The following is a 70,149-nucleotide window of genomic DNA, read 5'->3' as shown; positions in this document are numbered from 1 at the left end:
AAAGGTTTCAACTTTTTTCCTTTGAATATAATGTTAGGTGTGTATTTCTTGTATATGGCCTTTATTTTGTTGAGGTATGTTCCTTCTATGCCCAATCTGTGTAGTATTTTTATCGTGAAAGGATGTTGTGTTTTGTAAAATGATTCTTCTATATCCAGTGAGATGATTGAGATATTTGTCTTTAATTTTCTTAAAAAGTTACATTTATTATATATGTTGAACCATTCTTGCATCCCAGGGATAAATCTTACTTGGTCATGATGTATACGCATTTTAATGTATTCTTTAGTTGAATTTGCTAATATTTTGTTGAGAATTTTTACATCTATATACACCAGAGATACTGTCCTATAGTTTTCTTTTCTTGTGGTGTTCTTAGGTGACTTTCATATCAGGATAACATGGGCCTCATGGGATAAGTTGGAGGTATTTCTTCTCAATTTTCTGGAAGAGTTTCAAGAAGGGATGGTGTTAATTCTTCTGAAAATGTTCAGTAGAATTTGCCAGTGAAATTGTCTGGTCCTGGGGTTTGGGTTTTGGAAGGGCTTTGATTACTGATTCACTTTCTTTACTTGCTAATTTATTTAATAACTTTCATGATTCAGTCTTAATAGGTTGTGTGTTTCTAGAAATGTTTCTACTTCTTCTACATGATTTAATTCATTAGCATCTAATTGTTTTTAATAATTTCTTATGACTTTCTGTATTTCTTCAGTATTATCATCTTCTTCGTTTCTTTCTAGTTTTATTTCTCTTTTCTTCATAGTTAGCCCAGCTAAGGCAATGGCAACCCACTCCAGTACTCTTAACTGGAAAATCCCATGGATGGAGGAGCCTGGTAGGCTGCTGTCCATGGGGTCGTGAAGAATCGGACACGACTGAGTGACTTCACTTTCCCTTTTCACTTTCATGCATTGGAGAAGGAAATGGCAACCCACTCCAGTGTTCTTGCCTGGAGAATCCCAGGATGGCGGAGCCTGGTGGGCTGCCGTCTATGGGGTCACACAGAGTCAGACACGACTGAAGTGACTTAGCAGCAGCAGCAGCAATCCAGCTAAAGATTTGTAATTTTTAAAAATCTTTATGAAGAAGCAGCTTAATTTTGTTGAACCTTTTTATTTTGCTGATCTCTATTCATATTTTTTCCCTCTAATCCTTACTACTTTCTTCCTTATGCTAACGTTGAGCTTACTTTGCTCTTTTTTTCTAGGTCCTTGAGATATAAAATAAGACTTTTTTGTAATTTTTCTACTTTCTTAATATCTACATTTAACACAATGAACACATCTCTCAAAATTGTTTTTGCTTTATACCATGCATTTTGATATGTTGTATTTCCATTTTCGTTCCAGATTTTTTTTTTTTTACTTTACTTTTTTTTTTTTATTGATTTACACAATTTTGTGTTTTCTGTCAAAGCTCAACATGAATCAGCCATAGGTATACATATATCCCCTCCCTTTTGAACCTCCCTCCTATCTGCCACCCCAGCCCACCCCTCTAGATTGATACAAAGCTCCTGTTTGAGTTTCCTGAGCAACACAGCAGATTCCCATTGGCTGTCTATTTTATGTATGGTAATAAAAAAATGCAAAAAAGCAAAATGGCTGTCTGGGGAGGCCTTACAAATAGCTGTGAAAAGAAGAGAAGCGAAAAGCAAAGGAGAAAAGGAAAGATATAAGCATCTGAATGCAGAGTTCCAAAGAATAGCAAGAAGAGATAAGAAAGCCTTCCTCAGCAATCAATGCAAAGAAATAGAGGAAAACAAAAGAATGGGAAAGACTAGAGATCTCTTCAAGAAAATCAGAGATACCAAGGGAACATTTCACGCAAAGATGGGCTCGATAAAGGACATAAATGGTATGGACCTAACAGAAGCAGAAGATATTAAGAAGAGGTGGCAAGAATACACAGAAGAAATGTACAAAAATGATCTTCACAACCCAGATAATCACAATAATGTGATCACTCACCTAGAGCCAACATCCTGAAATGTGAAGTCAAGTGGGCCTTAGAAAGCATCACTACGAACAAAGCCAGTAGAGGTGATGGAATTCCAGTTGAGCTATTCCAAATCCTGAAAGATGATGCTGTGAAAGTGCTGCAGTCAATATGCAAGCAAATTTGGAAAACTCAGCAGTGGCCACAGGACTGGAAAAGGTCAGTTTTCATTCCAATCCCAAAGAAAGGCAATGCCAAAGAATGCTCAGACTACCACACAATTGCACTCATCTCACATGCTAGTAAAGTAATGCTGAAAATTCTCCAAGCCAGGCTTCAGTAATACGTGAACTGTGAACTTCCTGATGTTCAAGCTGGTTTTAGAAAAGGCAGAGGAACCAGAGATCCAATTGCCAACATCCACTGGATCATGGAAAAAACAAGAGCATTCCAGGAAAACATCTATTTCTGCATTATTGACTATGCCAAAGCCTTTGACTGTGTGGGTCATCAAAAAATGTGGAAAATTCTGAAAGAGATGGGAATACCAGACCACCTGACATGCCTCTTGAGAAATCTGTATGCAGGTCAGGAAGCAACAGTTAGAACTGGACATGGAACAACAGACTGATTCCAAATAGGAAAAGGAGTATGTCAAGTCTATATATTGTCACCCTGCTTCTTTAACTTCAATGCAGAGTACATCATGAGAAACGCTGGACTGGAAGAAACACAAGCTGGAATCAAGATTTCTGGGAGAAATATCAATAACCTCAGATATGCAGATGAGACCACCTATATGGCAGAAAGTGAAGCACTAAAGAGTCTTTTGATGAAAATGAAAGAGGAGAGTGAAAAAGTTGGCTTAAAGCTCAACATTCAGAAAACTAAGATCAAGGCATCTGGTCCCATCACTTCATGGGAAATAGATGGGGAAACAATGGAAACAGTGTCAGACTGTATTTTTGGGGGGCTCCAAAATCACTGCAGATGGTGACTGCAGCCATGAAATTAAAAGACGCTTACTCCTTGGAAGGAAAATTATGACCAACCTAAAGAGCATATTAAAAAGCAGACATTACTTTGCCAACCAAGGTTCATCTAGTCAAGACTTTGGTTTTTCCAGTGGTCATGTATGGATGTGAGAGTTGGACTGTGAAGAAAGTTGAGCACCGAAGAATTTATCCTTTTGAACTGTGATGTTGGAGAAGACTCTTGAGAGTCCCTTGGACCTCAAGGAGATCCAACCAGTCCATTCTGAAGGAGATTGGTCTGGGTGTTCTTTGTAAGGACTGGTGCTAAAGCTGAAACTCCAGTACTTTGGCCACCTTGTGCAAAGAGTTGACTCATTGGAAAAGACTCTGATGCTGGGAAGGTTTGAGGGCAGGAGCAGAAGGGGACGACAGAGGATGAGATGGCTGGATAGCATCACCAACTCGATGGACGTGAGTCTGAGTGAACTCCGGGAGTTGGTGATAGACTGGCTTGCTGCAATTCATGGGGTCACAAAGAGTCAGACACGACTGAGTGAACTCAGCTGAACTGAATGCAGGTTTCCATGTTACTTTTTCCATATATTTCCCCTTTCCTCCCCTCTCCCTATGTCCATAAGCCTAAACTCTATGTCTGTTTCTTCATTGCTGCCCTGGAAATAAATTCTTCACTACCGTTTTTCTAGATTCCATATATATGCATTAGAATATATTTGTCTTTCTTTTTTTTGACTCACTCTGTATAATAGGTTCTGGGTTCATCCACCTCATCAGAACTGACTCATATGTGTTCATTTTTATGGCTAAGTATTATTCCATTGTGTATATGTACCACAATTTCTTTGTCCATTTATCTGTCAATGGACATCTATGTTGCTTCCATGTTCTAGCTATTGTAAGTAGTGCTGCAGTGAACAATGGGATACATGTGTCTTTTTCAGTTTGGTTTCCTCAGGGTATGTGCCTAGGAGTGGGATTGCTGGGTCTATGGTGGTTTTATTCCTACTTTTTTTTAAAGGACTCTCCATACTGTTTTCCATAGTGGCTGTATCAATTTACATTCCCACCAACAGTGAAAGAGCATTCCCTTTTCTCCCCATCCTCTCCAGCATTCATTGTTTATAGACTTTTTGATGATGACCATTCTTACTGGTGTGAGGTGATATCTCATTGTAGTTTTAATTTGCCTTTCTCTAATAATGAGTAATGTTGAGCATCTTTTCATGTGTTTGTTAGCCACTGGTATGTCTTCTTTGGAGAAATGTCTCTCTAAGTTTTTTTCCCACTTTTTGATTGAGTTGTTTGTTTTTCTGGCATTGAGTTGTGTGAACTGCTTATATATTTTGGAAATTGATCCATTGTTAATTGTTTAATTTGCTATTATTTTCTGCCATTCTGAGGGTATGTAGTCTATTCACCTTGGTTATAGTTTCTTTTGCTATGAAAAAGCTTTTAGGTTTAATCAGGTCCCACCTGTTTACTTTTGTTTTTATTTCCATTACTCTAGGAGGTGGGTCATAGAACATCTTGCTTTGATTTATTCATTGAGTGTTCTGCATATATTTTCCTCTGGAGTTTTGTACTTTCTGGTATTACATTTAGGTCTTTAATCCATTTTGAGTTTATCTTTGTGTGTGGTGTTAGGAAGTGTTCTAATTTCATTCTTTAACGTGTTCAGTTCAGTTCAGTCGCTCAGTCGTGTCCGACTCTTTGCGATCCCATGAATCGCAGCACACCAGGCCTCCCTGTCCATCACCAAGTCCTGGAGTTCACTCAAACTCATGTCAATCGAGTCAGTGATGCCATCCAGCCATCTCATCCTCTGTCGTCCCCTCCTCCTCCTGCCCCCAAAACTTCCCAGCATCAGAGTCTTTTCCAATGAGTCAACTCTTTGCATGAGGTGGCCAAAGTACTGGAGTTTCAGCTTTAGCATCATTCCTTCCAAAGAAATCCCAGGGCTGATCTCCTTCAGAAGGGACTGGTTGGATCTCCTTGAGGTCCAAGGGACTCTCAAGAGTCTTCTCCAACAGCACAGTTCAAAAGCATCAATTCTTCGGCACTCAGCTTTCTTCACAGTCCAACTCTCACATCCATACATGACCACAGGAAAAACCATAGCCTTGACTAGACAGACCTTTGTTGGCAAAGTAATGTCTCTGCTTTTCAATATGCTATCTATTTGGACAGTACTTTCCTTCCAAGGAATAAGCGTCTTTTAATTTCATGGCTGCAGTCATCATCTGCAGTGATTTTGGAGCCCAAAAAAATAAAGTCTGACACTGTTTCCACTGTTTCCCCATCTATTTCCCATGAAGTGATGGGACCGGATGCCATGGTCTTGATTTTCTGAATGCTGAGCTTTAAGCCAATTTTTTCACTCTCCACTTTCACTTTCTTTTTTTTTTTAATTTAATTTTATTTTTTAAACTTTACAGTACTGTATTGCTTTTGCCAAGTATCGAAATGAATCCACCACAGATATACATGTGTTCCCCATCCTGAACCCTTCTGCCTCCTCCCTCCAGAGGCTTTTTAGTTCCTCTTCACTTTCTGCCATAAGGGTAGTGTCATCTGCATATCTGAGGTTACTGATATTTCTCCCAGAAATCTTGATTCCAGCTTGTGTTTCTTCCAGTCCAGCGTTTCTCATGATGTACTCTGCATATAAGTTAAAGAAGCAGGTGACAATATACAGCCTTGACGTACTCCTTTTTCTATTTGGAACCAGTCTGTTGTTCCATGTCCAGTTCTAACTGTTGCTTCCTGACCTGCATACAGATTTCTCAAGAGCTAGGTCAGGTGGTCTGGTATTCCCATCTCTTTCAGAATTTTCCACAGTTTATTGTGATCCACACAGTCAAAGGCTTTGGCATAGTCAATAATGCAGAAATAGATGTTTTCCTGGAATGCTCTTGCTTTTTCCATGATCCAGCAGATGTTAGCAATTTGGTCTCTGGTTCCTCTGCCTTTTCTAAAACCAGCTTGAACATCAGGAAGTTCACGGTTCACGTATTACTGAAGCCTGGCTTGGAGAATTTTCAGCATTACTTTACTAGCATGTGAGATGAGTGCAATTGTGTGGTAGTCTGAGCATTCTTTGGCATTGCCTTTCTTTGGGATTGGAATGAAAACTGACCTTTTCCAGTCCTGTGGCCACTGCTGAGTTTTCCAAATTTGCTTGCATATTGACTGCAGCACTTTCACAGCATCATCTTTCAGGATTTGAAATAACTCAACTGGAATTCCATCACCTCTACTGGCTTTGTTCGTAGTGATGCTTTCTAAGGCCCTCTTGACTTCGCATTCCAGGATGTCTGGCTCTAGGTGAGTGATCACACCATCGTGATTATCTGGGCCATGAAGATCATTTTTGTATAGTTCTTCTGTGTATTCTTGCCACCTCTTCTTAATATCTTCTGCTTCTGTTAGGTCCATACCATTTATGTCCTTTATCGAGCCCATCTTTGCGTGAAATGTTCCCTTGGTATCTCTGATTTTCTTGAAGAGATCTCTAGTCTTTCCCATTCTTTTGTTTTCCTCTATTTCTTTGCATTGATTGCTGAGGAAGGCTTTCTTATCTCTTCTTGCTATTCTTTGGAACTCTGCATTCAGATGCTTATATCTTTCCTTTTCTCCTTTGCTTTTCACTTCTCTTCTTTTCACAGCTATTTGTAAGGCCTCCCAAGATAGCCATTTTGCTTCTTTGCATTTCTTTTCCATGGGGATGGTCTTGATCCCTGTCTCCTATACAATGTCACGAATCTCATTCCATAGTTCATCAGGCAGTCTATCTATCAGATCTGGGCCCTTAAATCTATTTCTCTCTTCCACAGTAAATCATAAGGGATTTGATTTAGGTCATACCTGAATGGTCTAATGGTTTTCCTACTTTCTTCAATTTAAGTCTGAATTTGGTAATAAGGAGTTCATGATCTGAGCCACAGTCAGCTCCTGGTCTTGTTTTTGTTGACTGTATAGAGCTTCTCCATCTTTGGCTGCAAAGAATATAATCAATCTGATTTTGGTGTTGATCATCTGGTGATGTCGATGCTAGAGTCTTCTCTTGTGTTGTTGGAAGAGGGTGTTTGCTATGACCAGTGCATTTTCTTGGCAAAACTCTATTAGTCTTTGCCCTGCTTCATTCCGTATTCCAAGGCAACTTTGCCTGTTACTCCAGGTGTTTCTTGACTTGCTACTTTTGCATTCCAGTTCCCTATAATGAAAAGGACATCTTTTTTGGGTGTTAGTTCTAAAAGGTCTTTTACATGTAGCTGTCTGGTTTTCCAGCACCATTTATTGAAGAGGCTGTCTTTTCCCCATTGTATATTCTTGACTCCTTTGTCAAAAATAAGGTACCCCTAGGTGCATGGGTTTATTTTTGGACTTTCTATCTTGTTCCATTGGTCTATATTCTGTTTTTGTGCCAGTACCATACTGTCTTGATGACCATAGCTTTGTAGTATAATCTGAAGTCAGGAAAGTTGATTCCTCTGGCTCCATTCTTCTTTCTCAGGACTGCTTTGGCTATTCAGGGTCTTTTGTGTTTGAATATGAATTGTGAGATTTTTTGTTCTACTTCTGTAAAAAATGCCATTGGTAATTTGATAGGGATTGCCTTGCATCTGTAGATTGCATTTGCTAGTGTACTCATTTTCACAATATTGATTCTTCCTACCCAGGAACATGGAATATCTCTCCATCTGTTTATGTCATCTTTGATTTCTTTCACTAGTGTCTTATAATTTTCTGTGTACAGTTCTTTTGTCTCCTTAGGTAAGTTTACTCCTAGATATTTAATTCTTTTTGTTGCAATGTTGAGTGGGATTGATTCCTTACTTTCTGTTTCTGTTTTTTCATTATTAGTGATAATGCAAGTGATTTCTCAGTATTGACTTTGTATCCTTCAACCTTGTTAAATTCACTGATTAGCTCTAGTAATTTTCTAATACTATCTTTAGTGTTTTCTATTTACAGTATCATGTCATCTGCAAACAGTGAGAGATTTACTTCTTCCTTTCTGATCTGAATTCCTTTTATTTCTTTTCCTTCCATGATTGATACAGCTAGGACTTCCAGAACTGTGTTGAATAATAGTGGTGAGAGTGGACACCCTTGTTTTGTTCCTGATTTTAGGGGGAATGCTTTCAGGTTTTCACCATTGAGAATAATGTTTGCTGTGGGCTTATCATAAATGACCTTTACTATGTTGAGGTAGGTTCCTTCCATGCCCATTTTTTGAAGGTTTTAATCACAAATGGGTGCTGAATTTTGTCAAAAGATTTTTCTGCATCTATTGAGATGATCATATGGTTTTATCTTTCAGTTTGTTAATATGGTGTATCACATTGATTAATTTGCATTAATTGAAGAATTCTTGCATTCTTGGAATAAACCCAACTTGATCATGGTGTATGAGCTTTTTGATGTGTTGCTGAATTCTATTTGCTAAAATTTTGTTGAGGATTTTTGCATCTACGTTCATCAATGATATTGGCATGTAGTTTTCTTTTTTTGTGTTGTCTCTGTTTGTTTTTGGTATCAGGGTGATGGTGCCTTCGTAGAATGAGTTTAGAAGTGTTCCTTCCTCTGCAATTTTTTCAAAGAGTTTTAGAAGGATAGGCATTAACTTTTCTCTAAATGTTTGATAGAATTCTCCTGTGAAGCTATCTGCCTGGGCTTTTGGTTTTTTGGGGGAGATTTTTGATCACAGCTTCAATTTCAGTGCTTGTAATTGGGTTGTTCATAATTTCTATTTCTTCTTGGTTCACTCTTAGAAGATTGAACTTTTCTAAAAATCTGTCCATTTCTTCCAGGTTATCCATTTTATTGCCATATAGTTGTTCATAATATTTATTGTCATATAGTTGTCCATTGTATTTCTGCATTGTCATTGTAACCTCTCCTTTTTTCATTTCTAATTTTGTTGATTTGATTCTTCTTTTTTTCTTGATGAGTCTGGCTAAAGGTTTGTCAATTTTGTTTATCTTCTCAAAGAACCAGCTTTTAGTTTTATTAATCTTTGCTATTGTGTCTTTCATTTCTTTTTCATTTATTTCTGCTCCAATCTTTATGATTTCTTTCCTTCTAATAATTTTGGAGTATTGTTGCTCTTCCTTTTCTAGTTGTTTTAGGCGTGAAGTTAGGTTGTCTGTTTGATGTTTTTCTTATTTCTTGAGGTAGGATTGTATTGCTATACACTTCCCTATTAAAACTGCTTTTGCTGCATCCCATAGGTTTTTAGTTGCCGTGTTTTCATTGTCATTTGTTTCTAGAAATTTTCTGATTTCTCTTTTGACTTCTTCAGTAACCTGTTGATTATTTAGAAATGTGTTGTTTAGTCTCCATGTCTTTCTGTTTTTTGCAGTTTTTTTCTTGTAATTGGTGTCTAGTCTCATAGCATTCTTATCAGAGAAGATGCTTGATATAATTTCAGTTTTCTTAAATTTACTGAGGTTTGATTTGTGACCTAAGATGTGGTCTGTCCTGGAGAACGTTCCATGTACACCTGAGAAGATGTATTCTTCTGCATTTGAATGGAATGTCCTGAAAATATCAATGAGATCCATCTCATCTAATGTATCATTTTAGACTTGTGTTTCCTTATTAATTTTCTGTTTTGATGATCTGTCCATTGGTGTGAGTGGGGTGTTAAAGTCTCCTACTTTATTCTGTTACTGTCAGTTTCTCCTTTTATGTCTGTTATGTATTGAGGTACTCCTCTGTTGGTTGCATAGATATTTACAATTGTTATGTTTTCCTCTTGGATTGATCCCTTGATCATTATGCAGTATCTTTCCTTATTTCTTGTAATATTCTTTATTTTAAGGTCTATTTTCTCTAATAGGAGGATTGCTACTCCAGCTTTCTTTTGCTTCCCATTTTCATAGAAAATATTTTTCCATCCTCTCACTTTCAGTCTATATGTGTCTTTAGGTCTGAAGTGGGTTTCTTGTAGACAGCATAAATATGGGTCTTGTTTTTGTATCCATTCAGCCAGTCTGTGTCTTTTGGTTGGAGCATTTAATCCATTTATATTCATAGTAATTATTGATATATATGTTCCTATTGCCATTTTCTTAATTGTTTGGGATTCATTATGTAGATCTTTTTTCTTCACTTGTATTTGTTAGCTATATAAGTCCCTTTTACATTTTTTGTAAAGCTGGTTTGGTGGTACTGATTTCTCTTTACTTTTGCTTGTCTGAAAAGCTTCTTATTTCTCCATCAATTTTGAATAAGATCCTTGCTGGGTACAATAATCTTGGTTATAGATTTTTTTTCCCTTTCAATATTTTAAATATATCATCCCATTCTCTTCTGGCCTGTAGAGTTTCTGCTGAAAATTAGCTGTTAAGCATATGAATTTTCCTTGTACGTTACTTGTTGCTTCTTCCTTGCTGCTTTTAATATTCTTTGTGTTTAGTCTTTGTTAATTTCATTAGTATGTGTCTTGGCATGTTTCTCCTTGGGTTTATCCTGTAAGGGACACTTTGTGCCTCTTGGACTTGATTGACTATTTCCTTTTCCATGTTGGGGAAATTTTAAACTATAATCTCATCAAAAATTGTCTCATAACCTTTCTTTTTCTCTTCTTCTGACACCCCTGTAATTTGAATATTGGTGTATTTCATATGGTCCCAGAGATCTCTGACACTGTCCTCAGCTCTTTTCATTCTTTTTACTTTAGTCTGCTCTTTAGCAATTATTTCCACCATTTTATCTTCACTGATTCGTTCTTCTGCTTCAGATATTCTGCTATTGATTCCTTATGGAGTATTTTTAATTTCAGTAATTGTTTTGTTTGATTCTGTATATTTATTCTTTAATTCTTCTAGGTCTTTGTTACTTGATTCTTGCATTTTCTCCATTTTGTTTTCAAGGTTTTTGATCATATTAACTATCATTATTTTGAATTATTTTTCAGGCAGTTTGCCTATTTACTCTTCATTTATTTGGACTTCTGTATTTCTAGTTTGTGCCTTCATTTATGTAGTATTTCTCTGCCTTTTCATTATTTTTTTAACCTATTGTTTGAAGTCCCCTTTTCACAGGCTTCAAGGTTAAATTCTTTCTTCCTTTTGCTTTTTGCATGCCTAAGGTTGTCCCAGTGGTTTGTGTAAGCTCCCTATAGGGTGACATTTGTGTGGAGTTTTTGTTTGTTTGTTTGTTTTTCCTCTGATGACCATGCCTGAGTGAGGTGGCAATCCTGTCTGCTAATGATTGTGTTTGTATTTTTGTTTTGTTTGTTGTTTAGATGAGGCATCCTTCACAGGGTGCTACTGGTGGTTGGGTGACCAGGTCTTGTATTCAAGTGGTTTCCTTTGTGTGAGTTCTCACTATTTGGTACTCCCTAGGGTTAGTTCTCTGGCAGTCTTGGGTCTTGGAGTCAGTGTTCCCACTCCAAAGGCTCAGGGCTTGATCTTGGTCAGGAACAAAAATTCCACAAATGATTTTTTATGGCATTAAGTGAGATTAAAACAAATATCCAACAATGAGAAACCAAAGATGAACCCCAGACAAATGGCAGTTACAAAATCAGGGAAATAATAATTAAAATAATGGAAGATACACATATACACCCTTGAGCAAAGTGAATACAGTCCACCAAAAATAAAGTATAGCAGATTGACCTGGCGAACAAATTAAATCAAAAATTGTATTTACTACTTAAGAACAAAATTAACTAAGGCACAAAGCACAAAAATGGAAAACAAAACTAAACAAGGTGCCAAGTGAGGAATAAAGCAATCAAAACAAAACTAACAAATACATTGAGAAGAGAGGAAAGAAAGAAAGAACAGATATGCAAAGTTAAATAGAGGTAGATGAAGAAGATTGATATATATTAAAGATTAACTGTAAGGGGAAAAGAACAGTAGGAAAGGCAAACGAAGTAATAAATGTACCAAAAAATATAATAGGTTTTTTTAAAAAATTAAAAATATAAAAAAGAGAAAAGAAAAAAAATGGAAGAAGAAAGAAAAAAGGGGAGGGGGAAGGAAAACTCCACAGAACTGCAAAAGCCCAATGTAGACACCAAGGTTTATAACAACAAAAAGTGTGACTGCATATTCACATATACATATACACCCATAAGCAAAATCAAAACTGTCCAACAAAAATAAAGTACAATAGATCAACCCGGTGAACAAAGGAAACCAAAAATTATACCTACCAGAACAAAACTAACTAAAACACAAACTGGAAAACAAAACTACAGCAAGGTGCCAATTGGGGAATAAAGCAGTGGAATAAAACTAACAATGTTGAGAGGAAAGGAAAGAAAGAACAGATATGCAAAGCTAAATAGAGATAGATGAAGATTTACATACATTAAAGATTAATTGCAAGGGGCAAAAACAGTAGGAAAAGCAAACAAAGGAATAAATGTAGAAAAAATAATAATAGGTTTAAATAATTTAAAAAGAGAAAGAAATAAGGAAAACACAGAACTACAAAACCCCAACACAGAGGCAGTTTTATAACAACAATTTAAAAAAAAATGTGATCGAGAAAAGAAAAAGCTCAAAAGCTTAATTAGATTTCATAATGCCAATAAAATCAACAACTATAACATGGGGTGGGGGGAGAAAAAAATACAAAAGAATCTATCAAGCAAATCAAAACATAAGAATAATAAATGTTTTTCTTGAGTCACTGCTGTCAGCTCAGATTCTAATCTGGCCTTACACCTATGTGATCTTTCTTCCAATGTCCACAGCTATCAGAACTAGTGCATTTTCTTTTGTGGGCACTCTCAATGAGCTTTTATATATTCCATAGACACAGAGTCTGCCTAGTTGATCGTGTGGATTTAATCTGCAGTTTGTACAGCTGGTGCGAAGGTTTTGTGTCTTATTCCTTAGCCACACTGCCCCTGGGTTTCAATTATGGTTTTATTTCCATCTCTGCATGTGGGTTGTCCACTGGGGTTTGCTCCTGAGGCTGCCCTGGAGGACTTGGGTTTGCCCCTGTGAGGGCCAGATGTGGAGGTGGTACAGCTGCTTGGGTTGCAGGGGTTCTGGCATCACCAGGTACTCAGGGGAGTTGGTGGCTAGGGCAGCAGGAAATATACTGGTCTAGAAGGGTATGACAACCAGTATTGGCCAATATGCTCCAGTGTTTTTGCCTGGAGAATCCCCCTCCCTGACAGAAGCCTGGTAGGCCACAGTCCATAGGGTGGCAAAGAGTCGGACATGACTGAAGCAACCCTTCATGCATAGACGCAAGACTCTTTTTTTGCCTATGACACCTATGCCCCAATAAGAGTTGAGTGTGAAGGTGGCACAGCTGCTTGGGTTGCAGGGACCTAGCAGCACCAAGTGTGCAGGAACACGGACTGCCTCTACTGCAGGAGTTATGGCCCTGTCAGAGTCTTTTTCTGAGCCCCTTGTAGCTGGCGATCAGAAGGCCTCTTTGGCCAGTCTTTCTCCATAGCTCCGCCTGTTCAGGTACTTAGAGGACTCCCTTGCCTGGGGTCCTTCTCTGTTGTTTGGAGCATCAGGCACATAGAGGGGGCCCACCTGACTGGGTTCCTACTCTGTGGATCAGCACATCAGGCCCTTAAAGGGGCTCCCTGGGTGGGATCCTACTCTGTAGTTCGGCACATCAGTCACTTAAAGGAGCACCCTGGGTGGGGTCCTACCTTGTAGTTCAGTGCCTCAGGTGTTTGATGGGCTAGCTTCTCTGTTGTCCAGCTGCTGATGCTGGCATGTGGAGAGAGAGAGGCTATGGTGATGGCTCCACTCCCTATGGATGACTCAGCAGTATCGCCTTGCTTTCATGGCTGCCTGGCTTTCTTCCACAGGCATATCCCACCATGATCTCCTCTCTCCCATCCCTCGATCTGTCTCTCCTCAGTCAACAGCAGCTCTCACCCTGGGATTGCTCCACATTCCCCAAACTCCAACTCCCAGCCACTGCACCTTCCAGGGGCCCCTAATTCTTGTTTGTAGTATGTATGACTGGCAAGGACTATCTGATTGTCATTCCATTTAGGCTGCTACAGATCAGCTGTTTCACTCTCAGCCATAAATGTTTCTCCTCTAACTCAGACAGTTGCCCTGATGTGGGGATCAGACCCTTGCTTTAGTTCCCCCATCCGCCGAGGGCAGGTCCAGTGCTACTAACACTCCTGTTTTTCCCCCTAGTTCCTTCGTCCTACAGAGTTTTGGATGGTTCTGTATATTATTTTCCTCTGCTCAGGTACTACTGTCCACTCTCAGCTGGTGTTCTCCATGCACTTCTGTGTCTGAGGGTGTATTCCTGATGTATCCTTGGAGAGAGATGTACTCTAGGTCCACCTACTCTTCTGCCCTCTTGTTCTTCTCCCAAGATAATTTTTAATTTTCCTTTTGATTTCTTCTTCTGCTCATTGGTTATTCAGAAATGTTTTGTTCAGCTTCCACATATTTGTAGACTTTACAGCTTTTCTCTTGTAGATTTCAACTTCATACCATTCTGGTCATACAAGACAGTTGGTATGATTTCAGTCTTCTTAAATTTGCTAAAGTTTGTTTTACATCCTATCATATGATCTATCCTGGAGATTCTGTGTTCACCTGAGAGGAATGTATTCTGCTACTATTGGGTGGAATGTTTTATAAATGTCTGTTTGGTCCATTTGTTCTAAAGTTTGGTTCAATCCATTGTTTTCCTTTTGATTTTCTGTCTGTATGACCTCTCCATTGCTTACAGTAGCATCTTAAAGTACCCTATGATTGTACTGTTGTCATTTTCCATTTGCTTAATATATTTTAGTGCTCTGTTGTTGGTTTCATGTATATTTACAGTTGTTACATCTTCTTGAAGTATTGAACTCTTTGTCATTATATTATAACCTTCTTTGTCGCTTGTTCCTGTTTTTGTCTCTAAGTCTATTTTGTCTTATATAAATATGGGTAACTTACTTGGAATATTTTCTTCTGTCCCTTCACTTTGAGCCTATGTATGTCTTTAGACATGAAATAAGTCTCCTATAGGCAGCATACAGTTAGGGCTTGTTTTCCCCAGCCCACTCTGCCTTTTGATCCATGAATTCAATATCTTTACAGTTAGAGTGGTTATTGATATGAAAGGACTTACTACAGTTATCTTATTATTTGCTGTCTGCTTATATTTCATCTCTGTTTTTTTCTTTTCCCTCTGTTTTTACCTACCTTTGTAAATTGGTGGCTTTCCCTAGTGATTTTCTCAGTCCCTCTTTTTATATTTTGTGTCTATTGTAGATTTTTGCTTTTTGGTTATCCTGAAGCTTACATAAATCATCTCATGGGAATAAAACAATCTTTTTTTTTAATCCTGATAGGAACTTTTCTTTTCTCATATATAAATATTCCATCAGTTTACTCCTTTTATATTTTTGATATCACAATTTTCTAATTTTTTTCTGTGTATTCATTACCAAATTATACTAGCTAGAGTTATTTTTAATGCTTTTTCATTCCACCTTTATACTATAATTGAATGGTTAACACACCTGTATAATATAGTTTTATAAATGTGATCTTTTATTTTTCATCTTTACTGAAGTATTGCATATTTTCAGATGTCTTTGTGTCACTAGTTGCATCTTTCCATCTCAGCTTGAAGAGCTTTTTTAGCATTTCTTGTAAGTCAGGTCTAGTGACTTCAGCTTTTGTTTGTATAGGAAAGCCTTTCAGTTCAGTTCAGTTCAGTCGCTCAGTCGTGTCCGACTCTTTGTGACCCCATGAATCGCAGCACGCCAGGCCTCCCTGTCCATCACCAACTCCTGGAGTTCACTCAGACTCACGTCCATCAAGTCAGTGATGCCATCCATCCATCTCATCCTCTGTCGTCCCCTCCTCCTCCTGCCCCCAATCCCTCTCAGCATCAGAGTCTTTGCCAGTGAATCAACTCTTCGCATGAGGTGGCCAAAGTACTGGAGTTTCAGCTTCAGCATCATTCCTTCCAAAGAAATCCCAGGGCTGATCTCCTTCAGAATGGACTGGTTGAATCTCCTTGCAGTCCAAGGGACTCTCAAGAGTCTTCTCCAACACCACATTTCTTCTCCAACACCACATTTCAAAAGCATCAATTCTTTGACGCTCAGCTTTCTTCACAGTCCAACTCTCACATCCATACATGACCACTGGAAAAACCATAGCCTTGACTAGACGGACCTTTGTTGGCAAAGTAATGTCTCGGCCTTTCAATATGCTATCTAGGTTGGTCATAACTTTCCTTCCAAGGAGTAAGCATCTTTTAATTTCATGGCTGCAGTCACCATCTACAGTGACTGGTTCCAAATAGGAAAAGGAGTACGTCAAGGCTGTATATTGTCACCCTGCTTATTTAACTTCTATGCAGAGTACATCACGAGAAATGCTGGGCTGGAAGAAGCACAAGCTGGAATCAAGATTGCCGGGAGAAATATCAATAACCTCAGATGTGTAGATGATACCACCCTTATGGCAGAAAGTGAAGAGGAACTAAAAAGCCTCTTGGTGAAAGTGAAAGTGGAGACTGAAAAAGTTGGCTTAAAGCTCAACGTTCAGAAAATGAAGATCATGGCATCCGGTCCCATCACTTCATGGGAAATAGATGGGGAAACAGTGGAAACAGTGTCAGTCACTCACTTGTATCCAATTTTTTGTGACCCCATGGACTGCAGCACACAAGGCTTCCCTGTCCATCACCAACTTCCGGAGCTTACTCAAACTCAGGTCCATTGAGTTGGTAATTTATTTCTTCGTTATATCTGAAGGATAACTTTGCCTGATAAAGTATTCTAGTGGCAATTTTTAATCTTTCAACATATTTAATGTATCATGTCATTCCTTCCTGGCCTGTAGAGTTTCTTGTGAGAAATCCACTGATAGTCTAACAGAGTTCCTTTGTAGATCATGTTCCTTTTTTCTCTGGCTAAATTTAGGATTCTTTCTTTATCATTGATTTTTTTTTAACAGTTTTCATTGAATGTGTATTGGAAAGATTTTGATATTGAGATAATAGGCTGTTCTATTAGCTTCATGAATGTGTATGTCTAATTCCTTCCCCAAGTTTGAAAAGTTCTCAGCTATTATTTTTCAAATAAATTCCCTGCCCCCTTTTACCTTTCTCCTCCATCTGGTATACCAATTATTCTTATATTTGCTTCTCTGATTAAATTCTTAGGGTTCATAGTGTTTCTTTATTTAAAAAATGATCATAGTTCTTCTAACTGGATCATTTCTAAATTCTTATCTTCGCAGTCACTTATTCTTTCTTTCATCTAATCTGTTCTGTTACCTTTGCTGTCTAATGACTTCTTTATTTTATTTATGGGTTTATTCAGCTTCAGAATTTCTGTTTGGTTCCTAAAAATTCAGCTTATTTGGTAAACAATTCCTTCTAGTCATTAATTTTGTTCCGGAATTCATTGACTTTCCTTTCTGAGTTTTCTTATAGCTTATTGAATTTCTTCGTAATAGCTACTTTGAATTCTTTATCAGATCTCAGTATTCTATGCCTTTGAGTTCAGTTCCTGGAGAATTATTATTTTCTCCTTGTGATACCATATTTCCTTGATTTTTCATGTTTGACATATGTGCCTCTGCTTTCACAGTTGAAGCAGCAAATAATTTCTCGGCTAAGAATTGCTTACTTGGGCTGTTACAGCTCAGTAGGCTGACAATTAGAAAGCTTTCTTTGTTTTCCAGAAGGAGGCACTGTAGCTCAAGTTTTGCTGGCTCTTGGGACTGTGCTTGGGACTTTAAAAAGAGTTGGCATCAAAATGGGGGTAGGCTTGCTTAGGTTTAGCAACTGAGATTTTGAGGGTGCCAATGCTTGATAGGGGAATCCTAGAGTTAGGGAATTCAAGGATCCTGAAGCAGATAGTAGGAAATAGGTTCCTTCAATGCCTTTATCTTATCTGCCCCTTTTCCTTTCCTCCCCTCCTTCCCATCATAGAAGTCACTCCACAGAACTCCAGATCTACTAGGGAAAAACGGGACCTTGCATGTGGTCAATTTGTCACTCACCACTTTTGTTTTTCTCCTCCTCCTCTAACACAGAGGTAGCTACTTCCACTGCCAAAAGCCCAGTGTCATTTAAGGGTTACCTTGGAAAGGAGAGCTGCCTCAGCAAGTTCTTCCTTCTCCTCTACCTACAACCATGTCTCAGTCCTGCTCCAGTGGCATGCTGGGTTCCCTCATCAAGCTGGCTGGACCTCCGCAAATTCTGTCTCTAGTGAGGGTCCACCCAATTGTGCGTTCTCCAGGTTATACTTCTCCCAATTGGAGCAAATGAGAGTGGGGCAGACTCATCCATTCCCTTGGATCTGTAGCCCTCTTTGAGGCCCTATCTACCTATAGGAGGGTAGAAATCTTCTAAGTGTCCTGTATAAAAAATTCAGAGGACTTTTGTTTGGTTATGGATGTCCAATTAGTTATAAGTCAAATGGGAGAGGAAAAAAAGGAACAATTCATACCACCATTATGCTGATATCATGTCAGTTTTGCTCCTTTTTAGAGTGGTTATTTATCTAGTGTTAATGCTGCTTGTCTTGCTCTTAGTTCTTATTTTCTACATCAATAAAATGATTAGATAAGTGTTTTAAAATGACCAAAAGTAGGACAAGAACAATGTATTAATGGCAGATTTTTTATAAATCTATAATTTCATGATTTTATATTAAATATATATATATATTTGAAATTTTGGTTATTACTGAAAATCTAGAAACCACTGGACTAGTTTTTTCCAATAATCTCTCTCATTGTTAACATTCTCTGATCTTATGGTTTATCCTTCCCTTGACTTCTTATATTCCAAGAGAAAGAAAATGTCATTTAAGAATATTTTATAAATCAAAGATCTTAAGGGAATTTAGTGGTTGTATTGGGAGAAGGCAATGGCACCCCACTCCAATACTCTAGCCTGGAAAATCCCATGGACGGAGGAGCCTGGTAGGCTGCAGTCCACGGGGTCGCTACGAGTCAGACATGACTGAGCGACTTAACTTTCACTTTTCACTTTCATGCATTGGAGGAGGAAATGGCAACCCACTCCAGTGTTCTTGCCTGGAGAATCCCAGGGACAGGGGAGCCTGGTGGGCTGCCATCTATGGGGTCGCACAGAGTCGGACAGGACTGAAGCGACTTAGCAGCAGCAGCAGCAGCAGTGGTTGTATCACTCAGGAGAGAATAGGTTATGCTGTAGTAACAACTAAAAATTCTCAGTGCCTTACAGTAACAAAGTTTTTCTCTCATGTTCATCTCAGATTAACAAGGGGATTCTTCATATTAGTCACTTTATAATCTGTCACAGAAAATCATCTTGACACGTTTTATAATCATAGAAGCCTCAAAGTAAAACGTTACTTCTGTTTGCATTTCATTGCCAAAGCAAATCACATGAGCACACCTGAATTCAATAGGACAGGGGTGTATATTTCACCTGCAGGGAGGAGCACTGAATATTTATAAGCAACGTATAATACCAGAAATAAAAACTAACAGAAGTATTAATTTTTATTTAGAATGAAAGAAAAAATAGGAAATTTTGGAATAACTCTTACTATTTCTATAATCTTCTGAACATATTAATATTAACTAAACAGAAATTTCCATATTTTAAGATATTGTCACATATAATTTTTTGTTTGATTTTTTAGAACCACCCAGTGAGGGAGATTAAAAAGACTGAATTGTGATAAAAACTCACTGCAGTGTTATTAATAGATCACTTGGTTTTTAATTTCAGTGTCAACATTTACTAAAATATAATCATGGACAAACTGCATTATTCCATTTCTTAGTTTCTCAGGTTTCTTCTTTAAAGACTGAGTATAATCATAATTCTATCCTGAATTTATATATCTGTGAGGAGTCAAAGTGATAATACATGGAAAAGGCACATAGTAATACTTGATGCACATCGGTAGTTGTAATTTTTTGAAATTTTATCATATTTATCAACAGTACTAGTATTCTCATTTTTCAGATGAAGACCTAAATGCAATCTACAGATTTTAATGTTTTCTCTAAGCTTCACATAGTAAATGGCAAAGCTTGGATTCAAAATTAGATTTCCAGTTTAGAGATTTTGTTTATAGTCTACTTACACTTAACTAATTTGACACAATTATACTCTAATCTGTGTCTTTAAGGTTATTTTAACAAAAAGTACCCCACCATAGATTTATATAAATGGATCAGGGGAAAAAAAGACTGATTGAGATTGGGAGAGGATATTGAGAATGAGAAAGGAAAACAAATAGAAAGTAAGCAACTGAAAAGGCGTGGTGTCATTAGAAGAGGAGGCAGGGGAGCAAACTGAGCTGGGGGAGGGAAGTCAACAGTTTGCTCAGGAAGCAGGAGGGAGAGTGGCCAAATCTGGTGTCATGTGGAGCTCAGAGTATACTTTTTGTACAAATTAGATTTGGAGACTTTGAGCAGGATTGTAAGAGCACCTCTTGAAAAGAAGAGTATAGGAAATCTATAAAATCCTGAATTCAGATTTTTTTTTTCCTAACTGAAAAGAAAACTAAACCAGAACTGTGTGATTTTGTTGTTTTATAATTGGAAAGACTGAACTATGGATTTGGGAGACCACTGACTTAGGGAAGTTGATGTGGTAAGTTATTAAAATGGTTTTGAGTGTCATATAGTTCTTCCATTTTTTTCTCAAAATGAGTGATTTCTGTCATATGCTTTGATACGTTCAGAGTTCACAATCTATTTTAAACTTGTTGACAACTCAAGTTTCAGTATCCAGCAGCACAAAATGTACTCTGTGTTGAAATGCATCTGGGCCGTGGCTCAAAATGTTTCTCTCATTTTATAAGTGTGGTATGTAAATTTGATTGTCTTTACCTTCATTTCTCTAATGTTTACATGTGACTTATCCTGAGAATAAACCTTGTAGATAAGTCTAAGTAAACAGAACTTTTTTTCTTCTTAACATTAGGTATGTTTTATTGAAACTTCAAATATAAATGCTCCCTAAAGAATATTGCTTTGTTAAAATATTATCAAAGATCCTATTTAATGTTTTTTAGGAATTCCTAAGACATGTCATTTGGTAAATTATAGTAACTATTAGAGTTTTAAAATAAAAATAAATTTCCACTTTTTAGAACAACCCAGAAAATATGAGGTGTGGGCAACAGAGCACTGATACTAGTATTACTGTGAATAGCTTCTCTGAGTAGAACCACTTTAGAAAGACTATAATAGCAAGTAGACTATAATAACAATAGAAGTAGATATAAAAACTACTTCAAGTTCTTATTTTTCTGTTTTATTATTAATGCCAAAGATGTCAAGAATTTGCAGTATTTACTTTTCAAGATATAAATATCTGTTTTAATGTCTCTGCTCTGAAGTTTATAACTCTTTAACTTAGATGAAAATTAAGATTACATGAGAAAACATATGACAATGGCTGATCCTTGGTAAAAGTTATTATATGTTTTCATATCTCCACCTATGCTCTAATACTAATAAAATCCCCCAAATTGTGTCTGCAGGTTATCCTTTATTCTAATAATATTTTTATATGCTTTGTGAAAAACGCTTGTTGTTTAAAGGACAGTTCAGAGATAACTGATGAGGCAATGATGAGAAGTTTTCACAAAACTAATTTGTAGTCTGCCAGAACCTCTAAAGAGGTTTAAAAAGAGAGAGCTGGAAAGAAAGAAAAAGAAAAGAAAATGGGGAAAAATTACAAGTGAAAAACATTCCTAGTTTCTTCTTATCACCATCTGTTCCTCTGGGGGGATATGAAAATACTCTGAGATGTAGGAAATACTTGAGAATTTGGGAAGAGTGGAATGGAAAGACAATATTTAAGATGAAAAGTGAAAGTAGGATGAGAGCATGAGTTTCTAGCAGTTGAATAGCATCAGAAGTAAAAATAACAATATAATAATAACATTACAGCAATGAAATATTGATACATTGAGCTTTTACTGTATCCATGCACTGGTATAACAACTTTACATGTATTGATCAGTTTAATCATCATAACAGCTCTATGCAGTACATGTTGCTTTTTTCTAGTTTATAGATAAATTTTAGGGTCACACAGCTGATAAACATCAAGGTCAGGATTTAAACTATATTTTGTGTAACTCCTAAAGTCTCATTCTTAACCATTACATTTTAATATTTGAAACCTTGAGTCAAGTGTGAAGTTCAAATGATGCTCTTTTTCTCTCTCAACTCTTTATCACCATCAGTGCTATGTCATCCACTCTCTACTCAGTCTTTGCTATTCTGTTTCTAATATTCATCTATATTCAATTAGTTTCTTGTCCTCTTTGCAAATTTTCCTTCCTTTCTTGTTATTGAAAACATTTATTTGGTAATTAAACTCCTCTCCCTACTTTGAAGGCAACTTTATATGTTCCCTCCTAGCTGACCCGTCATATAGACTGCAAAGCTATAACACTGGATTCAACATCCGTATTGGTATCTTGTCAACTTTCAAGAGTCTAGCTCTCCAGGTCTGATAATCCCACCAGAGTGCATTGGCCTATACATGCTAGTTGCTTATAATGGCATTTGTTTTGATTGGTTGGCGTCTGTGCTAAATCAGTTGTTAAATATTTTGTGCGTCATTTCTGAAACTATCATTTCTTTGTTGAAAACTGCCAAATCTCTCTTCTTTCTCCATATCTAGTGTTTTTTAATACAGTAAACTCAATATATCCCATAATCACTCTTCAGGGTCCCTAAACCAAGTCTGCCTCTAGATTACACTATGAATAATAATAGTATTGTCATTGTTCTACTCACTAACTTTTAAATCATAGAGTCACTAACCTTTAAATCATAGAGTTCTCTTTGATTCTTCCTTTTCTCTATTCCCCTACATTTGATTAGCTACCATTTTTGTAGAATTATCTCCACCAAATGTATTGTTGGGCTTCCCTGGTGGCCCCGACAGTAAAGAATCTCCCTGCAATGTGGGAGACCCAGGTTTGATCCCTGGGTTAGAAGATCCCCCAGAGAAGGAGATGCCAACCCACTCCAGTATTTTGCCTGGAAAATTCTATGATCAGAAGAGCCTAGCAGGCTATAGTCCATGGTGTCAAAGAGTCAACATGACTGAGCAACTAACACACACAAATCTATTGTCTCTCTCCCCTTTATATCATTTCATTATTGCTGAATAACAATAATAACTTACTATGTCTCAGATATCTCTTTGTCGACTAAGTAGTTCTTCTATTGATTTAGCTATGGAACAATTGTTCAACTACAGTTAGCTGGTAGGTCAGCTCACATGATTGGAAAGGCTCAGGCCACTTAAATCTCTCCACATGGTCTTCTATCCCAGTTATCGCACCACAATGGTTCTCAGATTTTCAAGAGATGTACAGATGACAATCAAACTTCTGACTGTGTCTGTATCTTGTTTGCTGATATCCCTCTGGACAAAACAAGTTATAAACCAACTCCATAATCTATGTAGGAAGAGATTCCACAAAAATATGGATACTGGCAAATGTCATTCATTGGGTGGCACTTATTGGTACATAGTCTCCAATTTTTATTTTACTACTGAAATCCTAGTTCAGGTTTTTCATCACTAGTCTGTTTTACTACTGCATAAGTTTCTATATTTGCCTGCCAGTTCTCTTTGCCTGCCAATCCAATCCATCTGCTATACTCCAGAAACTCTAATCATGTTACATTCCATTTTAAAAACAAGCAAAACCTTCTGTAGCTTCTCATAATTTTCAGGAAAGTCTGCTTACTTCTCCCTGACTTTGCAAGACTCTCAATATAATTTTACTAAGTCCTATTGCTCCAACACTTCTAATTCAGTGTTCTATAAAACTATATTCAGTTCAGTTCAGTCGCTCAGTCATGTCCGACTCTTTGCAACCCCATGAATCTCAGCACCCCAGGCCTCCCTGTCCATCACCATCTCCCACAGTTCACTCAAACTCACGTCCATCGAGTCAGTGATGCTATCCATCCATCTCATCCTCTGTCATCCCCTTTTCCTCCTGCCCCCCAATCCCTCCCAGCATCAGAGTCTTTTCCAATGAGTCACCTCTTTGCATGAGGTGGCCAAAGTACTGGAGTTTCAGCTTTAGCATCATTCCTTCCAAAGAACACCCAGGGCTGATCTCCTTTAGAATGGACTGGTTGGATCTCCTTGCAGTCCAAGGGACTTGCTATTCTCCTTGCTCAATTCCTACAATTGATACACATTTTTTTCTTATTTAAAAACCATTTCACTTTATCTCTTTTCATTAAAATAAAACTGATTCTTCAGGGCAGTTTTCAGTCAGTTCAGTTCAGTCACTCAGTTGTGTCTGATTCTTTGTGACCCCATGGACTGCAGCACACCAGGCCTCCCCTTCCACCAGCTCCTGGAGCTTGCTCAAACTCATGTCCATTAAGTCGGTTTTGTCATCCAACCATCTCATCCTCTGTCATCCCCTTCTCCTACCGCCTTCAATCTTGCCTAGCATCAGGGTCTTTTCCAATGAGTCAGTTTTTTGCATCAAGTGGCCAAGTATTAGAGTTTCAGCTTCAGTATCAGTCCTTCCAATGAATATTCACAACTGACTTCTTTCAGGATTGAGTGGTTTGATCTCCTTGCAACCCAAGGGACTTCAAGAGCCTTCTACAACAACACAGTTCAAAAGCATCAATTCTTTGGGCAAACCACTTCAGCTCTTGTGTTAAGAACCCCATGAACAGTATGATAAGGCAAGGCAATTTTACATTCCTCTATTCCTGTCAGTCACAAGGGATTTTCCTATAAATGGAATCCCAGAACACTTACTCACATGTCTCTTAAAATAATGATTATGTATTTCACTTTATTATTGTTATTTGTATTTGTGCATGGACTTGTCCTTTCTCAGGCTTAATATGATAAAGGTGCTACAACAGTGCTGTCCAATAGAAATATAATGAAAACCACATATGTAATGTAAAAGTTTTAGTAGCCATATTAAAAGAGATAAAAAGAAACTAGGGGATTTAATGTTAATAATAAAATTTTATCTAGCCTAATTGGGCTTCCCTGGTTGCTCAGATGGTAAAGAATCCTCCTGTAATAGGGGAGACCTGGTATGATCCCCGGGTTAGGAAGATCCTCTGGAGGAAGGCATGGCAACCCACTCCAATATTCTTGCCTGGAGAATCCCCATGGACAGAGGAGCCTGGCGGGCTATAGTCCATGAGGTCGCAAAGAGTCAGGCGCAACTGAGTGACTAAGCACAGCACAGCCCAGTGTATCACAAAGTATCTCATCATACAAATAAATTTTTTACATTCTTTTTCATACTAACTCTTCAAAATCTGAAGTATATTTTCCATATATAACATGTTTCTGTTTCAGTTCAGTCACTCAGTCATGTCCGATTCTTTGCAACCCCATGGACTGCAGCACACCAGGCCTCCCTATCCATCACCAACTCCTGGAGTTTACTCAAACTCATGTCCATTGAGTTGCTGATGCCGTCCAACCCCCTCATCCTCTGTTGTCCCCTTCTCCTCTTGCCTTCAATCTTTCCCAGCATCAGGGTCTTATCAAATGAGTCAGTTCCTTGCATCAGGTGGCCAAAGTGTTGGAGTTTCAGCTTCGGCATCAGTCCTTCCAATGAACATTCAGGGCTGATTACCTTAGGATGGACTGGTTGGATCTCCTTGCAGTCCAAGGGACTCTCAAGAGTCTTCTCCAACACCATAGTTCAAAAGCATCAATTCTTCGGTGCTCAACTTTCTTTGTAGTCCAACTCTCACATCCATACATGACTACTGGAAAAACCATAGCTTTGACTAATGGAGATTTGTTGGCAAAGTAATGTCTCTGCTTTTTAATATGCTGTCTAAGTTGATCATAACTTTGCTTCCAAGGAGTAAGTGTCCTTTAATTTCATGGCCTCAGTCACCATCTGCAGTGTTTTTGGAGCCCCAAAAAATAACGTCAGCCACTGTTTCCACTGTTTACCCATCTATTTGCCATGAAGGGATGGGACCAAGTGCCATATTCATTGTTTTCTGAATGTTGAGCTTTAAACCAACTTTTTCACTCTCCTCTTTCACCTTTATCAAGAGGCTCTTTAGTTGTTCTTCACTTTCTGCCATAAGGGTGGTGTCATCTGCATACCTGAGGTTATTGATACTTCTCTGAGCAATCTTGATTCCAGATTGTGCTTCTTCCAGTACAGCATTTCTCATGATGTACTCTGCATTGAAGTTAAAGAAGCAGGGTGACAATATACAGCCTTGACCTACTCCTTTTCCTATTTGAAACCAGTATGTTGTTCCATGTCCAGTTCTAACCTGACCTGCATACAGATTTCTCAAGAGGCAGGTCAGGTGGTCTGGTATTCCCATCTCTTTCAGAATTTTCCACAGTTTGTTTTGAGTCACACAATGAAAGGCTTTGCCATAGTCAATAAAGCAGAAATGGATGTTTTTCTGGAACTATCTTGCTTTCTCACTGATCCAGTGGATGTTGGCAATTTGATCTCTGGTTCCTCTGCCTTTTCTAAAACCAGCTTGAACATCTGAAAGTTCACGGTTCATGTATTGCTGAAGCCAGGCTTGGAAAATTTGAGCATTATTTTGCTAGCGTGTGAGATGAGTGCAATTGTGTGGTAGTTTGAGCATTCTTTGGCATTGTCTTTCTTAGGGATTGGAATGAAAACTAACCTTTTCCAGTCCTGTGGCTACTGCTGAGTTTTCCAAATTTGCTGGCATATTGAGTGCAGCACTTTAACAGCATTATCTTTCAGGATTTGAAATAGCTCAACTGGAATTCTGTCACCTCCAGTAGCTTTGTTTGCACTGATGCTTCCTAAGGCCCACTTGACTTCACATTCCAGGATGTCTGGCTCTAGGTCAGTGATCACACCATCGTGATTATCTGAGTCATGAAGACCTATTTTATACAGTTCTTGTATTCTTGCCACCTTTTAGTATCTTCTGCTTCTGTTAGGTCCATGCCATTTCTGTCCTTTATCAAGCCCATCTTTGCATGAAATGTTCCCTTGCTGCTGCTGCTAAGTCGCTTCAGTCGTGTCCAACTCTATGCGACCCCATAGATGGCAGCCTACCAGGCTCCCCTGTCCCTGGGGTTCTCCAGGCAAGAACACTGGAGTGGGTTTCCATTTCCTTCTCCAATGCATGAAAGTGAAAAGAGAAAATGAAGTCGCTCAGTCATGTCCGACTCCTAGCAACCCCATGGACTGCAGCCTACCAGGCTCCTCTGTCCATGGGACTTTCCAGGCAAAAGTACTGGAGTGGGTTGCTATTGCCTTCTCTAAATGTTCCCTTGGTATCTCTAATATTCTTGAAAAGATCTCTGGTCTTTGCCTTTCTATTGTTTTCCTCTATTCCTTTACAATGATTGCTGAAGAAGGCTTCTTATCTCTCCTTGCTATTCTTTGGAACCCTGCATTCAAATGGATATATCTTTCCTCTTCTTCTTTGCTTTTCACTTCTCTTTTCACAGCTGTTTGTAAGGCCTCCTCAGACAGCCACTTTGCTTTTTTGCATTTCCTTTTCTTGGGGATGGTCTTGCTCCCTGTCTGCCGTACAATGTCATGAACCTTTGTCCACAGTTCATCAGGCACTCTGTCTATCAGATCTAGTCCCTTAAATCTATTTCTGACTTCCACTGTTTCCCTACTTTCTTCAATTTAAGTCTGAATTTGGCAAGAAGGAATTCATGATCTGAGCCACAGTCAGCTCCTGGTCTTGTTTTTGCTGACTGTATAGAGCTTCTCCATCTTTGGCTGCAAAGAGTATAATCAATCTGATTTCCATGTTGACCATTTGGTGATGTCCATGTGTAGAGTCTTCTCTTGTGTTGTTGGAAGAGGGTGTTTGCTATGACCAGTGTGTTCTCTTGGCAAAACTCTATTAGCCTTTGCCCAGCTACATTCTTTACTCCAAGGCCAAATTTTCCTGTTACTCTGGGTGTTTCTTGACTTGCTATTTTTGCATTCCAGTCCCCTATAATGAAAAGGACATCTTTTTTGGGGTGTTAATTTTAGAAGGTCTTGTAAGTCTTCATAGAACCTTTCAAATTCAGCTTTTCATCATTACTGGTCAGGGCATAGACTTGGATTACTGTGATATTGAATGGTGTGCCTTGGAAAAGAACAGAGATCATTCTGTCGTTTTTGAGACCGCATCAAGTACTGCATTTTGGACTCTTTTGTTGGCTATGAGGGCTGCTCCATTTCTTCTAAGGGATTCTTGCCCACAGTAGTAGACATAATGGTTATCTGAGTTAAATTCACCCATTCCAGTCCATTTTAGTTTGCTGATTCCTAAAATGTTGATGTTCATTCTTACCATCTCCTGATAGATCACTTCCAATTTGCCTTGATTCGTGGACCTAACATTCCAGGTTCCTAGGCAGTATTGCTGTTTATAGCATCGGACTTTACTTCCATCACCAGTCACACCCACAACTGCATGTTGTTTTCGCTTTGGCTCTGTCTCTTCATTCTTTCTGGAGTTATATCTCCGCTGATCTCCAGTGGCATATTGAGTACCTACCTACCTGGGGAGTTCGTCTTTCAGTGTCCTATCTTTTTGCACTTTCATACTGTTCACAGGGTTCTCAAGGCAAGAATATTGAAGTGGCTTGCCATTCCCTTCTCCCGGGGACCACATTTGTCAGAACTCTCCACCATGACCTGTCTGTCTTGGGTGGCCCTACACAGCATGGCTCATAGTTTCATTGAGTTAGACAAGGCTGTGGTCCTTGCGACTAGATTGGTTAGTTTTCTGTGATTTTGATTTTCAGTCTGTGTGCCCTCTGTTGGAGAAGGTTAGAGGCTTATGAAAGCTTCCTGATGGGATAGACTGACTGAGGGGGATCGTATTTCAAGGGTTTAATAGTGAAGTGTTCCTTGTGGCTACCATATTGGACATTACAACTCAAAAATTCTATGAGAAACTTTGTTGTAGTACATAGAATGTTGACCTGTGCTAGGACAATTATCAAATTTCAACTTTGTAACTTATTATGTGAGCCTGAACAATTTGTTCAGTCTCTCTAAGCCTTAGTTCCTTTATGTGTGCAAAGTTTCTGCAATGATTAGAGTAGACTATATTATACAATTTCTGACATAATGTTCATTTGTTTTAAAAAAAATCAATGTGGACATGACCCAAGCTACACCAGTGTCTTACACAATACCTGAATTTTAGAGTCTGTATGTTGCAAACATTTATTGATTATGCTATTTGTTTTGCAAGGACCATTAACTATGAAGTCTACCCTTAAGAAAATTTGTTCCAGAATCATGGCCATATAAATATTTACTTTTTACAGAATTAATCAAATATCACTTATTAATATCATATAAGTTCAAAAACTATCATAGAGAATAGTCCTACCTTACTATCAAGATAAACTTCATAAAGATGCTTTATGCATCTGAAAGGAAGAATAGGTACTAGGTATTCAAGGGTGATAGAAGGGAACTTGAAAATACTTGAAAGTCATGAAGGAATAAAGTTGCTTGTAAAATATAAAAGAATTTTAGTTTTGCAATGGATGGGTGTTAGGGACCGTGTTTGTGTTTCACTCCACCACAAAATTCAGATGTTGATACGCTACCTCTCAGTGGGATGATATTAGGCAATGACACCTTTGGGAAGTAATTATGTTAAGGTAAAGTCATGAGAGTGAAGCTCCCCTGATAGAATTAGTGTCCTTGTAAGAAGCAAAAAAGTGTAAAATTCTCAATGGTCTACACCATGTGAGGATACAAGAAGAAAATGTCCATCTGTGATCATGGAAGGGAGCTTTCACCAGACACTGGATTTCTGATATTTTGATCTTGGGTTCCCCAGACTCCACGAATGTGAGAAATAAACATTTAATTATAAGCCATCCAGTCTATGGTATTCTTGTTACAGCAGCTTGAACTAAATTATAATTTTTTTAAAAATTTGAATATAGAGATTATTCACAAAGTGGGTTGGAGAAAGGACTGAAGCAGAGCATTAGGATTCATAGAGTGCTCTTGGTATTTCCTCCACGAAGCTAGTACTTCATTTTTCCTCATCTTAGTAAATGGTGTCACCAAATACCCACTTCTTTAGTTTTTCTCTTTCCCTTATTCTTGAGCTCTAATCTATCTGTAAACCTATTGCCTTTTTACCTGTGAAATGTGTTCTGTCACTGCCCCAGTCCAAACCATTTACTTCTTTCCTAGACCACTGAAAAAGCCTACTGATCTGTTTGCCTCTATTCTTGTCTTCCTATAAGCTACTTTCTTCACAGCAGAGCACTAATTATTTTTAAAAGCTAATCAGAATCTTTTAGGTCCCTTTATTTGACCCTCAGTGGCCTTCTCTTTCATTATATTCCATAGGGCCCTACATGATCTGGCCTATTTCTCTTGACCTCATCTTGTTTTCCTCTCCGCTTTGCCACCTGCTTTAGTTGCACTGACTTTTATTTATTTTATTTTATCTTTTTAGTGTCATTTGAGTATTCTTAGCTTTTTCCTACTTTGGGCTTTTACTATTGCACTTTCTTCTAACTAGATTACTCTTTTTCTGATCTTAAAATAACTGCCTTCTTCTAATCTTTCAAATTCTACCTGAAAATCACTTTGTCAAAGGTACCTTCCCTGACTATTCAGTCTAAAATACACTGATGGTGAAGTCATTTTCTATTTTATTACACTGTTATTTAATACTAGTTCTTATTGTCATCTTACATTGTTTTACTATTATCTACTCATGTATTTTCTTTCTTTTCCACTATAATGTAAGTTGCTCGAGAGCAGTATCTTGTCTGTCTTGTTCATCATTGTATCCTGAATATTATCCATGTTCTTAGCAAAAAAACAGACACTTAGTTAATGCTTGTTGAATGACTAGATTAACTTTTTTCCACCAGTACTATATTCTGTCTAGTAGAATTTCATGTATATTAAGAAGGAAAATGGATGTGAATTTATTAACAGTGTTTTATCATATATAAGAGATACTCGGTTATAAGAAATAAGAGGGGGAAAAAAGCCACACTCTACTGCTACAGCCAATGCATTAAGCACAGGATTTGATGAAGAGGGGAGGAAGGAAACTCTGTTTCCTCAATTCACGGTCATTCATCTTCCAAGTGGTTTCTTAAATCTTGGTGCAGAAAGTTAAATGATTACAAATTTTGGTTGAGGGTAAAACCAGAATGGAATTGAATAGTCTGTTTTTGTTTTGTTTTATTTTTTGAAACTGAAATGTTACGAATATTTGAAATATTTTGACTGTGAATTCAGTTGACTCCAATTGTTTTTTCCTTCTATTAATAGAGGACTTCAGAAATAAGGTCTAATCCTAGCTAAGTAATGCATGATTATGAACTTTATATATATTTTAATATTCTCTCAATAAGGAAAACATTGTTATAAAAGGTCATTTAGATCACGACTCTCCAAACTCCCAGCCATGGACCAGTACCAGTACCAGTCCATGACCTATTAAGAACTGGGTCTCATAGCAAGAGGTGTGTACAGCTTATGAGCCAACAAGGCTTCATCTGCCACTCCCCATTGCTCCCAACACTCGAATTACCACCTGTACCATCCCCCACCCCTGGTAGCCATGGAAAAATTGTCTTCCATGAAACAAGACCCTGGTACCAAAAATGTTGGTGACCGCTGATTTAGGTGGTATTCCTATGAGATTTTATGGATGTTCTTCATCCGTTTAATGTTATTATTAATAGTTCTGTTCAGATTATGAATAAAGAGTCTGTGGTCCAAGTGTTTATTCATGTTAACATTTACTTTGTAAAATATTCTTCTTACAGGAATACAGATAGTTGCTGGAAAGAACACTGACAACTTCAATGCAAAATGAAGTTCTTTCTGTTGCTTTCAGTCATTGTGTTCTGCTGGGCTCAGTATGCCCCACACACCAAAACTGGACGGACATCTATTGTCCATCTGTTTGAGTGGCGCTGGGTCGATATTGCTCTTGAATGTGAGCGATACTTAGCCCCCAAAGGATTTGGAGGGGTTCAGGTGAGTATTGTTCATTGTATAAGTTGCAGACTTTGCTGTGCTGAGAGTAAGTGGTAGTATCCTCTGTGTCTGAAAGCTGGGACAACATTTTACCTCACAATTAAAGTACTCTAAGTAAAACAGTTTTCTGAGGGAAAAAAAAAATTGAAATTGTTGGTGACTTTGTTTTATTTCTAAGATAATTTTTTTCACCAGGATATTCAATAGTTGCAAAGAAATGTAGCTGCAAATACAAAGATTCAGAAGTAATTTTAGACTATTGATTAGTTTCTAAAATATTCAGTGATATAAAGTAAGCCATAATTTGATGCTTATTAAGCTTGTTTTATTTGTAGATCTCCCCACCCAGTGAAAATGCTGTGATTACTGACCCTTCAAGACCTTGGTGGGAAAGATACCAACCAGTTAGCTACAAGTTATGTACAAGATCAGGAAATGAAAGTGAATTCAAAGACATGGTGACTAGATGTAACAATGTTGGTGTAAGTGAATTAAAGTTTTCTTTAAACATATTATATAGAAAAATAATTTATCTCTCTTGCCTCTTGTTCCTTTTAAGCAGAATAATTTTCATATATTTTGAAATTTTACTTCATACTTTAGCTACAAATAAATTTTATATTTTTTTAATTTTATATTTTAAAAATATAAAATTTAGTTGTTACCTAATATTCAGCTTTTTTAATTATTTGTATATATGCCATTTGTCCACTAAAGAAGATGAAGGAAAAGTTTAAGGCCACAAGCTTAAAGCAAAATAGCAAGTTTTAACCCCTTTTTCTGTACACATTCCTCGGAAATACTTTTCCAGTTTTGAATAGGAAATTCTACTTATAATATTTACTGATAGGTTCATGTGACTTGTTTCTCCACCCATAATCCCAGGTCTTCCTTCCCACAGGTTTTATGATGATATGTAATTATTTTCTCTTTGATAAGGAGGATAATGAGAGACAATACCTAATTTTATTTCTTCTGATCCTAAATAGATACTAGAGGCTGGCTTCTGTTTTTTAGGATGACCCATGTAATTTCAAAAATCAATAATCTCTCCTTCCTCAACTGATTCTGATCTCCTGCCAATAATAGTGTCTTTGCATTTTTTTCATAGTTTGGGGTTCATTTAATTTATCATACTCAGCGCTTACGCGGTCATGTCTGACCCGTTGCAAGCCTATGGACTATAGCCCGCCAGTCTCCTTGGTCCATGGAATTTTCCAGGCAAGAATACTGGAGTGGGTTACCATTTCCTTCTCCAGGGGATCTTCTCTGACCCAGGGATCGATCTCATGTCTCCTGCATCTCCTGCATTGCAGGCAGGTTTTTTACTGCTTGAGCCATTTGACCAAGTGGCTGGAATGCATGTAGGGCTTCAATTCACAATGCTTTCTTTTACACTTGACTGTTGCTTTTCTAAGATGGTAAGTTATAAAATAACAAATATTTTGGAGTGTCATCAATGTGCTATAAACTCTAAATAATAATATAAATTTCTACCTCTGTAAGCCAAACTGAAATAGAAATTTTTCTTTCAGGTTCGCATTTATGTGGATGCTGTAATTAATCATATGACTGGAAGTGGTGTGAGTGCGGGAACGAGCAGTACTTGTGGAAGTTACTTCAACCCTGGAACTAGGGATTTCCCAGCAGTCCCATACTCTGGATGGGATTTTAATGATGAAAAATGTAATACTGGAAATGGAGAAATTAAAAGCTATGATGTTGCTTATCAGGTACTTAGAAAAAATGAGCTATCTATGCTTTTTATTATCCACATGTAGTTTACTGATCTCCATTTTAAATGTTAGTTTAGATTGTTTAGAAAAACAAGATTCCAAGTCTGACTGTTAAAAATAATAATTTCAAATCAATATTTAAAACATTTTCTGAAATCTAATTTTTCACAATGAAAAATGTCATCCACTGCATTTTCTACATTCTCTATTTTTATAATGAAAAATATTTCTAAGGTATGTCCATAGTAGGATGTCAGTAACTTAAGAGACCAGTGCAAAGAAGGCACTATAGAAATATCTATGAATATTAATGAATAAATGAAAATAATTAAATGGATTCTCAGGTGGAGGTGATGTTCCAAGGATCAATCACAAAGTTTTACTTCTGTAGGTCAGAGATTGTCGTCTGGTTGGTCTTCTTGATCTTGCATTGGCGAAAGATTACGTGCGCTCCACAGTTGCTGAATATCTAAACCGACTCATTGACATTGGTGTAGCAGGGTTCCGAATTGATGCTTCTAAGCACATGTGGCCTGGAGACATAAAGGCAGTTTTGGATAAACTGCATAATCTAAACACAAGCTGGTTCCCTGAAGGAAGTAGACCTTTCATTTACCAGGAGGTATGTCAATACATGTGTATGCTAAGTCACTTCAGTCTTATCTGACTCTTTGCAACTCTATGGATCGTGTCCATATAAAATAATACCATTTATTATTCATCAGAGTATAATTCATCAGTATTCATCAATAATTTATCAGAAAATAAATGGCAGATTTCATTAAAAACACAGTTTCTGTAGATTAATGGATGAATCATTTATATAGAAGAGTGTTCCTTAACCTCCTTTTATTCAGACTGTATGTTTATCATAAGAGGTTTTTTATGCAAGTTCTGATAATTTATATAGGTTGCAAAAATCTCTATGTCATATAATGTCCCCAGAAGTCATTATAGAAGACAGATAATAATATAGTAATTGTCTTAAGACAGGTTATCTGACTTTAAATCTTGGCTAGAGCACTATTTAGATGTATAGTAAATTGATCAACCTGAGGAGCAATTTTTTCAAAATTTATCAAAAAGAATAATGATAATGGTTATATCTTTATATTATTTGGAGAATTAAAGAGGTAATATTTATCAAACACTGAGAAAGATTGTCAGCCAGGCATTAAGTGCTATATAAATATGAGCTACTTTTATCATTTATGATTAAGACTAATTTGGACAGCATTCTTACAGGACAACAGGTTACTTTGTCATGCTCCTTTTAATATTGTAGTATATATTTTAGCAAAGAAAAATAAGAATTTTGATATAAGGAAAACTATTTGGGGCATTTCATAAAAATAGATAAAGCTATTTTCTATATAATTTTAACTTATTAGTTAAAATTCTTTCTTAAATGATATTTTTTTCTTCATTTCTATGAGGTAATTGATCTGGGTGGTGAGACAATTACAAGCAGTGATTACTTTGGAAATGGCCATGTGACAGAATTTAAGTATGGTGTGAAACTAGGCACAGTTCTACGCAAGTGGAGTGGAGAGAAGATGGCTTACTTAAAGTAAATGAAATATGATTTATCCTTTGAATTATTTCACAGATTTATTTGTGATATTACCCCAGCATGAGTTTTCTTCTTAATACATTTTATTTAGACAACTTTCAAGGATTCATTTATTAATAACAAGTGTTATACTTCCCTAACTGCTAAGGAATCATCATCATTATTTAGAATGTCAATCACAAAGAGGTGCTTTTTGAGATCCAAAGCATAATCTAGAGATTTTAATCTGTGATTTTGATCTAGAGATTTCAACATGACTCTACTAGATTTGACTAATGTTTGCATATAATTTTCAAGCCCAGGTTATTGTTAAAATGATTCTATAATTTATGAATGGCTTCCTACAATGAAGCCATGCTATAGAATTACATATATTAATCAACTAATTGATTTCAAATATTAACATTATAACAATATAATATTGAAGGCTTATTTAAACCCAGTTTCTCATTCTGTATAGTATGATAGTGGATGTTGGTCCTTCTAAAGCCCATCTAAATTATAATATACTGAAAATTTTAAAATATCTTTTATAACAAAAATCTTATATCTGTAACATGAATGTAATTTAAGTAATTCCTACATATATACATGCATGGAATATATTCCTAGATAAAATTAAGGTTCTTTCAGTTTTTAAGTATCAAAAAAGACACATTTTTCATTTTTACCAAGAATTTTATTGAACAACATATTCACCATTTAGTTCCACTATCTTCTGCCAGGCAACTTCATAATTTTATCTATTATACAGTATCTACTTTTCATTCTTTGTTGCAATTTTGTTTTTATTTATTTTTTTTTAATTAAATTTTATTTTATTATTATTATTTTATTTTTTTTTTACTTTACAATATTCTATTGGTTTTGCCATACATCAACATGCATCCACCATGGGTGTACATGTGTTCCCCATCCTGAACCCCCCTCCCACCTCCCTCTCCATACCATCCCTCTGGGTCATCCCAGTGCACCAGCCCTAAGCTTCTTGTATCCTGCATCGAACCTGGACTTGCGATTCATTTCTTATATGATATTATACATGTTTTAATGCCATTCTCCCAAATCATCCCCCTCTCCCTCTCCCACAGAGTCCAAAAGACTGTTCTATACGTCTGTGTCTCTTTTGCTGTCTTGCATACAGGGTTGTCGTTACCATCTTTCTAAATTCCGTATATATGCGTTAGTATACTGTATTGGTGTTTTTCTTTCTGGCAGTTTTGTTTTTAAAATGGAATTTTTTATTTATGTCTAATTAGAGAACTGCATGCAGAAATATAATCAAGAAGTTTTTTTCCCCACTTAACGATGTGGAACCCAAATATCAAAGCGATTAACCTAACCACGCTGGTACAAATGATTTTCACTTCCTGATTTGGGTATTTTGAATGTGTTGGCTATCACATGTGTGGTATAACATTGATTGCTCTCAAAAGTGTCTCAATTTGATTACTATAAACTTCATCTGGTCTACTAGACCATGGAACATCATCTAGTGTGGAATCTCAAACATGAAGATAATGTAGTTTAAAAAAAAAAAAAAAACGATATAAATTCCTCCTTTTCCTCTGGCTTAATGAATATCATTTATTCAGTATAAAATCTTTATATGTTCCACATGTTAAGAATAAATGTACATTAAATCTTGAAAAAAAAAAAAAGAAACTTTGTAAAACTTCACAAAAATTTGCACTTTTGACACATTCAATCAGTAAAAGTGCCTTCTCCATAACCTGCTCAAATCGTTTTTTGCATTTCTGCTGCTGCTGCATCACTTTAGTTGTGTTCGACTCTGTGTGACCCCAGAGATGGCAGCCCACCAGGCTCCTCTGTCCCTGGGATTCTCCAGGCAAGAACACTGGAATGGGTTGCCATTTCCTTCTCCAATGCATGAAAGTGAAAAGTCAAAGTGAAGTCGCTCAGTCATGTCCCACTCTTAGCGACCCCATGGACTGCAGCCCACCAGGCTCCTCTGCCCATGGGATTTTTCAGGCACGAGTACTGGAGTGGGGTGCCACTGCCTTCTCCTTTTGCATTTCAGTTGCATTTAAATGTTTCTTGAAATAGTGGGCTTCCCTGATAGCTCAGTTGGTAAAGAATCCACCTGCAATGCAGGGGACCCCAATTCGATTTCTGGATTGGGAAGATCTGCTGGAGAAGGGATAGGCTACCCACTCCAGTATTCTTGGGCTTCCCTTGTGACTCAGCTGGTTAAGAATCTGCCTGCAATGTGGGAGACCTGGGTTCTATCACTGTGTTGGGAAGATCCCCTGGAGAAGGGAAAGGCTACCCACTCCAGTATTCTGGCCTAGAGAATTCCCTGGTCTGTATAGTCCATGGGGCCTCTAAGAGTCGGACATGACTGTAATGAAGCATGGTATGCCAAAAATGCTTTTTCTCTGCATCATTAATATTAAAATGGCTAACAAAAACTCACCAATTTTGATATTTTTTTTTTTAAATGCATACTGCTATGACAGCTGTCACAACACAATCTAACTAAGTTGTTTCAGTTGAAAGATAACTAAGCACTACTAGAGCCATCTAATGGCAAAAACCAAATGCAACCCAATATATCTATATATATTATATTTTAAAAGCCTTGAGAATAATTGTTTAATTAGAGCATTTCATTACAGGGTGCTATAGTGAAAGGAATACACATTTAGGTTATTCTAAAGTCATTGTAAAAGAATGCATATATGTGTTTTTAAGATTTGTTTTTTAATAGGAACTGGGGAGAAGGCTGGGGTTTCATGCCTTCTGACAGGGCACTTGTCTTTGTTGATAACCATGACAATCAGCGAGGGCATGGAGCTGGGGGAGCATCTATTCTTACATTCTGGGATGCTAGGTAAGAAACAAAGTTCTCCATTTTTAAACCTACATTTTAATGATGTTAAAAATATTATTTTCTTCTATAATGTTATAATTTTATGCCTTTTAGACTGTACAAAATGGGAGTTGGATTTATGCTCGCTCATCCCTATGGATTTACACGAGTAATGTCAAGCTACCATTGGCCAAGACATTTTGAGGATGGAAAAGTGAGTTTTGGTGCTGTCCAAAATATCTTTTTCTCAAACAAAAATAATTAATTTTGGTTTAATTTCTCATGATGGTATTACATTCACTAGTTTATCAAATATTTATTAAGTGTAAATCTGATATAGTGCTCTTTTAACAATGCAGTGGATATTTAAAAATCAAAAATGAATGATCTCTGTTGACAGAGTATGTAGGTTGTTTCAAAGTATAACAAATATACACTCTCAGCCAACCGGCCTACAAAAAAAAATACCCCTTAAAAATAAGGATACAGTGAGTAAAATGTATATTAAGGTATTTGGAAATTTAGTGAAGTTTACTTTTCAAACTGGAGATTTCAAATGTAGCATCATACAGCAACTTCATACCTCAAGGGGAATATCTATCTTCAGATAGATATTTCTCTAATTTCTAGTAGGTCCTTTTCAAGTTTAGAAGTCCACTACTACTTTTTACAGCAACTCATTCTATTCTTAACAGCCTTAATATTTAGGTGTTCCTTTATATTGACCCAACTTATAATTTCCAGTACAATTAGTCTTTTTTTTATTTCTCATGTCAGGAGTCATGGCATATGTTCATTTTCCTTTCTCCATAACATTGGCAAGGCTTTTTCAAGACTTCTGCATGCTAACAACTCTTAGTTTTATCCGTCATTCATCATACCATATGATTTAAGACAGATATTGATAACCTTCCTTGACATAATCTGTCTTTTCCTATTAGATTATCTTTGAAAGTACCAGTCAGAAATTTGGTCAATTTAGTAAAGGATATTGTTATATTTTGATTAATATATTTATTGAAAAAAGGAGAATGAAATAAAATAATATGTATTTAGCAATTATCATCTGTAAAGCATTTTTACATATCTTTTTCAATTTTTATAGAAACTAAGTCATATCTTCATTTTATAGAAGAGGAAAGTGAGGCACAGAAGTTATGTGTATTAACTAAGTTTTCCTTGTTAGTAGTAACAGAACCTGTTACTTATTCTTAGTAATAGAACCTAAGAATAAGAATTTAAATCTTGCTTTTTCTAACAATAAAGTCCTTGCCATTTCAATGACATTATACTCACTTCCAATAGTGATATTGAAAAGTCATTGTAATTCCTTGGAAAGATAATGAGAGGGTTAAAAAAAATCATTCCCTTGTTTGAAATACGGCACTAGAGAATGAAAAGTTAGGGATAAGAGAAATTCAGTAAAAATACTGAGCAAGTTGGATAGTAAATGAAGACACTACAAAGACACAAATAGGACAGATTGGGTTCGGTGTACTAAATGAGTGGCTCAGATGGTAAAAATAAGGACACATGTAATGTTAAAAATGTAAGCTTTTATCAATAAATGGTGCTGGGAAAACTGGATAACTACATGTAAAAGAACGAAATTAGACCACTTCCTAACACCATTCAAAAATAAACCCAAAATGGATTAAAGACCTAAATGTAAGGCCAGAAACTATAAAACTCTTGGAGGAAAACATAGGCAGAACACTGACATAAATCACAGCAAGATCCTCTTTGACCCACCTCCTAGAGTAATGGAAATAAAAACAAAAATTAAAAAATGGCACCTAATCAAACTTAAAAGCTTTTGCACAGCAAAGGAAACTATAAGCAAGATGAAAAGACAGCTATCAGAATGGGAGAAAATAATAGCAAATGAAGCAACTGACAGAGGATTAATCCCTAAAATACATAAGCAGCTCATGAAGCTCAATATCAGAACAAATAACTCAATAAAAAAAGATGGGGGGGACATAAGACCTAAACAGACATTTCTCTAGAGAACACATACAGATGGCCAGTAAACACATGAAAAGATGCTCAACATCACTTATTATTAAAGAAATGCAAATCAAAACTACAATGAGGTATCACCTCACATCAGTCAGAATGGCCATCACCAAAAGATCTATAATTGAATGCAGGAGAGGATGTGGAGAAAAGGGAACCTGCTTGCACTGTTGGTAGGAATGTAAATTGATACAGTAACTATGGAGAACAGTATAGAGATTTCTTTAAAAATTAGGAATAAAATTATCATATGACCCAGCAATCCCACTACTGGGCATATACCCTGAGAAAACCATTATTAAAAAATACACATGTACCCCAATGTTCATAGCAACCCTATTTACAATAGACAGGACATGGAAGCAACCTAGATGTCCAGTGACAGATGAATGGATAAAGTTGTGGTACATATACCCAATAGAATATTGCTCAGACATAAAAAGGAATGAATTTGAGTGAGTTAAACTGAGATGGATGAACCTAGAGCCTGTTATATACAGTGAAGTAAGTCAGAGAAAAATAGATATATTAATGCATATATGTGGAATCTAGAAAAATGGTATGTTTGAACCTATTTGCAGGGTAGGAAGAGACTTAGACATAGAGAAGAGACTTGTGGACACTGCAGGGGAAGGAGGGATGGAAAATTGAGAGTAACATTGAAACATACATCACCATATGTAAAATAGATAGCTAGTGGGAAGTTGCTGTATTATTAAGGGAGCTCAACCTACTGCTCTGTGACAATGTGGAAGGGTGGTATTGGAGGGTAGGGCATTCAGGAGGGAGGAGGCATGTGTATACTTGTGGCTGATTCATATTTTTAAGCAGCGGAAGCCAACACAACATTGTAAAGCAGTTTTCCTCCAATTAAAAAAAAATTGAGCTTTTAAAATTGATTTTTTTTTTTTTGCTAATTGAGGATGTTAATGATTGGGTCGGGCCACCAAATAATAATGGAGTAATTAAAGAAGTTACTATTAATCCGGATACTACTTGTGGCAATGGCTGGGTCTGTGAACATCGATGGCGTCAAATAAGGTAGGAATACTTATTTAGACATATCCTCTAATAATAAACTTTCTTAACATTTTGTTTTAAACTATTGAAGCAGTCATCATTATTTCACATGCTCTTTTTTTTTTAGGAACATGGTTATATTCCGTAATGTGGTTGATGGACAACCTTTTACAAACTGGTGGGATAATGGTAGTAACCAAGTAGCTTTTGGAAGAGGAAACAAAGGATTCATTGTTTTCAACAATGATGACTGGTAAGTAAATATCAGTTAAAAATGATATTTTATGCTAATATTCTTGGTTTATTCTTTTCCTGCTCATTTGCTTTTTTCATCTCTGAAAAATTCTTTAGATGGCAGATTAAGAAAACATAATGATCAGAAAAGGCCAGAAGAAAAATGATGATGATGACTCTTATTCTTTTGAGCTCTGTTTATATGTACTTTCTTTTCTAAATGGAGTTATTTTTTGTGCACTCTTGCATATCTTTGGTAGATATGATGCACATGTATATGCCCCTCATATAAAGTACACAGCATAGTTAATAAAAACTTTGTGAAATTTCTAGAAGAATGTCTTCTAGGGATTTTAAATCAATAATGGGAAAATGTTCCCTCTAGTCTGAAATATCTTTTTCTATAACTTTTTTTCACCTACTCTACTATCTGGTTTTTTTGGTCTTCTTTTTCACTTTCCTGTCTCTTTGTGACAAATACTTTTTAAAGCATATATATAATGAATACATATAATACATATATAGGTCATTTAATCACCTCAGGAGATTTTTGAGTTTTTGTCTGAGACATCTCATACTGATTTTCATTTATGATACTTATAATTCTCTACCTCCAGCATACTGTTTCCCTTATAGAACTATAGCTCAGAAGACCTCTTTGCAGGCAGTTGCAATGTCTTAATCCAAGGCCAGCTTCCATTCTTCTTAGCCCACTCTAGGCCGACATATATTTCACTGACAAAAAAATAAATAAAGTATATACTTATCTTCCCCAAGAATTCATTGCTAGTCCTTTGATGTCTGTCTTTTGTATGTCTGTCTTTTGTAGATGGGAGAAACAAGTTTATGAGACATCTTTATATTTTGAAACTGTATACTTCTTCATAGAAATGTGAGATTATTTTTATCTGCAACCTCAATTTATTTTAACTTCTTAAAAAATTTTTGAAGAAATAATCAAATTTAAATTCTTGAAAGTAATAAGTATATTCTTAAGTTCAGACAAAGGCAAATTAAAAATATTTGTGTTTACCAAAGGTAATAATTTTCTCTAAGGGACATAAGTCACTCAAATCTTCACTGATACTCTTCAAACTTTTTTTTTTTCTATAAAATTTATTATTGACTAAGAAACTCTGAAGTCCTCTATAAGAATTTTGTTGGCTCTGATAAAACTATTTACATCCACTGAAGAGGTCTTTGTGTTTGAATTTTATTTTAATTGCGAAATTGACTGCTTAGAGTTCTATAGCACACAGTTAAACTATTTTAGAGACAGTCTCTAATCTTGATTTTACTTGTGGAGAATTCAAGTTAAATCTTAAATTTCATTTTTACAGGGCGTTATCTGCAACTTTGCAAACTGGTCTTCCTCCTGGTACATATTGTGATGTTATTTCTGGAGATAAAATTGGTGACAATTGTACAGGAATTGAAATCAATGTTTCTTGTGATGGTAATGCTTATTTTTCAATTAGTAACTCTGCTGAGGATCCATTTATTGCAATTCATACTGAATCTAAATTATAAAATTTAAATTAAATATATGTATATATATGCCCAGAGAAATAAAGTTTCTTTTATTATATATGTAATATGTAACTTTTCATGATTCATTAATTTTGGTAAAAGCTATAATAATCAACTTGAACAACTCAGAAAAGCATAAAAAATGATAATTATAAGTACAATCAACATTTTGTTTCATTTTAGAAGATTCTCATTATTTCTCAAAATAATTTCTAAGAACTCAGAAAGGCATGTTGAAAAATATGTTTGTTGCCATTAACACCATTTGCCCAGCTATGTATCTTTAATCCACATCTGTATTTATTACATAAAATGTTTCTAACAGCAGCACAGCATAGCTTATTTAATGATGATTCCCATACAGTCATACAAGTATAACACTTGGGTATTTTTCACAATATAAAGACCCTTTCATGGTTAAGAAATTAAAAAAATAAAATAAATTATGTAGTCTATAGTTCTTAATTCTCTTGAGCTCACAGGTATCTTCTCCTACTTTATATTCTTTCTTCTTTTTCTTTCCCTTTCATGTTAATAGCTTTAACATGATGATGTTGTATGGCGTTTGTTCCATCTCTTAACCCCTAATGTGGATGTATGTTTAGGTAGGGCTTTCATGGCACCCTATACTCAGATTTTCTTCCTGATCTTTTAGCTATCTATTCTCCTTCACTTTGACTGTAAATTTGGAATTTGTTAAGTCTCTCATCTAGGGTTTCTTATAACTCTCAGTTGTTTTATTTTCATGATTGAATCAGAAAATAGAAGCCATATCTTGGAAACTCTCTTTTCACCCATAAATCTTGTATCTACATTTGCCCCTTTCATATTCTTCTTTCATCCTATCATAATGAGCATAGAGCACTTCATTTTACCGAAGTCCATGCCCTCCATTTTCACCTTTTTGAGGACTTTATTTCTTAGATTATCCCTTTTCTTCTGACTTAACAATCTTTCTTTTTTAGTCCCCTCTCTCAGCTAAATAAAATCCATGACTCTCAATTTTTCTCTTCCCTTGTCAAACTCCTAAGTTTTCATGACACAGTCTCAACGTCCTCAACACCAGTCATTTTTCATCCCCTTACTCCAGTTTCCATCATTACTTCATTTAATCTGCTGTTGTCAACATAATCAAAAATATTTTTGTTACTAATACCATGTACTCCTTTATCCTCATCTTGCTCTGTTTCACTACACTATTCAATATGGAGAGACACTCTCACTTCCTCTCTTCCTTTGGTCTCTATGATTCTACTCTTTCCTTATTTTCCTTTTCCTTTGCTGATTGCTCTTTTTCAGTTTTTTTTTTTTTTTGGATTAGCTTCTGTTTCACCTAAGAACTCAGTTGGATTTAATTCTCTGTCTCTCTAACCTCTCTCTAAGTGATTGCAATCATTTCCATGGATTTAAAACACATGCTTTGGCATAGAGACCTGAATCTGCCAACCAGAGCTCTTCTTCACCTTCACGTTCACAACAAATGCTTCACATCTCTACTTCAGTATTTCACAGACATCTCATATGTGGCATGTCCAAAATGTGACCTTCAATTTTTGTCTTCAGCAAACCTTTCATACTCCCTGCTGCTCTGTTTCACCACTTACTTAGAGACCTGTGATATTTCCTTCATTTTTTCCCTTTCTCTTAACTTGCCCTTTTCCCCCACATAAACCTTAAATCTACTAATTTTTATTCAAAATATTTCTTAATTCCTTGCACTTCCTTTCTTGTATGCTCTTCATTTTTCTTACCTGTGTTTCAAAACAACTTGTATCCTATTTGTACTGCTTTACTTCCTCAACTGATTTACTGGATTCCTTGATCGCTCAGTTGGTAAAGAATCCACCTGCAATGCAGGAGACCCCGGTTCAATCCCTGGGTTGGAAAGATCCACTGGAGAAGGGAAGGGCCAGAATACCCACTCTAGTATTCTGGCCTGGAGAATTCCATGGACTGTGTAGTCCATGGGATCGCAAAGAATTGCACAGATTCACTTTCAGATTGAGTTCTTAAACAATATGTACCAGACTCTGTTCTGAGACTCAAGATTCAATAAAGACCAAAATAGAATACTATCTCATAGTATTATGGTGAGTGGTAAGAAGGAAAGTATAGAAAGTCATGAAAATACGAGGGGAATTTGACCTAATCCTGGATAAATATCTTTGTAGAAGTGGCCTTTGAACTGAGATTTGAATGATAAATTTGAGTTAGTTAGGGAAAGAGATGAGAAAAGAACATTCCAAGTAGAAGAGACAGAATTTCCTAGATGGGTGAAGGAGCTGGGTGAGTTTGAGTAACTAAAGATTAGTATGGCTAGAGGAAAATATAAAGAGGAGAGTCTGGGAGATGAGGCTTCAGATGCAGACAGGTATAACCATCCTGTAAAGAATTTTGGCCTTTTATCCTAAGGTAAGTGGTAATCCACTGCTCAATTTTGGAAAGGTGATGGTGCTGGTAGTGGTTTTCTAATTTGAAAACATCACTCTGGCTGCATATAGAGAATACAATGATTAGAGAAAGGGCTAAAGTAGATGCTGATATTGCAATGAACCCCTCCATAATCAAAAGAATAGGAAGTTCTGTTAGTCAGGTATTCTAATAGTAACAATTTCAGTAGATATCCTTCATGTTTTATTTTCCTGGACAAGATCTTTAAACTCTAGACAAATATCCTTGCTGTCAAATACTGTTATCCAATAACAGAATGCCTTTCAAATATCCTTTTTGAAGTTTGCAACCTTAAGTTCATAATGTTCATCTTCCTTTCCCTTCCCCGGGTGGGTATAGACCTTATTATCATGGTTACTGACTCCTCTCTTGAAAGGGTCCTCTGGATAGAATTTTATATAAAAGAAAGCAGGTGATTCTTATATGTTACAAAACTGCTATGAATTGTTCCCAGGCCCTGGCTTGTGATTAGTTTCCTTGCATCCATCCTGCAATGCATTTGTTATAAACAATAAAGTCTGACTTTAAATTGTGAGTCTGTGGTGTTTTGTATATAATAATATTAGTAAAATAAGAGAGTTTAGTCATTTAAGAAAAGGATGGCTAGATAGTAGCAGTGGAGAGAAAAGAAAAGTCAAGAAATATTTAGATGGTAAATTAAGAATGTGATGCTGAATTGGACCTGAGTGACATAAAAGAACAGGGCTTCAATGGATGAAACCAGATTTCTGGTTTGCAGAACTGAATGACTGGTGATGCCAGTCACTGAGTTATGGGGCCGCTTATAAAGAACAGGACTTCCCTTGTGGCTCAGCTGGTGAAGAATTTGCCTGCAATGCAGGAGACCTGGGTTCAATCTCTGGGTTGGGTAGATCCCCTGGAGAAGGGAAAGGCTACCCACTCCAGTATTCTGGCCTGGAGAATTCAATGGACTATACAGACTCCAGTATTCTGGCCTAAAGAATTCCCTGGAGTGTACAGTCTATGGGTCACAAAGAGTTGGATACGACTGAGTGACTTTCACTTCACTTCACTTCATAAAGAACAGGAGCCAGCTGAGCTAAAACCTGGGTTAAGAGCATCTGAAAAAAAGTAGGGGCAAACATTCAAAAATGTCTCCAAAGCGAAAAATAACATGTCATATTTGAGAAAATGAAGAAAAGCCAGCATGACTGAAGGTGTGGTATTGGCAAGGAAAGAGCAAAACTGAGGCTGGAGAGCTGGGTTCATACTAGGTAATGTATAGTTCTATAGGTTATCATAAGGGGTTGAGAAATTATACAAAATGTTTTAAAAATTTAGTGGTTTTAAGCCTGGAAGTTTGTAGTTTGACTTAAATGCTATGACTAGTATTCTGTGAAAGTGAAAATCCCTCAGTCGTGTCCAAATCTTTGGACTTCTATACAGTCCATGGAATTCTCTAGGCCAGAATACTGGAGTCTTTGTCTTCTCCAAGGGATCTTCCCAACCTCGGGATCGAACCAGGGTCTCCTGCATTTCAGGCAGATTCTTTACCAACTGAGCTATAAGGGTAACTGTTTGTAAAATAAATTGAGATAATAAAAGAGGAAAGAAAAATATGTCAATTTTTGAAAAGTAGAAACTTCTTAAGGATAAGGCCTTGGAATAGGCATGCACCTCTCAACCTCTTTCTGATTTTTCCCAAATTTAATTAATTCCCAATTACCCTGATTTCTCAGGTCATAAATGTCATAGGATCTCAATAAAAATATTATAAGCTTAGTACCAGATCACCATAATGATGAGAATATCTTAAAGCAATTCATACAAATTCTTTGGTTTCCCTGTACATATAAAAGTTATCTTTATACTGTAGTCTGTTAGGTATGCAATAGAATTAGACCTTTAAAAGTGTACTTACCTTAATTAAAAAATATTAATACTTTATTGCTAAAAGAGGCTCTCATCTGAGCCATCAGTGAATCATAATCTTTTTGAAGTAATATAATCAAAGATCACTGATCACAGATCATTATAATAAATATAATGAAAAAGTTTGAAATATTGTGAGAATTGCCAAAATGTATCAGAGAGACACAAAATGAGCACATGGTGTTGAAAAATTGATACTTATAAATTGGCTCATAGACCTTCAATTTTTAAGAAGTGCAATATTTGCAAAACAGCAAGGAATGAGATATGTGTGTATTTGACAAAATTCAATATCCTCTCAACAAATGAAGCACAGAAGGAATGTAACTCAACATAGGGCTTCCTTGATGGCTCTTTGGTAAAGAATCCACCTACCAATGCTGGAGATGAGGGTTCAATCAATAGTATCCTTTCCAGAAGGAAATGGCAACCCACTCCAAAGTTTTGCTGACAATGCTCATGGACAGAAGTGCCTGGCGGGCTACAGTCCAGGATCATGAAAGAGTTGAACACGACAACTAAACAACAAGCTCAACATAATAAAAATCATACATGACAAGCCCACAGATAACATCATACTCAAATGTGAAAGTCTGAGAGTTTTTTCTTTAAAATCAGGAACCTCACAAGGATGTCCATTCTCTCCACTTCTATTCAAAGCAGTATAGGAACACATTAGGCAAGATAGAGATGTAAAAGGCATTCAAATTGGAAAGGAAGAAGTAAAATTGTCTATGTTTGTAGATGATAAGATATTATATATGGAAATTCTTAAATACTCCAGAAAGATACCTCTTAGAATTAACAAATTCAGTAAATTTGCAGGATACAAGATCAACATGAAAAAAATCATTATAATAACAACAAGCCATCAGAGAAATTAAGAAAGCAATCCTGTTTTCAACAGCACCAAAAATAATAAAATACTTAAAAATAATTAGTCAAGGGAGTGAAAGATCTGTTGGCTGAAAACTGTAAAACATTGAGGAAAGACACTGAAGAAGACATAAACAAGTAGAAAGATATCCTGGTTTTGGGTTGGAAGGATTAACACTATTAAAATGTACATATCACCAAAAATGATCTACAGATTCAATGCAATCCCTGTCAAAATTGCAATGGCATTTTTTCATATAAATAAAAAGCAATCTTAAAATTCATATGATATCACCATATACCTTGAATATCTGAGGAAATCTTGAGAAAGACAAAAAAAAATCTGAAGCATCACTCTTCCTTATTTCAGACTAAATTTCAAAACTATAGTAATCAAAATAATACAATATTGGCACAAAAATAAGGCACATAGGCCAGTGGAACAGAGCTTAGATATAAACCCTCACATATATGGTCAAACAATCTTTGACAAGGGTGCCAACACCAGTCAGTATGGAAAGGATAGTCACTTCAATAAATGATGCTGAAAAAAATTATTTTCTACAGGCAAAAGGATGAAAATGGACCCCTGTCTTACAGCACTGAAAAAAACAAATTTGAAATGACTTTCAAGACTTAAATGGTGGCTCAGATAGTAAAGACTCTGACTGCAATGTGGGATACCCGAGTTCGATCCTTGGGTCAGGAAGACCCTTTGGAAAAGGGAATGGCAACCCACTCCAGTATTCTTGCCTGGAGAATTCCATGGACAGAGGACCCTGGCAAGCTATATAGTCCATGGAGTCGCAAAGAGATGGAAATGACTGTGCAACTAACTCTTTCACTTTTCACATGCAAAAGAATGAAACTCAAATACAGTGCATCTAGATGCTGGACCAGTATATGATAAAGGCTTCCTAAAGACATTTATGTTCAAGAAACCAAAGAGATTATACATTCTGTGGTATCAAGCAATAAGTCATAAGGTTTTTGCAAAAATAGAAAAATCTTTATTTAAACCAAATTTTTTAGAACATTTGCCTTTTGTTCTTATGACTGTATCAAAACAAATTCCTTCCTTCCAATTTGAAAGTAACTGGAAAAAATTCAGGGCCTTTATTTAGGGCTGGTTTAATTGATTTAATCTTTCTCTTCTTTTGTTTCCCTTTGCAAGCCTCTTTTTAAAAATCTAAAGATAAAGAGAAAACAAATCTAGATTTATCAAATGCAGCTTACAGTTTGTTGCAGAAAATTATAAAGTTTTAGAAGAAATTATTTGAGTGCCAATAAAAATAATACTTTAAAAAAACAGAAGGGAAAGTGATATATTTTTAAAAAACAGAAACCTTCAAAGGTCTTTCACAAGAAATTGAACAGATGGGCAAATATGCAGCCTGTTTGCTCTTTTTGTCCTTGAACATGAACTCTGGGGAAAAAGTGAAGTATGGCTAAGAGCCACTCACATAATTTGTTTTTAGTGTGTTGGAAGAGTTTAGGTACAAAAAGCACCATTTACACTAGAATGAAAGCTAATATTTATTATTTCTCTGTAATTGCAAAATACAACCCATTTGAGAGGGATATTTTTAAAAGACTTTTTTTTTTGTCATGAAATGCTTATATTTTCATCAATTCAATTAATGGACATTTTGGAAACACTTCTTTGAACCTCAGTTTCCTCACCTCAGTTTAATTTTAATAAAATTAATATCTACTTTTTTAACCTGGTATATTAAATGAGAAATTGTATAATATACTGAAGCTGAAGCTCCAATACTTTGGCCACCTGATGCGAAAAACTGACTCCTTAGAAAAAACCCTGATGCTGGGAAAGATTGAAGGCAGGAGGAGAAGGGGATGACAGAGTATGAGATGGTTGGATGGCATCACCGTCTTGATGGACATGAGTTTGAAGCAGAGCTCAAACAGAGCTGAGCAAGCTCTGGGAGTTTGTGATAGGCAGTGAAGCCTGGCATGCTGCAGTCCATGGGGTCACAAAGAGTTGGACAACTGAGTGAACTGAACTGAACTGAACTGATATAATATACTAACCATTATTCCTGGATAAATGCATATTTCTTCAACTTCTCACTAAATATGTGGTTTTTATTCTTTTTAAAAATAAGGTATAGCTGATTAATAAACAATGTTGTGATAGTTTCAGGTGAACAGCAAAGGGACTCAGTCATACATATACATGTATCCATTCTCCCCGAACTCTCTGCCATCTAGGCTGCCACATAATATTGAGCAGAGTTCATGTGTTATACAGTAGGTCTTTGTTGATTATCCATTTTAAATATAGCAGTGTCTGTATGTCCATCCCAAACTCCCTAATTATCTCTTCCCCCATTTTTTCCCCCAGCAACTACAAGTTCATTCTTGAAGTCTGTGAGTGTTTTTAAATTCACTTGTATCATCTCATTTTAGATTCCACATATATGGTATGTCACAATATTTCTCCTTCTCTGTCTGACTTACTTCACTCAGTATGACACTCTCTGTGTGTGTGCATACTAAGTCGCTTCAGTCATGTCTGACTCCTTGTGACCTTGTAAACTGTAGCCCACCAGGCTTTTCTGTCCCTGGGATTCTCCAGGCAAGAATACTAGAGTGGGTTGCCATGCACTCCTTCAGGGGGACCTTCCCAATCCAGGGATCAAACCCACATCTCCTGCAGCTCCTGCATTACAGGCAGATTCTTTACCACTGAGCCACCAGGAAAACCCATGCCACTCTCTAGGTTCATCCATATTGCTGCAAGTGGCATCATTTCATTATTTTTAATGGCTAAGAAGCTGTGTTATTTATTCTTAATGCTGACGTCAATCAATGTGAACTCTCCTAAAATCTAACTCAAATAAGAAAATCACAAAGCACTGGAATTGGAGCAGAAAGTAAAATGCACCTCTAATTTGAAATCTTGCCAGAGTCAGTCTGTGTCATTAGCTAAATGTTCATTGACAGAAAATCTATGTCTTAATTTTAGTATTTATAATTCAGTTCTAGATCATAGGATTTGTAGGAATGCCACTATCAGAAATGTCAGACTTAGCTGTGTATATTTTCTTACATGTGCTGTAGGGCCACAAGTAAAGATTAAGTAAACTGTATGTTTTAATGCAAGTGCATATCAATCAATCCAATGTATATTTATTAAGTGCATAGAACTCTTTAGGTACTTCAAAACTTGTTATCCATGTTTATGTACCAGGGTAGTTGGGAGAACAAAATAGAACTGCATCATACATTTATAAAAATAGAGGGAAATACTTAACATTGCACAATAAAATATAGATAATGTGTTGTTTGCTGCTCCATAGAACATACACAATCTTGTCATGGTGAGAGACTTGCATAACTCAGTGAAGCTATGAACCATGCCATGCAGGGCCCCCCAAGATGGATGAGTCATAGTGAAGAATTCTGATAAAACCTGGTCCACTGGCAGAGGGAATGGCAAACCATTCCAGTATTCTTGGCTGGAGAACCCCATGAACGGTATGGAGAGGCAAAAGATACAAAACAGGAAGATGAGGCTCCCAGCTTGGAAGGTGTCCAACATGCTACTGGGGAAGAGTGGAGGGCAATTACTAATTGCTCCAGAAAGAATGAAGTGGCTGAGACAAAGCAGAAATGGCATTCTTTGTGGATGTGTCTGACAGTGAAAGTAAATCCAATGCTATAAAGAACAATATTGCATAGGAACCTGGAATGTTAGATTGATGAACCAGGGAAATTGGATGTGGTCAAGAAGGAGATGGCATGATTCAACATCAACATCAGGAATCAATGAACTGAAATGGACAGGAATAGAAGAATTTAATTTATATGGCCATTATATCTACTACTGTGGGCAATAATCTCTTAGAAGCAATGGAGTAGCCCTCAGAGGCAACAAAAGAGTCTGAAATGTAGTGCTTGGGTGCAACCTCAAAAATGAGAGAATGATCTCGTTTCATTTCCAAGGCAAACAATTCAACATCACAGTAATCCAAATTTATACCCCAATTACTAATGTTGAAGAAGCTCAAGTTGACTGGTTCTACAAAGACATACCAGCCCTTTTAGAACTAACACCAAAACTAAAAGATGTCCTTTTCAACATAGGGGATTAGAATGCAAAAGTAGGAAGTCAAGAGATACCTGGAATAACAGGCAAGTTTGGCCTTGGAGTACAAAATAAAACTGGGCAAAAGCTAACAGTTTTGTCAAGAGAATACTGTGGTCATACCAAACAACCCTTTCCAACAACCCCAGAGATGATATGAATGTCAACAAATGGTCAATACCAAAATCAGATTGATTGCATTCTTTGCATCCAAAGATGGAGAAGCTTTCCTCTAAGTCAGGAAAAACCAGACTTAACTCAAATTTGTTGTGATTATACAGTGTAGGTGATGAACAGATTCAAGGGATTAGATCTGCTAGACAGAGTGCCTGAAGAACTATAGATGATGGTTCATAATGTTGCACAGGAGGCAATGACCAAAGCCATCCTTAAAAAAAAAAAAAAAATTGCAAGAAGGCAAAATGGTTGTCTGAGAAGGCTTTACAAATAGCTAAGGAAAGAAGAGAAGTGAAAGGCAAGGGAGAAAGGGAAAGATCAACTGAATGCAGAGTTCCAGAGAATAGCAAGGAGAGATAAGAAGGCCTTCTTCAAATAAACAATGCAAACAAATAGAGGAAAACAATAGAATGTGAAAAACTAGATATCTCTTCAAGAAAACTGGAGTTATCAAGGGAGGATTTCATGCAAGTATGGGAATGTTAAAGGGCAAAAATGGTAAGGACCTAACAGAAGCAGAAGAGATTAAGAAGAGGTGACAAGAATACACAGATGAATTATACAAAACCATTTTATTGAGCCACTCACATAATTTGTTTTTAGGTAGAATAGTGACTCAGATAAGCAAGATGGTGTGGTCAGTCTAGAGTCAGACATCCTAGAGAGTGAAGTTAAGTGGGCCTTGGGAAGTGTTACTATGAACAAAGCTAGTGGAGGGGATATAATTCCAGCTGAGCTATTTAAAATCCTCAAAGATAATGCTGTTAAAAAGTCCTGCATTCAATATGTCAGCAAATTTGGAAAACCCAGTAGTGGCTACAGTACTGGAAAAAGTCAGTTTTCATTCCAATCCCAGATGCAAAGCTAAAGCATGTTCAAATTATCATACAATTGCACTCACATCATATGCTTGAAAGGTTATGCTAAAATCCTTCAAGGTAGGCTTCAGCAGTATGTGAACTGAGAACTTACAGAAGTACAGGCTTGATTTAGAATAGGCAGAGGAACCCGAGATCAAATTGCCGACATTTTTTGGATCATAGAAAAAGCAATGGAATTCTAGGAAAACTTCTGCTTCATTGACTACAGTAAACCTTTGACTGTGTTGATCACAACCAACTGGAAAATTCTTAAAGAGACAGGAATACCAGACCACCTTACATGTCTTCTGAGAAACCTGTGTGTGAGTCAAGAAGCAATAGTTAGAATGAAACATGGAACAACTAAATGGTTAAAAACTAGGAAAAGAGTATGACAAGGCTGTATATTGTCACCTGTTTATTTATCTTCTATGCAGAGTTCAGTTCAGTCATTCAGTCTTGTTCAGCTCTTTGTGACCCCATGGACTGCAGCACACCAGGCTTCCCTGCCCATCACCTACTCCTGGAGCTTACTCAAACTCATGTCCATCGAGCTCATGGTTCCACACCATGGGAAATGCCAGGTGGATGAATCAGAAGCTAGAATCAAGATTGCTGAGAGAAATATCAACAACCTCAGATATGTAGATGATACCATTCTAGTGGCAGAAAGTAAAGAAGAACTAAAGAGCCTCTTGATGAGGGTGAGTGAGAAGAGTGAAAAATTGGTTTAAATTAAAAAAAACTAAGATCACAGCATCTGGTCTAATCACTTCCTGATGAATAGAAGAGGAAAAAGTCAAAAGTTAAGGCAGTGATAGATTTTTTCCTTGGGCTCCAAAAATTACTGCTGACCATGTCTGCTGCCCTGAGATTAAAGATGCTTGCTCCTTGGAAGGAAAGCTGTCAAATCTAGACATTGTATTAAAAAGCAGAGACGCCACTTTGCTGACAAAGCTCTGTATAGTCAAAGCTTGGGTTTTCCAATATGGATTTGAAAGTTGGATCATAAAGAAGGCTGAGTCCTGAAGAATTGATGCTTTCAAAATGTGGTGCTGGAGAAGGTTCTTTAGAGTCCCTTGGACAGCAAGGAGATCAAGCCAGTCAATCCTAAAGGAAATCAACCTTGAATATTCATTGGTAGGACTAACGCTGAAGCTGAAGCTCTGATAATTTGGCCACCAGATGTGAAGAGCCAACTCATTGCAAAAGACCCTGATGCTTGAAAAGATTGAAGGCAAAAGAAGAAGGGGCTGGCAGAGGATAGATGGTTAGATGGCATCACTGACTCAGTGGCTATGAATTTGAGTCAACTCTGGGAGATAGTGAAGGACAGGGGAGCCTGGAGTGCTGCAGTCCTTAAGGCCGTAAAGAGTTAGGACTGAACAACAACAAATAGGCTGTTTGACTTCAAAGGAGGGAAATGATGCATGTTCTGAGATGGTCTGAGAAAGCTTTGTGGAGAAGGAAGGTGTTGATAATTAGATAAGGGGGTTTTAAAAGGAGGATAAAAGAGGAAGGAGTATTCCAAGAAGAAAGGTGTGAAAGAGGCACAAAGGAATGAAAGAGACTGTGTGGTGATAAATAGATCAGTTGATTACTGAGGCTGTAGAGGGAGATTTATAAGATACTACTGGAAAATATTTTGGATAAGTAGAAAGAGACTAATACATTTCCCCTCAAGTCTTTCCGATTAGGTTTGATGTATTAATACCAACAATAGCATTTCCAAATATATGGAATATCTCTACCTATGCAAGATAATTATATGTTACCATGGGGAAATTCTAGGAACTATCAGTCCTTAATTGATATAATCAGAATTAGTTTATTAAGTTTTAGTTTACATTACTTTTATGGTTTTCATACTCCTCCTACCAGCCCCCAGCTGTGCAGTTTAAATGAAATTAAATTATACTGTAGTCCACTAGCAAATAGGTCTGCTAATATATGAACCTTTCAAGTTTGTGTAAATCTGTATTTGTCAGTCCTCACTACACATTTCTATTGTCATGTGTTAAAATATTTGATTTTGAATGACATCCTACTTCCTACTTACTATTTTTATATCACTGGGGATGGAAATAATAGGACTATCCCTTGATTTAACTGTCAGTCAAGGGACACTTCTCTTGCCTGGAAAATCCCATGGACGGAGGAGCCTGGTAGGCTGCAGTCCATGGCATCACGAACAGTCGGACACGACTGAGTGACTTCACTCTCATTTTTCACTTTTATGCATTGGAGAAGGAAATGGCAACCCACTCCAGTGTTCTTGCCTGGAGAATCCCAGGGATGGGGCAGCCTGGTGGGCTGCCATCTGTGGGGTCGCACAGAGTCGGACACGACTGAAGCGACTTAGCAGCAGCAGCAGCAGCAGCAGCAAGGGACACTTCAAGCTTAATATAAAATTTTGAAAAGCCCCTCAATCTGCCAGAAACTAATGGTTTTAGGAATATTCCTGGTTTTGTAGAAGAGAGCTCAATTATAAAATGTTTTCCTATATCATAATGAGTATTAATAAATTTTATCCAACAAAATTCTCCTTAACTGAAAATATATTAATTTTTTTTTTCATTTGAGAAGGAAAAGCATTATTTGTTACAGGGTATTTTCTGCCTTATATATATTCTAAAGTTACCAAATCAATGAAGAAATTGATATCCATTTTTTGTTTAAAAAAAAAAAAAACAGCCAACAAAGGGAAGGAAAATAAAAATGACTAATATTTAAATAGAAATTTTTCTGAGAAAAGCATATTTTGGTAAATATAGTTTCATTTCATAGAGGTTTAGTTTTAAATTTACCAAATGCTCCCAGTTTCTGGGGTGAAATTTATTGAAAAACCAAAGAAAAGTGTAAGGAAGATAGAAACCAAAGCATTGCCTTTATTTAAAAGCTAATAATATAAGAGAGAGCTTCCCTGGTGATTAGACAGTAAAGAATCTACCTGCAATGCAGGAGACCCTGAGTTGGGACAATCCTCTGGAGAAGGAAAGGGCTACCCACTCCAGTATTCTTGCCTGAAGAATTTCATGGACAGAAGACAGTGGTTGTTTTTTTTTTTTTTTTTAATTTATCTTTTATTTTAATTGGAGGCTAATTACTTTACAATATTGTGGTGTTTTTTGCCATACATTCACATGAATCAGCCATGGGTGTACATGTGTTCCGCATCCTGAACCCCTCCTCCCACCTCCCTCCCCATCCCATCCCTCAGGGTCATCCCAGTGCACCAGCCCTGAGCACCCTGCCTCATGCATCAAAACTGGACTGGTGATCTATTTCACATATGATAATATACATGTTTCAATGCTATTCTCTCAAATCATCCCACCCTCACCTTCCCACAGAGTCCAACAGTCTGTTCTTTACATCTGTATCTCTTTTGCTGTCTTGCATATAGGTTCATCGTTACCATCTTTCTAAATTCCATATATATGCGTTAATATACTGTATTGGTGTTTTTCTTTCTGACTTACTTCACTCTATAGTTTTTATTAGTGGGCAAATGACAGTCTTAAAAGTGAACTTAAGAATTAAATAGACATTTATACTCAACAGGCTGAACTGGAGCAGGGCCCCTGGAAAGGCAGAGTGACTTCAGAAGAATATCTTTATCAACATACAAAAATCATTGCCTTCTACTAACCCTGGGGTTCTTCATTTCTTCCTTTTCTAGTTGCTTTAGGTGTAGAGTTAGGTTATTTATTTGACTTTTTTCTTGTTTCTTGAGGTATGCCTATATTGCTATGAACTTTCCCCTTAGGACTGCTTTTACAGTGTCCCACAGGTTTTGGGTTGTGTTTTCATTTTCATTCGTTTCTATGCAAATTTTGATTTCTTTTTTTATTTCTTCTGTGATTTGTTGGTTATTCAGCAGCGTGTTGTTCAGCCTCCATATGTTGGAATTTCTAATAGTTTTTCTCCTGTATTTGAGATCTAATCTTACTGCATGTGATGAGAAAAGATGCTTGGAATGATTTCAATTTTTTGAATTTACCAAGGCTAGATTTATGGCCCAGGATGTGATCTATCCTGGAGAGGGTTCTGTGTGCGCTTGAAAAAAAGGTGAAATTCATTGTTTTGGGATGAAATGTCCTATAGATATCAATTAGGTCTAACTGGTCTATTGTATCATTTAAAGTTTGTGTTTCCATGTTAATTTTCTGTTTAGCTGATCTATCCATAGGTGTGAGTGGGGTATTAAAGTCTCCCACTATTATTGTGTTATAGTTAATTTCTCTTTTCATACTTGTTAGCATTTGTCTTACATATTGCAGTGCTCCTATGTTGGGTGCATATAGGTTTATAATTGTTATATCTTCTTCTTGGATTGATCCTTTGATCATTATGTAGTGACCTTCTTTGTCTCTTCACAGCCTTTGTTTTAAAGTCTATTTTATTTGATATGAGTATTGCTACTCCTGCTTTCTTTTGGTCTCTATTTGCATGGAAAATCTTTTTCCAGCCCTTCACTTTCAGTCTGTATGTGTCCCCTGTTTTGAGGTGGGTCTCTTGTAGACAACATATGTAGGGGTCTTGTTTTTATATCCATTCACCAAGTCTTTGTCTTTTGGTTGGGGCATTCAACCCATTTATGTTTAAGGTAATTATTGATAAGTATGATCCCATTGCCATTTAATCTATTGTTTTGGGTTCGAATTTATACACCCTTTTTGTGTTTCCTGTCTAGAGACTATCCTTTAGTATTTGTTGGAGAGCTGGTTTGGTGGTGCTGAATTCTCTCAGCTTTTGCTTGTCTGTAAAGCTTTTTATTTCTCCTTCATATTTGAATGAGATCCTTGCTGGGTACAATAATCTGGGCTTTAGGTTATTTTCTTTCATCACTTTAAGTATGTCTTGCCATTCCCTCCTGGCTTGAAGAGTTTCTATTGAAAGATCAGCTGTTATCCTTATGGGAATTCCCTTGTGTGTTATTTGTTGTTTTTTCCTTGCTGCTTTTAATATTTGTTCTTTGTGTTTGATTAGGGCAGAAATAAATGCAAAAAAAAAAAAAAAAGAGACCATAGCAAAAATCAACAAAGCCAAAAGCTGGTTCTTTGAAAGGATAAATAAAATTGACAAACCATTAGCCAGACTCATCAAGAAACAAAGGGAGAAAAATCAAATCAATAAAGTTAGAAATGAAAATGGAGAGATCCCAACAGACAACACAGACATACAAAGGATCATAAGAGACTACTATCAGAAACTATATGCCAATAAAATGGACAACGTGGAAGAAATGGACAAATTCTTAGAAAAGTACAACTTTCCAAAACTGGACCAGGAAGAAATAGAAAATCTTAACAGACCCATCACAAGCACGGAAATTGAAACTGTAATCAGAAATCTTCCAGCAAACAAAAGCCCAGGTCCAGACGGCTTCGCAGCTGAATTCTACCAAAAATTTAGAGAAGACCTAACACCTATGCTACTCAAACTCTTCCAGAAAACTGCAGAGGAAGGTAAACTTCCAAACTCATTCTATGAGGCCACCATCACCCTAATACCAAAACCTGACAAAGATCCCACAAAAAAAGAAAACTACAGGCCAATATCACTGATGAACATAGATGCAAAAATCCTTAACAAAATTCTAGCAATCAGAATCCAAAAACACATTAAAAAGATCATACACCATGACCAAGTGGGCTTTATCCCAGGGATGCAAGGATTCTTCAATATCCACAAATCAATCAATGTAATGCACCACATTAACAAATTGAAAAATAAAAATCATATGATTATCTCAATAGATGTAGAGAAAGCCTTTGACAAAATTCAACATCCATTTATGATAAAAACTCTCCAGAAAGCAGGAATATAAGGAACATACCTCAACATAATAGAAGCTATATATGACAAATCCACAGCAAACATTATCCTCAATGATGAAAAATTGAAAGCATTTCCTCTAAAGTCAGGAACAAGACAAGGGTGCCCACTTTCACCACTACTATTCAACGTAGCTTTGGAAGTTTTGGCCACAGCAATCAGAGCAGAAAAAGAAATAAAAGGAATCCAAATTGGAAAAGAAGAAGTAAAACTCTCATTGTTTGCAGATGACATGATCCTCTACTTAGAAAACCCTAAAGACTCCACCAGAAAATTACTAGAGCTAATCAATGCGTATAGTAAAGTTGCAGGATATAAAATCAACACACAGAAATCCCTTGCATTCCTATACACTAATAATGAGAAAATAGAAAGAGAAATTAAGGAAACAATTCCATTCACCATTGCAACAAAAAGAATAAAATACTTAGGAATATATCTACCTAAAGAAACTAAAGACCTATATATAGAAAACTATAAAACACTGGTGAAAGAAATCAAAGAGGACACTAATAGATGGAGAAATATACCATGTTCATGGATTGGAAGAATCAATATAGTGAAAATGAGTATACTACCCAAAGCAATTTATAGATTCAATGCAATCCCTATCAAGATACCAACGGTATCCTTCACAGAGCTAGAACAAATAATTTCACAATTTGTATGGAAATACAAAAAACCTCAAATAGCCAAAGCAATCTTGAGAAAGAAAAATGGAACTGGAGGAATCAACCTGCCTGACTTCAGGCTCTACTACAAAGCCACAGTTATCAAGACAGTATGGTACTGGCACAAAGACAGAAATAGAGGTCAATGGAATAAAATACAAAGGCCAGAGATAAATCCATGCACATATGGACACCTTATCTTTGACAAAGGAGGCAAGAATATACAATGGATTAAAGACAATCTCTTTAACAAGTGGTGCTGGGAAAACCGGTCAATCACTTGTAAAAGAATGAAACTAGAACACTTTCTAACACCATACACAAAAATAAACTCAAAATGGATTACAGATCTCAACGTAAGACCAGAAACTATAAAACTCCTAGAGGAGAACATAGGCAAAACACTCTCTGACATACATCACAGCAGGATCCTCTATGACCCACCTCCCAGAATATTGGAAATAAAAGCAAAAATAAACGAATGGGACCTAATTAAACTTAAAAGGCTTCTGCACAACAAAGGAAACTATAAGCAAGGTGAAAAGACAGCCTTCAGAATGGGAGAAAATAATAGAAAATGAAGCAACTGACAAACAACTAATCTCAAAAATATACAAGCAACTCCCACAGCTCAATTCCAGAAAAATAAATGACCCATTCAAAAAATGGGCCAAAGAACTAAATAGACATTTCTCCAAAGACATACAGATGGCTAACAAACACATGAAAAGATGCTCAACATCACTCATTATCAGAGAAATGCAAATCAAAACTACTATGAGGTACCATTTCACACCAGTCAGAATGGCTATGATCCAAAAGTCTACAAGCAATAAATGCTGGAGAGGGTGTGGAGAAAAGGGAACCCTCTTACACTGTTGGTGGGAATGCAAACTAGTACAGCCACTATGGAGAACAGTGTGGAGATTCCTTAAAAAACTGGAAATAGAACTGCCTTATGATCCAGCAATCCCACTGCTGGGCATACACACTGAGGAAACCAGAAGGGAAAGAGACACATGTACCCCAATGTTCATCACAGCACTGTTTGTAATAGCCAGGACATGGAAGCAACCTAGATGTCTATCAGCAGATGAATGGATAAAGAAAGCTGTGGTACATACACACAATGGAGTATTACTCAGCCATTAAAAAGAATACATTTGAATCAGTTCTAATGAGGTGGATGAAACTGGAGCCTATTATACAGAGTGAAGTAAGCCAGAAAGAAAAACACCAATACAGTATACTAACGCATATATATGGAATTTAAAAAGATGGTAACAATAACCCTGTATACGAGACAGCAGAAGAGACACTGATGTATAGATCAGTCTTTTGGACTGTGTGGGAGAGGGAGAGGGTGGGATGATTTGGGAGAATGGCATTGAAACATGTATACTATCATATATGAAATGAGTCGCCAGTCCAGGTTCGATGCACGATACTGGATGCTTGGAGCTGGTGCACTGGGATGACCCAGAGGGATGGTATGGGGAGGGAGAAGGGAGCAGGGTTCAGGATGGGGAACACATGTATACCTGTGGCAGATTCATTTTGATATATGGCAAAACTAATACAATATTGTAAAGTTAAAAAAGAAAATGAAGAAAAATTTAAAAAAAATAAAAATCAATGCCAAGAGAGAGAAGGAACTAGGCTATATGTGTCCAATATTTCCTTCCAAACTAATCAAAAGACTACCCACTCCTCTAGTGAGTGAAGTGGCAGAAAGAAGCCAGAGCATTCTGTAAAGATAGCTATTCCTTAAAAAATAAAAAATAATTGAATAAGGAAAAATAAATCTCCTTCATGGTTCTTTGTGTTTTAAAGATGTAATAATCATTTTATGTCAAAATAAATAATTTTAATAAAGAATATGAATAAAAAAGAACTTCAGTTATGGTTTCTTTCTATACATTTTCTCTATTCTTTACTACTGACATTTTAATAAATATTCAGAGTTCTCTCTAATACTTAATTTGCTTTGGAATTCCTGGAATTCTTATCTATGGCCCACGATTGTCTTTGATTTTATCTCCCTTTTGAAACCTTCCTACCCTTATGCAACATTTGGTCATGCAGAACTCACAAGAATTAGTTAGGTTCAGTAGCTCAGTCATGTCCGACTCTTTGCAACCCCATGAACTGCAGCATGCCAGGCTTCCCTGTCCATCACCAACTCCCGGAGCTTGCTCAAACTGTCCATCAAGTCGGTGATGCCATCCAACCATCTCATTCTCTGTCATCCCCTTCTCCTCCTGCCTTCAATCTTACCCAGCATTAGGGGCTTTTCCAATGAGTCAGTTCTTTGCATCAGGTGGCCAAAGTTTTGGAGTTTCAGCTTCAGCATCAGTCCTGCCAATGAATATTCAGGAATGATCTCCGTTAGGATTGACTGGTTTGATCTCCTTGCTGTCCAAGGGACTCTCAAGAGTCTGCTCCAACACCACAGTTCAAAAGCATCAATTCTTTGGTGCTCAGCTTTCTTTATAGTCCAACACGCACATCCATACATGACTACTGGAAAAACCGTAGTTTTAAAGGCTTAATAATATTTATGTCAACTGAATTAAATTTTAATGATTATTTTAAGAGTCTCCTGGAAATGATCTTAACTCAGAGGTATGACTGCACTGGTAGTAATATCATAATGGGGAAGATATGTAAGTGGACTCTGAGCAGTCTTCCAACCACTAAATATCAGTTTCTGCCTACTCTACCATTTTTCACTTAAGATTAAGAATGCTCTGACTGACAAAACCTGTAATAATCATTTCTACTTACACATCAGCTGAAAAGTTGCTTGGAAGTATTTTTATTTTCTATGTAGCAGTAACACATATATTCCACAGATGGAGACTTATGAATGCAAATGATAGAATATCTCACTTCCTCTCTCAAGAGTACCCTTCACACGTAGCTAGAATCTTTTATATTAACAAGGTTTAACGTGGCACATATTCTAGTAAAAGCTTGGTTAAAGGGGTGATAGGGAAAATGCCTACTTTTTATAATGTGGTTATTTAGACTAATCAGGAAAGGAAAATTTCCTCTGTGATGAATCATTGGATCATGGAAAAAGCAAGAGAGTTCCAGAAAAACATCTATTTCTGCTTTATTGACTATGCCAAAGCCTTTGACTGTGTGGGTGACAATAAACTGTGGAAAACTCTGAAAGAGATGGGAATACCAGACTACCTGACCTGCCTCTTGAGAAACCTGTATGCAAGTCAGAAAGCAACAGTTAGAACTGGACGTGGAACAACAGACTGGTTCCAAATAGGAAAAGGAGTACGTCAAGGGTGTCTATTGTCACCCTGCTTATTTAACTTCTATGCAGAATACATCATGAGAAACGCTGGGCTGGATGAAGCACAAGCTGGAATCAAGATTGCCAGGAGAAATATCAATAACCTCAGATATGCAGATGACACCACCCTTATGGCAGAAAGTGAAGAGGAACTAAAAAGCCTCTTGATGAAAGTGAAAGAGGAGAGTGGAAAAGTTGGCTTAAAGCTCAACCTTCAAAAAATGAAGATCACGGCTTCTGGTCCCATCACTTCATGGGAAATAGATGGGGAAACATTGGAAACAGTGTCAGACTTTATTTCTGGGGGCTCCAAAATCACTGCAGATGGTGACTGCAGCCATGAAATTAAAAGACGCTTACTCCTTGGAAGGAAAGTTATGACCAACCTGGATAGCATATTCAAAAGCAGAGACATTGCTTTGCCAACAAAGGGTCCATCTAGTCAAGGCTATGGTTTTTCCTGTGGTCATGTATGGATGTGAGAGTTGGACTGTGAAGAAGGTTGAGTGCTGAAGAATTGATACTTTGAACTGTGGTGTTGGAGACTCTTAAGAGTCCCTTGGACTGCAAGGAGATCCAACCAGTTCACTCTAAAGGAGATCAGCCCTGGGTGTTCTTTGGAAGGAATAATGCTACAGCTGAAACTCTAATACTTTGGCCACCTCATGTGAAGAGTTGACTCATTGGAAAAGTCTCTCATGCTGGGAGGGATTGGGGGTAGGAGGAAAAGGGAATGACAGAAGATGAGATGGCTGGATGGCATCAATGACTCGATGGACGTGAGTTTGAGTGAACTCCAGTAGATGGTGATGGACAGGGAGGCCTGGCGTGCTGCGATTCATGGGGTTGCAAAGAGTCGGACACGACTAAGCAACTGAACTGAACTGAACTGATGAATCATTAGCATAGTTATTTTGTTATTTTTAGCTATTTACATGTGGATTTAATTAGTGTATATATAAACAAATTACCTTTAGGAGTAAGGGGAAAATTTGTTATTTTCTGTTTAAGATGATTTTGTAGTCAAGTAGGCTACAAATTTGTTTTTTAATTTATCAGGAGAATCTCCTCACTCTGCCCTTTTTAAAATTAAAACATTATGTGAAATACCAAAAGAAAAATATAGTAATGAGGCTACTCTGTATGGAGTTGCAAAGGGATGTTTAGGGGCTGGATTGCCTGTCCTCACATTCTCCCTCCTTGTCCTTGGCAGCTTGAAAACACCTATAGGAGCATGATATGTTGCTTTTAAACTTAAGCACAGGAAGAACCCTTTAAAATATTATATTTTGATGTTTAATTTCAATACTTTACATGGGAAATTTTTTTGGAGAGGGTGTGTGTTAGTCACTCAGTCATGTCCAACTCTCTGCAACCCCATGGACTGTAGCCTGCCAGGCTCCTCAGTCCATGAAATTCTCCAGGCAAGAATACTGGAGTGGATTGCCATTTCCCTCTACAGGGGATCTTCCCGGCACAGGGATAAACCTGGGTCTCCTGCATGCAAGCAGATGCTTTACCCTCTGAGCTACTGCTACTGCTAAGTCACTTCAGTCATGTCCGACTATGTGCGACCCCATAGACGGTAGCCCACCAGGCTCCCCCGTCCCTGGGATTCTCCAGGCAAGAACACTGGAGTGGGTTGCCATTTCCTTCTCCAATGCATGAAAGTGGAAAGTGAAAGTGAAGTTGCTCAGTCGTGTCCGACTCTTAGCGACCCCGTGGACTGCAGCCTACCAGGCTCCTCTGCCCATGGGATTTTCCAGGGCGGGAAATTCCAGGGATTTTCTGAGCTACTAGGGAAGCCCAAAGTGAAAGTGACTCAGTTGTGTCTGACTGTTTGGGACCCCATGGACTGCATAGTCCATGGAATTCTTCAGGCCAGAATACTGGAGTGGGTAGCTGTTCCCTTCTCCAGGGGATCTTCCCAATCCAGGGATTGAACCCAGGTCTCCCTCATTGCAGACAGATTCTTTATGAACTGAGCCACAAGGGAAGGCCATTTTTGAGAGGTTTAACAGTTAAATTTTTGTAAAGTCATTTATGAAATGTATGTGTGCTCAGTCATGTCTAGGTCTTTGCAGCTCCATGGAGTCTGCCAGGCTCATCTGTCCATGGGATTTCTCAAACAAGAATATTGGCACAGTTGCCATTTCCTACTCCAGGGGATCTTCCAGACCCAGGGATCTAACCCTTGTCTCTTGCATATCAGCATTTGCATGTGGATTCTTTACCACTAGCTCCACCTGGGAAGTCTGTATTATGAAATAATCTGTAATATGTCAAAATCTTCTTACTATTTTTTATAGCACTATTTTTATACAGCAATGTATAATGTTGAAAATAAGTAGAATGTAACTCACAAATAGTATAAAAAGTTGAATAGTTTTCAGTTTTAATAATGCTGCATAATCAATAAACTCAAAATCTCAGGCAGTTAAAACAACAAATGCTTATATTTCTTGCTCTGAGGTCTGCAGGTTGAGATATCTCTGCTTCATGCTGCAGTTTACCTGGACTTGACTTCAGGCTGTCAATTAAAGTCACATCTGATCCATTTTCTTCAATCAGTGGCTACACAAGGTATATTCTTTTTATGGTTCAAGGCAGAAATACAGGGACCAAGTCTAATCAGGAAAGGACACATAAAGCCTTTGCTTGCTTCAGTGTGAAAATATTCCATTGATTAAAGGAAGACATGTGGATCAGCCTAAGAGCTATATTTAGTGGCTTTGAGGATAATGTCATTTGCGTAAGAAAATATACTCTATATACTTTAATAGGAAGAATCTCAAAGTCATATGGAAAATACCTTCAGAATTTGTAATAATAATATAGGACAAAAATAACAAAGGAAAGTATATATATGAAATATCAAATAAAAACCAAACTCAGCTTTTATCATAGACACTTCATGACAAATATTGTATACTAAATCACCAATGTATTAGCATACTTACATGTGCATGATACTTTCCATTACCATAATTCTGATTATATAGCTTCCATAGTTAGCAATGACTTTTAGTGATAATATCTTCTAGGATATTATACACATGAACCAGAAGATTTCAACATGTGAAATGTGATGAATATTTATCCCTGTCAAGCATCTTCTCCTCCTTTATTGGTAACAGCACATAGCTTTCCTGTAATCACACAGAGACCATATTTCACCCATTCTGTTAAGGCATGAAAGTGAAAGTGTTAGTCACTCAGTCGTGTCTGACTCTTTGCGACCCCGTAGACTGTAGCCCACCAGACTCCTCTGTCCATGGAATTCTCCAGGCAAGAATCCTGGAGTGGGTTGCCATTCCCTTCTCCAGGGGATCTTCTCGACCCAGGAATCAAAGCCAGGTCTCCTGAATCACAGGCAGATTCTTTATTGTCTGAGCCACCAGGGAAGCCCTGTCTGTTAATGCATAGTTAGCCTTATTTCTCACCTGTAGTGGTGGGCATATGATCTAGGATAGGACAATCAAGACAATCCATTTCCTTGTCACAATATTCTGTTCAGGGATGGGTTTATAAACCAAGTCAGAAACCAATTAAGAATCAGTCTTGAGTCTTTGGCTTAAACTGTTGAGAAAGAGGTGCTTATTTTTTTCCCTGAGTTTGCCAGACTGGTGGGAAGTAAACTTTGCATTTGAACAGTTTTGCCACTGTGCGGCAAAAGCCTGCCTGAGAATTAAGCCAAGAAAGACATAGAAATGCAGAGCCAAGAGATAGAGACAAAAAATGTCTTGAGGTTTTTTGAGTTTTTAATTCTAGTCCAAAGCTATCTGTATCCCTTACTTCCTAGTCACAAAACTAACATATTTTACTTGATTTTTTAAATCACTTCAAATCCAAAGCATTCCTGTTATTTCTTATGCTTCTTTTTGCTCTACAGTATCTCTCCAAAATTCTCTTTTCTGGACTCACTTGTCATATCACTTTGCTGGCATACATATAACCCCTCATTTTAAGGGTGTTCTACTCCATGTGATCTTAATTTTTCACTATATCCTAGACTCAAAATTAATTCATTTGTTATTTTCCCTGACAGTGCAAATTTGCTGAATAAAAATGGATTCTTTAACCAATATCTTTGTTTGCTCAGTTAGGTATTCATATCAACACTCTGGTCTCAGTGAAGATGTGTCCAAAGATTCACATGTTTCATGCTATGTCTCAAGCTCTATCTATTTACTGTGGCACTGACAGCTTGCCCTCAAAGCCTCCCAGATTCTCTACCTGGAAGATGTGATACAATCTCAAGCATAATTGTTTTCTTCTGAACTATGTGGCAACCTGCCATTTTCCTTGTTTGCATTATGGCTTCCTTGATGCCTGTTAAGGTACCATGTGGAACTACCTCTTAACTAATATAGACCACCAGCCCCTTTCCTGCTGATGCTGTTTCCTTGTTAAAAGACTATGCTGTTGAAACCACGCTTCCACACCAAAGCCAAAATAGAGCTTTTTAGTGCCAGTCTTGTTTAGTCTACTAGGAATCTCTTTCCTGCAACACTTTATTGCCTAAGTATCCAATAATCATCACCTTTTAATTTATTTATATTAGAAAGAATTTCACTTTACATGCATAGTTTCTTTCTCTAGACTTTACCAGTCAATCTATGGGAACTTAACTACAATCCATCTTAGAGATAGAGGCATTTATATTATTCAGAATTACTCCTTACCCTTAATCATTTGATCAAGTTTTGCCTTTATTTTTTTCATGAGTCCTTTCTTCAGGATTTCCTAATTTCTTGGGAAAGAGAGAAGTGTTGGCTCTCAGTTCTTTTTTTTTTTTTAATTAGTAGAATGTTATTATTACAGTTTCTGATCATGTTAATCTGACCACAAAATATTTCTGACTGGAAATGTTGGGTATATGGATTTTATGGATGTTAAATTTTCCTGAATTCCGAAATAAAATTCCGCTGTCTCCTCTTATTCTCAGAACAACAAACAACTGTATTACTGCAGATTAAGATCATAGAATCTTAACATTAAAATAGAATGGAACATCCCCTGTAGCCAAGCAGAAACACTTTAGAATTCCCAATGATTTTTATCATTTCCTGTTAGAAATTAGAGAGCTATTAGAATTATTTCAATCATCAGATCTATTCTTTGTTTCTTTTTTTTGATTATCTAGAATCATCACTCCAGGCTCACTTTGACCCCTAATGCTGTTCAAAACCCCCTGCTCAATCGACATATAAATAAGTCTACTGAGAATTGACTTGTTGCCTCACTTGGTTACCCTAATGTATTTTTTCAGATTAGAAACAGAAGGTAAATGCATCAATGCTTATATTGTGAAATATGCTTTACCTCAGTACTGTGATCATTAGCATTTAATTACTTACCTTATCTGAATCCAAAGTTTTTGACAGTGACACTGCTTTTGATGGTGAAACCTATAGTTTTGAAAAAAATCCAGAACATCAGAATAGATGTTTTGATACAATACTTTCACTAAGGGGTTTGCTCAGATGCTCTGTGTGCACTCCTGGAGTGAATAAGCCTAAAGATCTTATACTTGGTCAAACTTGAGTCCTGTGATGATGTCCTAATGGAAAAGAAGCCATAGAATTAACTTCTCTTTATTTAATCTCTTGATATATCTGATATTCTATGACTGTATGTATAATTAATATCTATTATTAACCTCACAATAAAATGTCATATTGAAACTTAATTTCTTAATGCAGAAACTTCAATAATCAAAAATTTTGGTTGGGGGTAAAACCAAAACTGAACTGAATATTTTGTTCATTTTGAAATTGAAACCCTGCAAATGTTTGCAATAGATAGTTAGGGAAATATTTTGACTGTGAGTTCAGGTGACTCTAATTGTTATTTTCCTTCTGTTAGTGAAGGACTTTAGATATAAGATCTAATCCTACTTAAATAATACATGATTACACACTTTATAAATATTTAATACCAGATGTTTAAAAGGTTAATATTCCCACGATAAGGAAAGCATTGTTATTAAAGCTCATTTAGATGGTATTCTTGGGAGATTTTATGGATGTTCTTCATCTGTTTAAATTATTATCAATATTTCTTTTCAGATTATGAATAAACAGTTTGTGCTCAAGTGTTTGCTCATTTAACATTTATTTTGTAATATATACTTCTTATAGGAATATAAATAGTTGCTGGAAAGAACACTGACAACTTCAAAGCAAAATGAAGTTTTTTCTGTTGCTTTCAGCAATTGGGTTCTGCTGGGCTCAGTATGACCCACACGTCAAATCTGGACGGACCTCCATTGTTCATCTGTTTGAGTGGCGCTGGGTCGATATTGCTCTTGAATGTGAGCGATACTTAGCCCCTAAAGGATTTGGAGGGGTTCAGGTGAGTATTGTTCATTGTATAAGTTGCAGAAATTGCTGTGCTGAGAATAAGTGGTAGTATCCCCTGTGTCTGAAAGCTGGGACAACATTTTACTTCACAATTAAAGTACTCTAAGTAAAACAGTTTTCTGAGGAAGAAAAAAATTTGAAATTGTCGGTGACTTTACGTTTTATTTCCAAGATAATTTTTTTCAGCAGGATATTTCCAATGCAATGTTAATATTTTCAAACAATTGTAAAGAAATGCAGTTACCAAAGATTCAGAAATAATTTTAGACTATTGATTAGTTTATAGACTATTCAGTGGTATAAAGTGAGTCATAAATTGATACTTATTAACATTGTTTTATTTGTAGGTCTCCCCACCCAGTGAAAATGCTGTGATTACTGACCCTTCACGACCTTGGTGGGAAAGATACCAACCAGTTAGTTACAAGTTATGTACAAGATCAGGAAATGAAAATGAGTTCAAAGACATGGTGACTAGATGTAACAACGTTGGTGTAAGTGACTTAAAGTTTCCTTTAAACACATGATACAGAAAAATAATTTATCTCTCTTGTCTCTTGTTCCTTTTAAGAAGAACAATTTTCATGCATATAAAAGTTACCTCATGCTTTAGCTATAAATTAAAATGTAATTGTTACCTTATGTTTAATTATAACTATTTTTATATGTACCATTTATCCACTAAAGAAGATGTAATTAAAAGTTTAAGGCCACAGACTTCAACTAATGTAAGTTTAAGTT

The 70,149-nt window shown here is 36.8% G+C and overlaps 2 protein-coding genes across 3 annotated transcripts in view; both read left to right on the top strand.

Moving 5' to 3' along the window:
• Window positions 1-20,090: 20,090 nt before the first annotated feature.
• LOC133244205 (alpha-amylase 2B-like) lies at window positions 20,091-42,915 on the top strand. Of its 2 annotated transcripts, none has more exons than XM_061411025.1 (11): window positions 20,091-20,510; window positions 31,692-31,905; window positions 32,241-32,387; window positions 33,441-33,638; window positions 34,033-34,263; window positions 35,078-35,211; window positions 37,946-38,068; window positions 38,162-38,261; window positions 40,989-41,107; window positions 41,214-41,339; window positions 42,661-42,915. In XM_061411025.1, the coding sequence occupies exons 2-11, from the start codon at window positions 31,738-31,740 to the stop codon at window positions 42,848-42,850; spliced, it is 1,536 nt and encodes a 511-aa protein (XP_061267009.1). In that variant the 5' UTR covers window positions 20,091-20,510; window positions 31,692-31,737; the 3' UTR covers window positions 42,851-42,915. The 2 variants fall into 2 exon arrangements, with proteins under 2 accessions (XP_061267009.1, XP_061267010.1); XM_061411026.1 differs by lacking the exon at window positions 20,091-20,510 and adding an exon at window positions 24,521-24,607.
• Window positions 42,916-69,203: 26,288 nt separating this feature from the next.
• LOC133244202 (alpha-amylase 2B) overlaps window positions 69,204-70,149 on the top strand; it is a 13,074-nt gene continuing 12,128 nt past the window's right edge. The window contains exons 1-2 of the mRNA XM_061411021.1: window positions 69,204-69,400; window positions 69,756-69,902. Of these exons, the coding sequence (XP_061267005.1) occupies window positions 69,233-69,400; window positions 69,756-69,902 (315 nt within the window). The 5' untranslated portion in view covers window positions 69,204-69,232. The remainder of the gene's footprint in view (window positions 69,401-69,755; window positions 69,903-70,149) is intronic.

Source organism: Bos javanicus, chromosome 3, assembly GCF_032452875.1.
Source record: "Bos javanicus breed banteng chromosome 3, ARS-OSU_banteng_1.0, whole genome shotgun sequence".
Taxonomy (NCBI): domain Eukaryota; kingdom Metazoa; phylum Chordata; class Mammalia; order Artiodactyla; family Bovidae; genus Bos; species Bos javanicus.
This window is presented reverse-complemented; position numbering and strand designations above follow the sequence as displayed.

Bases quoted from the DNA above. Each gene is read 5' to 3' on its own strand.
- LOC133244205 (XM_061411025.1), top strand. From the start codon at position 31,738: ATGAAGTTCTTTCTGTTGCTTTCAGTCATTGTGTTCTGCTGGGCTCAG. The intron at 31,906-32,240 runs GTGAGTATTGTT...TTTTATTTGTAG, and splicing joins AAGGATTTGGAGGGGTTCAG to ATCTCCCCACCCAGTGAAAA. The intron at 35,212-37,945 runs GTAAATGAAATA...GTTTTTTAATAG, and splicing joins GAGAAGATGGCTTACTTAAA to GAACTGGGGAGAAGGCTGGG.